General features: G+C 43.4%; 4 protein-coding genes and 1 long non-coding RNA gene across 6 annotated transcripts in view; 3 read left to right on the top strand and 2 right to left on the bottom strand.

Moving 5' to 3' along the window:
- psma6b (proteasome 20S subunit alpha 6b) overlaps positions 1-7,076 on the top strand; it is a 7,954-nt gene extending 878 nt beyond the window's left edge. Inside the window, exons 2-7 of the mRNA XM_042094346.1 lie at positions 1-61; positions 164-245; positions 388-543; positions 4,539-4,717; positions 6,436-6,530; positions 6,892-7,076. The exon at positions 1-61 is cut by the window's left edge and continues 34 nt beyond it. Of these exons, the coding sequence (XP_041950280.1) occupies positions 1-61; positions 164-245; positions 388-543; positions 4,539-4,717; positions 6,436-6,530; positions 6,892-6,949 (631 nt within the window). The 3' untranslated portion in view covers positions 6,950-7,076. The remainder of the gene's footprint in view (positions 62-163; positions 246-387; positions 544-4,538; positions 4,718-6,435; positions 6,531-6,891) is intronic.
- A 1,537-nt stretch (positions 7,077-8,613) lies between these two features.
- Positions 8,614-11,167, bottom strand: nfkbiaa (nuclear factor of kappa light polypeptide gene enhancer in B-cells inhibitor, alpha a). Its single transcript, XM_042094342.1, has 6 exons — positions 10,880-11,167; positions 10,292-10,397; positions 9,935-10,145; positions 9,685-9,773; positions 9,338-9,577; positions 8,614-8,983 (listed from the first exon to the last, which is right to left on the bottom strand). Exons 1-6 carry the CDS (start codon positions 11,116-11,118, stop codon positions 8,936-8,938), a joined length of 933 nt encoding a protein of 310 aa, XP_041950276.1. The 5' UTR covers positions 11,119-11,167; the 3' UTR covers positions 8,614-8,935.
- A 3,308-nt stretch (positions 11,168-14,475) lies between these two features.
- brms1lb (BRMS1 like transcriptional repressor b) lies at positions 14,476-18,573 on the top strand. 2 transcript variants are annotated; one of them, XM_042094340.1, is made up of 10 exons: positions 14,476-14,810; positions 15,070-15,160; positions 15,328-15,455; positions 15,653-15,732; positions 15,875-15,971; positions 16,063-16,152; positions 16,332-16,396; positions 16,519-16,558; positions 17,144-17,148; positions 18,159-18,573. In XM_042094340.1, the coding sequence occupies exons 1-10, from the start codon at positions 14,675-14,677 to the stop codon at positions 18,315-18,317; spliced, it is 891 nt and encodes a 296-aa protein (XP_041950274.1). In that variant the 5' UTR covers positions 14,476-14,674; the 3' UTR covers positions 18,318-18,573. The 2 variants fall into 2 exon arrangements, with proteins under 2 accessions (XP_041950274.1, XP_041950273.1); XM_042094339.1 differs by lacking the exon at positions 18,159-18,573 and adding an exon at positions 16,855-16,981 and having other exon boundaries at positions 14,508-14,810; positions 17,113-17,890.
- Positions 18,574-41,342: 22,769 nt separating this feature from the next.
- calm1b (calmodulin 1b) lies at positions 41,343-49,331 on the bottom strand. Its single transcript, XM_042094360.1, has 6 exons — positions 49,126-49,331; positions 45,943-45,973; positions 45,159-45,302; positions 43,014-43,120; positions 42,532-42,667; positions 41,343-41,974 (listed from the first exon to the last, which is right to left on the bottom strand). The coding sequence occupies exons 1-6, from the start codon at positions 49,126-49,128 to the stop codon at positions 41,946-41,948; spliced, it is 450 nt and encodes a 149-aa protein (XP_041950294.1). The 5' UTR covers positions 49,129-49,331; the 3' UTR covers positions 41,343-41,945.
- Positions 49,332-50,728: 1,397 nt separating this feature from the next.
- LOC121711065 lies at positions 50,729-60,998 on the top strand. The gene is made up of 3 exons (XR_006032232.1): positions 50,729-50,971; positions 53,121-53,318; positions 60,517-60,998. It is a non-coding gene; the product is annotated as an uncharacterized LOC121711065 (long non-coding RNA).
- The last annotated feature ends 10,412 nt before the right edge of the window (positions 60,999-71,410 follow it).

Here is a 71,410-nt window from a genome sequence, read left to right as displayed (position 1 = left end):
CACATCAGTGGCAGTCAGAGGGAAAGACTGTGCAGTGGTGGTCACACAGAAAAAAGTACCGGTAAGTCGGCATGTCAGAAACCTGCAACCTGTGTCATCAGCTGTTTAGCTGAACCCAAAAACAGTCTGACATGTTGAGTCTTCTCTGTTGTGGCTTTAACAGGACAAGCTGCTGGATGCGGCCACTGTTACTCACCTCTTCAGAATCACAGAGAACATTGGCTGTGTTATGTCAGGGATGACCGGTAAATCAGATTGTGCACGTGCTGTATAGCACCTCATACCAGTCTTGCATGAAACAAAACTCCTGACAAACCACCTCACTTGTACATCTGAAGGATCAAAATATTCACAGTAAATGCTAATATTTCTGTGTTGCTCTTCTAGCTGACAGCAGATCTCAAGTCCAGAGGGCCAGATACGAGGCGGCCAACTGGATGTACAAGTACGGTTATGAGATTCCAGTGGACATGCTCTGCAAAAGGATTGCAGACATCTCTCAGGTTTACACTCAGAATGCTGAAATGAGGCCACTGGGCTGCTGTAAGTATTCAGAGCTATCTCTGCTCTAATATTTGTGGTGGTAAGGCCATCCTTAAAAATATGTTTGCTTGCCAACTGACTCAAAAATTGCGATTAAAATTGCGATTTTTATATTTACATCCATCTTTGATCACCCTTGAGCAAAATTGATGAATTGAGAAGATAACACGTTCTGATAAAAAAAAGAATGCCTTTGCAAAATGTACTATCCAAATAGAACCACCAGAGAAAGCATCCCCAATCAGAATTTTTGATTGCTGTTCAGAAATTGTGTGTCATACCAATCGGGTGGAGAAGTAACACATTCTATTTATAGCCAAGTTGCCAGTAAAGCTAAAATTTCATTGAGTAGGCCTAGCCTTCGGTCATCGTACGATGAAGAGAAATTTAGGGTGAAAACAGCTGGGAGACTTCTGGTAGGGTATGTGAATTCAACACGCATCAGTCATGTCTGAACATGAGCTTAGTTTAGAAGTTTAATGTTAGCAATTTAAATATACAAGTGGAAAGAGCATTAAAGCACCATGTGTAGGCCTTTGTGCATATTGTGTTTTTTGGTAAGATGTTAAATGTAGCTAATTCTAAAACTTAACTTCTTTAGGTCATGGTAACAGGCATAGGCCTGTCTGCATGTCTTTGTAGACAAGAGACACAATCAATCTTGAATCAGAAATGGTTGATGTAGAAGAATCTTTGCTTGAATGTCATGAAATTGCATGCCTTTACATGTGTCTGTATAGGACCATGTAGTGAGTCATCACAATATTCAAAATTATCTCTCTTTGGCGACTGGCAGTAAAAAAAAAAAAAAACAATTACCTACCTATCAACAATTCTCTTTTTATTTGGATGATACAACTAAGAAATATATGTCTAAGGAAGGCCTAACAATACACCTTACCGGCTGTATGTCTTTTCTGCAGCTAGGGATATACATTCCAGATTAAGGGTCTTGTATGTAAACATAAGCTGCATCTCTTAGGCTGCGTTTACACTGGCAGTGCTTGATGTACAGTTCTGATTTTCTGCCTATATCCAGTTTTTTTTGGACTGACTGTTTACATTTACATTTGATATCAGACATCTGTGTTTACATGGTTCACTAATTTGTATAACAATTGAAACAATTGCTGCACATTGGAATTCTGCCACTTAAAGGAGCATTTCACCACTGGCAAGATGAATGTGTATTCATATTGGGTCATTTATGTAGTAGAAATGGCTTGTATTTTTGGCTCATGTGGATGAAAACCAACAACTCCCAGAATTCACTGCCCTTCATTGCCATGCATGGCCACTCCCTCAGGAACTAAAGTTAGGCTAAAAACACACTGAGGGACTCATTAATATAACTTTTTGGCATTAATAAGGATTCTAAAATTAAAACAATCAGGCAAACTTTTTGGCTCAAGGGCCACATTGGGTTTTGAAAATAGCCCGGCGGGCCGCACAACAACCCCCCCCCCCCCCCCCCCCCCACGACACATACATAAAAAAATACATTTTTTATAGCCTATAATTTAGTATGAAAAGTATAAAAAATACTGCTAATTTTATCCTGTTTAACAAATGTATAAATTGTGCACTGTTGCTTTAAGACAGTCGCTTTAATTCACGTTAATTTCTCAATGATCTTCTGCCTGCTCCGCTATGGCTAGTGCTATACCTACGGCTGGGCCCTCTCACAGTTTTTAAATGGTCAGTAGTGGGAACTACTGTTGCCTTCATGATTTCCTTTGAAAAGTTTTTTATAAGGACATATCACTTATCAACAATGACAAGCCAGAACCTGCGGCTCTCTCTCCCTCTCGTGAGTGCAGACGCGTTCCAAATTAAATGGATCGCATAATGTTCACGTTAGATCTGCTGCAAAGGAGATAACTAAGAGTTAACTTAGTTTAACATGATGTTATCTCTATTTAACATGATGTTTTGACATTGACATTGTAAATGTTCTCTAAGGAGAGTGAAAAGCAGTTTGCAGTAAAGCTAACCAACTATCGCAGGGAAAAAAATAGCGAGCAGCCTGATAACCAAATGAAATGCTCGGCGGGCCGGATGAAAGTGCTTGGCGGGCCGGATCCGGGCCGCAGTTTGCCCACCCCTGAGCTATGTTGTCAACCTTTTCCTCCTATTGAAATAACCATTTCTCAAATAGGCTATACTCTAACCAACACTAAGACATAAACCACTCCCAACATGAATTTGAACTTTTAATTAAAAAGAAATATATGAACAATGTCACCCTGACCTGAGCATTAACAATTTCTTGAAAGCCGCAGTTACTTGATGACCAACGTTATTGTTCATCGAGAGCCATTAATCCTGCCTGCCTGTTCCGAACTCAGGCTGGCAAAAACAAGACGATTGCCTCTCTTCACAAGTCTCTCGCCTTCAGGATCTTCCAGGAATTGGGTCACATTTCACTGATGGTGTAAACGTAGCCTTAGACTCTAGGGGCCCTATCGTGCACTCAAGCGCAATTGAGTTTGTATACTGGCGCTTTTGGCTTTACTATTTTGCATTCAGCTCATATTGGAATTTTCCCTCCACAGGCACAAGTCGGTAAATTAGGGAATGCAATTGCGCCCACGGGGGCAGTTCAGAGAAAAGAGGAGGCGTTTTCTGTTTTTTTCCAAAAGAGAGTGCGGTTGCTGCTTCACATATACCCAATCGAACCGATCTTTTGAGGGGAAACGCTCCACGTTCCGATTCAAAGAGCCAGGTGTGAAAACGCCCTTAGATTACATTGCAAAAATATCACCATGCATTCATAACCTCGTGATTCAGTGAGAGTGATCCCAAAACATTGGACTGAATCCCAACTGAACAGTCTATAGCACTGTGAACCGCTCCTGGCTGCGCCTGGCAAATCTGCCATCAAAATAGCAATCCGCTATGCAACAAGCGCGCCTGTTGCACGTTACGCCCAAACCACGCCCATGAGTAATGTAGCTACTTCAGACCACCCCATTTTAGATTTGTGCCTAGCGCAACCATGGAGGTATTATATATAACTGGAGAGTGTGGTTAAGTCCGGAGGCTAGGCTAGTAAATCCGGCCAATTCATAGTCAACGCCATATTGAACACTGGGGCAGAGAATGGCTCGGATCCAGCGCCAATCGGCTCCAAGTTCCAAAGCTGGAAGTGACGCATGGACCAACGTCGATTTTTATTGGACATTCTGTAAAAAGAGAGTCGTCCTCCAGTTCAGAGGGTGGCGATAATGCACATACCTTGCTTGCCATGTAACAAGAAGAAGAAAAAGTTGCTCGGGAACGTAAGTCGAGTCCGAGTGGACCCCCTGGGCGCAACAGTCATTTATCCCGCCGGTAAAATAGCAACAGTTCCCAAGATCCGCCCCCAAAGCTACTTGCGCTTTGTGTTTGATACTTGTGTTTCAGATTGTTAAGATAGCGCCCTAAGGGTGCGAGTTTGACAGTGTATTTTGCTGACAGTGCATGCGCACTGTGGACAGAGTGAAGTCAGATGCACAAAGTGGGCTGAGTCAGGCCGAGTTAATTTAAAAAAAAGATAGATAGATAGATCAGAATTTAACACTGGTTGCATGGGATTGCTTTACTCCATTTCACTTCACCAGAGAGGTCTCGCTCATTTCGGAGTCTCCGCCTTGAAGTAGCTTCCCGCTACCTATATCACCGCCGAACTCGCGCCCTATGTCTCACACACTTGAGATTTCAAACACACAGTTGAAAGCACATCCATACCCATTTAAAGTGCTTATGTACATTTGAATGGTTGGAAATGGAATCTAGAGATGGTTAAATGAAAGTGAGGGGAATACTCATTAATTGTCTTTACTTCTACTCTAGCGAGTGTGTGGATGCGTATAAGGCCTGAATCTGCCACTTGCCACTCTGCAACTGAGTTGTATGTGACTTATAAAAAAAGTCCCCATTCAAAGAGTTGTTGAATGTTGTGTAGAAGAATCCAGCATTTTCTATAATGTTCATCATGCAATCCTTTTCTTCAGGCATGATTGTGATTGGTGTAGACGAAGAGTTGGGTCCACAAGTGTACAAATGTGACCCAGCCGGCTATTACTGTGGGTTCAAGGCCACAGCAGCAGGGGTCAAGCAAACAGAAGCCACCAGCTTCCTGGAGAAGAAAGTGAAGAAGAAACTAGACTGGACCTTTGAGCAAACTGTGGAGGTGTGTGCTGAAGCATTAATATTTATTATGACCACCGCGCCGCGCAGATTTTTTTTTTTTTTTTTTTCTCTTTTTCGCATGCCAAAATTTCCGTCAATGATTCCCGGGACACTGAAAGACCGGGGTACACGAAACTTGGTGGGCATGTAACCCCACATGGATAGCATGGAACCATCGTTTTTCGTTTTGATCTGTAGCCCCCCCGCTGGACTGGACCCCCCGAAAGGAGGGTAGGGCAGACACAGTTTTCTGTGAATATCTCGAAAACCGTAGGGTTTAGGAGGACCATTTTTCTTTTGTATGTTGATCTCAAGGGGCCATGTCAACCCATTCCATAACCACTCATTTCATGTATAGCGCCACCTAGTTAAACACAAAAAAGTAAAAATGAGGTGTTGTAATTGAAGGTATCTGTGACCTAACATAGTCAAAACTGCACGAAATTGGAAGTGTAGGATCATTATGACACCCTCTGTATGCATGCCAAGTTTTGTGGAATTCTGTTCATGGGGGGCCACACAATAAATTAATTTATGTTACTATACACCAACTGGCCTGTAGGTGGCCGGAGACAGTTTTCTGTGAATATCTCGAGAACCGTAGGGCCTAGGAGGTCCACCTTTTTTATGTATGTTGGTCTTAAGGGGGCATGTCAACCCATCCCATTACCACTTATTTCATGTATAGCGCCACCTAGTTAGAAAATTAAAAAGCAAAAAATGAGGTGTTTTCATCACAATATCTCTGGCTGACAAGGTCAAAACTGCACAAAATTAAAAGTGTAGGATCATTATGACATCCTCCGAATGCATGCCAAGTTTCGTGTACTTTCGTTCATGGGGGGCCTTACAATAAAATAATTTATGTGTACATTTAGTGACGTACACCAACAAGGATTCCCGGGACACTGAAAGACCGGGGTACACAAAACTTGGTGGGCATGTACCATGTCATTTTTCGTTTTGATCTGTAGCCCCCCCGCTGGACTGGACCCCCCCGAAAGGAGGGTAGGACAGACACAGTTCTCTGTGAATATCTTGAGAACTGTAGGGCCTAGGATGACCATTTTTTTCCGTATGTTTGCCTCCAGGGGTCATGTTAACCCATTTCATGTGCACACATGTGCACAAACAGATACACACACACACATACATTCACAGTAATCATACGTATGACACATACTCACACAGTAGACATATGTACGCTTGCATGCACAGGCACATACGCAGGCACACACACACACACACCCACACACATAACATAAACATAACACAAACAATCAAGAATTTCTCAGAATTATGAACAGGCAAGATGGAGGTGGGGTTGTATAAAATGAATTTTACATGTGAAATCTATGAACTATTCATGTTTTGGTACTTGTTGTCTAGCAGGCAGATAGATACCAGTGAGAATTGAGTGTGGATAATGCAATTTAGTGAGACAGTTAGAATCATATAGGCCTTTCAGCGTGATTTCTTTTTGTGGAAAAAATGTGCTGGACTGGGCGGCGGTCATATTTTGTACCGCTCTGCGGTACATCTAGTTTAACATGCTATGATTTGAATTGCAAATACTGCATTACCTATCCTGGAGGATTAAGTGAAAGAAGTACAGTTTAGAAGTCTGGAAAATGTGGATCTTCTACCCCTTATTCTCTTATACAAGGTTTTCTAATGATGGTCTTTCTCCCCCTCTACCTGTCTCTCCCTTGATAACAGACGGCAATCACCTGTTTGTCAACGGTGCTTTCAATTGATTTTAAACCCTCTGAGTTGGAAATAGGAGTTATCACCACTGCGGACCCAAAGTTCAGGTAAATGGACACAGACATATGCTTACCAGTCCATATCTCATGTTCACTCATACCACATTATATTGGCTCTTTTGGACAGGCTTGGGGTTCTGGACCTGTGGGGTTGACTCGTAATTTAGATCATGAAGTGGACTGAAGGCATTTTTACACTGTTTTAGTCTATAAGATATTGGCGCTTAGGATCTTTGACACTTATTAAATTAGCAAACAGATTTTGCTTGTTATTAAATTAGATTTAGACTACACTTTGGCCATAATTTAAATTAGGCCCTAATAACCATTTTACATATAAGGATTGGTGGCATCTGATTGTTGACGTTCAAGGTACATCAGGTCATATTCTCTCTTTTTTTTTGGCTAGGATCCTGTCCGAGTCAGAAGTCGATACCCACTTGGTTTCCCTGTCCGAAAGGGACTGAAGAGAGGCAGGAGGCATTTAGAGAGAGACCAGTCGGACCCAGTTACAGAGTGGTGCAAGCCTTGTTTCATGTATATTTACCCCGTTCCATTAAAGACATTTTTGAGAAAAAAAAAGTTTTTTTTTTTTTTTTTCATTTTAATTTTATAGTTGTTTTGCCGTGTCCCACAATTAAATTGCATTTCTTATGAAAAGTTAAGCAACATTTTACTCAACGGCTATATTCACATGCTTTATCTGTATCACAGAGATTTACACGCATAAGCCCAATTTCCCCAAAGTTAATGAGACAGCACAAAATGTTGACTAAACCCTATAGCGTGCCTTACAGTGACACAACACTGCTGTCTGCTTGTCCTCTTCTGTAGAAATGGTGGGCTCGTTGGCAGACGACCTCTTAAGTTCCCATTTAGGGTTAGGCTCATACAAATATAACAAGCTGGGAAATTCTCAGTTATGAATATGCTGAGAGTATTACAATAGACGCATGACACTTGTGGTGGTATCTGTGTTCATTTGCGTCACAGTGCGACCGGAGGTTTTACATCTGAAGACACTCTTGAGTCTCTGAATGACTTGAATTTGTTATCAAAACAATATTATGCAAAATAAGAGGTACATTATGCATTGTGCACTCGTGAGGCCTCTGAAGTTCTACGCCATCATTTACAAAATGCACTGAATGACTGAAGAGGGCTGACTGATGACGTACGTCCAGATCACATAGTTCTGTTTTTCTGTGTGCTTCGGTGCCATTCTAGTTTACGAAACTGTCAACCGCCATGCACAGAGGAGAACTAAGCAGCACTTTGGAGTTTCCCCTCTTAAGGAAATTTAAAATTCCAGTCTAATATAAACACGAGATGACCCATATCTGTACCCTCAGGAGTTTCCCTTGGAATTTGCGCAAGATAACTCTCTACTGAGACTGTGGGACTGAGGAAAGACGTAGGCTAAATATTTGTATCGACACAGGGGTCTGGTACAATCCACTCCACCCCCCCCCCCCCCCCCCCTCCCCCTCAGTAAAAATGTCCCTGTTGTCTGTGAATCAACCTACACTACAACTAACAGTACTCCTGGTTTTTGTTGAGAAAGGTATGTTTCTGTCATGTTACAGTGTCACGTGTTGTATTCTCCTCTGCAAACACAAGCATGTGTGTCCAAGATGTCCTTGCGTATTTCGGGAAATTCTTAAAATAATTATTTAGCCATAGGGGAATTTTAGATGAGTCAGCTGATGAGCCTATCTCCACACACTGAGGGAGTGCTGCGTTCAAAGGAATAAAATAGTGATTAGTCATGTCTGCCAGCAAGGACATGAGTTTCTGCTTACACGTCATTGCTCAGACACAGGATGAAGGGTCTTGCATCCTGAGTGAGAGATTAGGGGTACAGCAAGACAATTTACTACAAAAGAAACACCTTTGTGCGTTATGCAAATATGATTTATATTTATGAATATATTTACGTTTTGTTTGTTGTAAATGGTCTTTGTCTCCCCTTTTGTATTTCACATAACCAAGATGAATTTAAATAAGTTGAAACCTGGCAGTAAACACATTTGTGATTTGGGGGTTGCATGTTGTTAACTTTTGTTTTCACATACAGTTGAACGTTTTTTTGTAGTCTTTCTCTTTAACAAAAATCCACAAATGATCATAATTTAAATTGTATGCACTTGTCTTGTTTAATTTATCACCATATACATATAGTACAAAATTATAGTTTACAATAGTGTTACATAAATTGATATGTACAGGTAAAAAAATAGTGCTCTCTGTATTTACAATATTTAACAGCTATTCCCAGATATTTACACAGTTAACATAGTTCTGCGGAGTGTAGATTTGAGGTTCTTGAGGCCTTGTGCACTTTTTCTCCCAGACACTTGGGTCAGTTAGGAAGCTTCATTTTGGTCTTGGTCTGTGCGGTCTTGGTCCTATGGAAGTTTGTGGAAAGCCAAGCTGAGTTACCGATGAAATCCTCAGTGAGTTGGAGACAACTTTCCTCCAAAAAGAATGTCATCGTACATCTGTGGAAACAGGTAAGTCGCTAGATTAGAACTGGGCATTTGGTGAATAGAAATGATCCTCTTCACAGGATCACATGGATCACTAGATCTGTATAAACTACTGACACCCAACAAAGTTGTGTTTTTATATTACATACTTTTAATTACTTTTTCTGCTGTTAGTGAATGTGTGTTTGTTGTCTGTATGCTACTGAGACCTTGAATTTCCCCTGGGGATCAATAAAGTATCTATCTATCTATCTATCTAAAGTTGGTTCTATAGTGTAAGAAGCAAGTGTGAGGAACCAAATCATCATATAGGTGATTGATCTTCTGTTAGCACAGGAACAGAACTAAAAGGGCACAAGAACTTACTTCATCCTCAGACTCTTCATTCTCAGATTCGTTTGGCAGTTCTCTGAGGTCCTGTGCCGTCCTGTCGTACAGCTGCTGTCGGATCTCGCCATTTTGTCGGCCATACGTCAGGTGGTATGGTGTGAATCCCCCGTATGTCAGGCTGTTGACATCGGCTCCCAGAACAATCAGCTGATGCACAAGCGAGAGGTTCTGGAGGTCCACAGCGAGATGAAGCGCCGTTCGGCCACTGCACTGTTCCTGTAAGGAAACAAAAGTTGGTTAGTCCTTTAATCTAAACCAGTGTTTTAGGATGTCAGATCTGTTTGGAGGACACTAAAGAAAAAAGATATTATCACTTCACTTACTTTGGAGTTAATATCTGCTCCTAACTGAATGAGGACTTCAACCATTGAGAGGAACCCGTGGATTGAGGCCAGGTGGAGGCAGTTGTGTCCTGTTAAAAATATTAAGGATATCATAATCAGATCATTTCCTCTGAACAGTTTCACGTTCAAGGACAAGAAACTGAAGACCAGAAAGTGAACACACTTCTGATGCCATGTTAAAGGTGGATGAAGACAATGAAATGGTGTACAGGTGCAGAAAGCTGCTTACCATTATAGTTTGGGAAGTTGAGGATGGAGCGCAAGTGGATAGCAGGTGGCACTTGTGTGAGAAGGCTGAAAGAAGTCATGGATCCCTTCTTGCAGGCTATGTGTAGAGCTGTATTTCCACTGTGGTCTACTAACCGCGAATCACAGCCAGCTTTCAAGAGACACTCAACCAGCTTATGTTGTTCTGTTATCACAGCCAGATGAAGGGGTGTCTGAGGGGGAAAAAATAAGTTAGATTTTTTGGCATTGGATCCCATTGTTATTTCTAACTGTTTCTAAAATCTTACACGATTTTATTTTATTTTTTATTTTTTTTGCAATTTGTTTATTATGGCTTCATCAAGTGTTCATTAAGTACCTGTCTTTGGCTGTTCTGTGTGTTCAGGAATGGGTCCTTGTGACATTGTTTGATAATTTGAATGGCTTGGTCTTCTGCTTCGTGAATAATGGCGAGGTGGAGGAACCTGTTGAGAAGCAGAGGCGTTCGTTAAAGTCCCGCGTTTCAAAAATACTTTTACAAAGGAAGTGGTGTAACAAAGAGTACGCATGAGCATTGAAGCGTTTCGCAAGAATGGACTTTTTCTGGTTATTTCCACCAGTTGTGGCTTGACACGACTGATGCTTTATCAGTTCCTGGCTGAGCGCCAGGGACTTTCCTGTATGAGTGGATTGTCTCTCTAGCGCCACCAGAGATTGACACCGTGCCAAATTCTGTGTGGTCTTACTATCATTTGTTTACCACCATTCTTGCAGGTTATACTTTGGCATATTACAATTTAAACAAAGAAAATGAAAGCTTATGCATTACTTTGCAGAGCTCTATTGAAATGGTTATGTTGATTATTGCAATACCTTACGCATGCATTCGTCCACTTGCAAGTGTTTGTATGCAGAGCAGTAACTATTTATTAATTAGTCTACTTTTAAAAGAGTTTTAATAACTTACGTGTCACCGTCTTCTGTTATTTGCTGTTTCCAGGGTTCACAAGAAAATTCTGTTCTTGTTTCAGCCATATTTAAATTCTGAAATTCCTCCTGAAGAAGTGCGTATTCGCCCGATTTAAATGAGTCCAATCCACTGTCGACGCGCTCATCTTGGCACGGGAACATTTTCCTATGTTTTGAGTCCATTTCATCCAGATCATAATCCATTGGGTTGCTGTTGTCTATTCTGTAGATATCCATTGCGACTACTGTCTGCTGTCAACTCAAGAGCTCTGCAGTCTGTGAGCCGACGGGGAGGTGCACCATATTAATGTAGGCCTACCCAGCATGGGAGGAGACTGATGGGGATTTCCGCATAGGGAAACTCATAGAACGGGCTTTTGTGGGAAAATTCCCCATAAATGACTCTTCATAGTAAGACTGAAAAACCCGTAGTTTCCTATTAGGCCTACTTCTATAATATGCCTGCTTCTGTGCGGCAAAGTCACAGACTTGGTATGAATGAAAACTATAGACTATGAATGAAAGTACGGGTAACATAGAATCACAGACCCATCGTATTTCCAGGTGAAATGAGTGGTGTTCAGCCCATTGACGTGAATGGCATTACTCAATGATGCATCTGTTTGAGTTAAATCTCCACTACATGTAAGCCTAGATTTTACTGGAAAATTGGAAAACTGGAATGTCCCAAATTACTGGAAATTTGCCATGTAGCCTACAGAATGCAGGGATATGTTATTTTACTATTAGTGACAGGCTACAACTCAGAACATGGTCCCCATGACATCTTATCTTAAAATTGTATTGCATTGAAAAACCACTGGCTGCAACATTATCTAACTTTTGTGGTGCCAGAATTAACTTTATCCACTAGTCATCTGACCAGACAAACATGCTAGACGTAATCCCTGTGGAGTGTCCCACACCAGGGGGCTTTCTTGGATAAAAAAAATCACCAGCAGCATCTTGTAAAAATGTGTAGGCCCTATGTAGGCAATAGGTCCCACATGCATCAGTTTCATGTTCCTGAATGTGGTCATAAAGGTTTAGGGAAATTCAATAGAAAGTATAGGCTACTGTAACTGAAAGGTATCTTAGCAACTGTTTGCTGAAGGGAAATGGATTTGGAAGCTTTACTTTTACATCACAAGCTGCCTACCATACCCTGACATTTGCACTTCCAAAACCCCTGAAGGGTGTTTACTTGCGCTGCTAGGGGCGGGGGAAGAACAAAATAGCAACTGTATCACGGCACAGACGGCAGTCGTGACACTATGACAGATACTGTTAAGCAGCATGCTGGCACTTGATACTATGACTTACTAACTCTCGTCAACTTCAGCTAAACATTGAGTGTCATGATAGCATCATGCTTGAAATACTGAAGTACTGTTTTTACTCTGGGGTTTCTTTGCCTGATGTCCCATAACCCTCCCAATTTAAAGAAGCAACATGAAAATACAAAGGGTCTCATTGTGATACCTGCTTTCACTGTCCGTTCTTGTTGATTTACTAATGTTGCAGGTGCTGCTTTTGTTAGGAAATTGTGTTGACTCTATAAACACACAGTGAAGGCTATACTGGTCCATACATGCCCAACCCCAGTACAGCACAGTGTTTGTCTGTGTGTGCCCAGTCCTCCATCACATGTTTCACCACCAGTGTTCACCTGAAGTTCTTTATCTGACACACAAGGTCTTCATGCAGAATTATTGAGAGTGAAAGTGTGCATGATTTTCCGAGTTAACATTTAAAGGCCTGCCTGCTGTCTTCTGACATTTTATTTCCTGCATTGCCTTCATGACCTGATTTGGGATGACCTTCTCTAGTCTATTAGTCTCTTTCTTCCACTATGTCTTTCTTTCTACTGTCCATTTTTTCTTTTGAAAAAGACCTGAATGGGCTTCTGTTGTAAAAACAGTACAAGAATGAGTTTATGTGGGAGAGGCGTGTGTGCATGCGTCTTTTAAACATTAGTGTCTTTGATGGCATTCACAGCCCACCTTGTAGTCTAGACATCTGTGTTTTACCACTGGCTCCTACTCACTCTCTCTTACCTCACAGTGCTATAATAAGAAGAGCAGATTTGTACCAGATTTGTCTCAATGCCAGGGATTTGATATAGAGTGATTCTGGGACTTTAGATCTGTGTGCGTGTGAGTGAGTGTGTGTGAGAGAGAGAGAGAGAGAGAGAGAGAGACCGAGATACAATCCGGACCCAGTACAGGCTCAGTGACCACAACCTAGCAGTAGAAACAGGCAGACACAGAAAAACCTGGCCGCCAAAAGAACAAAGAATAGTGGTCACTGCCAGGCAGAGGAGCACTTTCTTCTTCACTGCCAAAAATATGACACTTTAAGACAGCCCATTTTCACTATATCCAAAAAGTCATACCAAATGTTATAGACATTGAAGTCAATAATAACATGGTGATACTTCTTGGAGAAGGGCCCTCTGCTGCCCTGGCAGCACAACATGTCTTAAAATGTTACAACATGGGGGACATGGTATAGAACAAAAAAAAAAAAAGACCTGTCTCTGTGTTAACAGACACATGCTCCAGTGCACAAATATATGTACTCACGTGCCTAAGCACACACACACACACGCACACACACACACACACACACACACACACACACACACACACATGTTTACCTGCATTGCTGTATATCTATTTTCTTTCCTTTGTGATTCTACTGTGTTATCTGTAAAACTGGCTTTGGCAACACTACCCAAACAGTGTGTGTGTGTGTGTGTGTGTGTGTGTGTGTGTGTGTGCGTGCGTGCGTGCGTGCGTGCGTGTGTGTGCGTGAGTCAGAGGGTACAAGAAGTGTGACTGAAGTCACACCTCAGTATTGTTCTGTGCCATAGGGCACTGTGACATTGCAGTAGCATAATGAGGTTTTCCAGTGGTTGATGAATGTGGAACTCGGATGCTGTGAGTCACTTTATGTTGATTCCAGATTTTCAAATCAAAGGACCAGCAATGGTTATAATGGCATGATAATTGTGTAATATTAAAAATTAGGCTATAGGCCTACGTTCAGTGTGGAAATCAGATTGAGCTTTATTCCTGGTCTATGTAAGAAGCTTTTTGTTTACAATTTTATTTTCTACTCAGTGTTCCATTTTCTCTTTACCTGCACACCCATCAAGGGGAAAAAGCAATCAGGGAAATAAGTAGGCCTATGTTTCTGATTCCACTCATCTTAAGCCTATACATTTTCTGCTGATCTTTATCTTGTGTTTCTCCGAAGTGTAGGCGTGATGCTGGGTAAGGAAACCCCAAGTTGTTTGAAAGTCTTAGTGACAAAGCTGAAACCTATAATGGAGCACATTCATATCACAGAGGTGTTGGTCCTGTCTGCAAACTGACCTCCTTTGTTGTGCACTTTTGTGTTATGCAATAACATTTGCATAATTTTCTTTTTGTCTCCACGCACACACACACACACACACACACACAAACGCGCGCGCACGCACATACACACATTAAGCACACAGGTCCCCCTGGTGGATTTTTTTAACTAGCCTGTCTTCCGTCTTCACTTCAACTTTAAAATTACAACTTCAACTCCCAGGTATCCCAGCGTCGAACCAAACCGGTTTAATGATTGGACACCAGGACGTCTTTCTTCCAAAGACGCAAATGATTGGTCAAGACATATCCGTGTTTTGAACGTGTTTCCTGGAGCTTCGCTCTCGTTGTTTATCTTTTTATAACAACCACCACCGGGTACCCGTCAGCCTTAATTTAGTTCTGTTAGATGGTAGGAGAAACTCTTCAACATGCCAGTCCACTCCCGTGAAAAGAAAGAAAACAACCACGAGGACATGGAGGTGGATTATCCGGAGCAAGACGCTAGCAGTTCTGACGAGGAAGATACTGTAAGCTCATCTGTTTCTGAAGATGGAGACACTTCAGGTAATCAGATAAACTGTAGTTAGCTTGTAGCTAACACAGAGAGTAAATGTTTTGTTTTTTTAAGGGTAAAGTCATATTGAGTAACGTTAAACCCCATCCGGTTGTCGTACATACAATGGAAAATGGCCAATTCGTAAGACTATTCCACTGGTATGGGTTTTAGCGTAGTTATCTTTTAACCATCCTATGTAAATTAGCCAGCTAACTGGCTACAAGTGTTATTTCCATGCACAACATTGAAATATGGTTTTATGTGCAGAAATGGACGATGAAGATTGTGAGAGGAGAAGGCTGGAATGTCTTGACGAAATGACAAATCTTGAGAAGCAGTTCACGGACCTCAAAGATCAGTAAGCAGGCCTACCTCTGCCTTCCACCTCAGGGGAACACCATCGACATTTCTCAGTATCTCTAGTGATACTTGCCGACCTATGCTTACCTTGGTTTTTGACCATGCATTGTGTATATGACACATCATCAGTCCAAGTTCTTCATCTGTGAAATTATATATCGTCAGATTATACAAAGAGAGACTGAGTCAAGTTGACATCAAGCTGCAGGAAGTCATTGCTGGCAATGCTCCGGAGTACTTAGAACCCCTTGCCACCCTTCAAGAGAATATGCAGATCAGAACCAAAGTAGCAGGTAGGTTTCACATGGCGGTCCCTACTACTCCAGTGGTATGGCTGTTTACACAGTGGTAATACAATGAGCAAAGTTCTATATGTTGTTACAACAGTGATTATCATTGAAGAATGCAAGTTTGTGGTCGTAACGAATCTGAGTTTAATAATAAGTTTCACACTTGATTGTAATACGTTTTTTGTTGTTGTTTATTTCAGGCATTTATCGTGAGCTGTGCTTAGAGTCTGTGAGGAACAAGTATGACTGTGAGATGCAGGCTGCCAGTCAACACTGGGAGGTGAGATGCACAAGCCAGGGGTCAGAGGTCAAATATTCATGAGGTCGCCTCTTCCTCAGACCTCAACAACAAAGTGCATAGAGATGGATGTGTATCTCTAGCTTATAACATTCAAAATGTATGTGTTGTGCATATTTCACAGAGCGAGAAGCTACTGCTGTTTGATACAGTTCAGAGTGAGCTGGAGGAGAAGATCAGACGCCTAGAGGAAGATCGGCACAGTATAGATATTACCTCAGGTACAAAATATGTGTGTATGCTCTTTATACTGGAAATCAAATCCAAGGAAGATTAAGTATATTTTGTTGTTGCTGTTGTTGTCGTTGTCAGAATTATGGAATGATGGTTTGCAGTCCAAAAAGAATAAGAAGAAAGATTCTTTCACCCCTGGCAAGAAGAAGAAGCCTGTTGTTGTATCAGATATCCTTCTCTGTTGCTTATCTTTTGTGAAGTTGGTCTCAGTCTTGTATGGAGGCTAAATTAAATCCCCAGAAATGCATAATCTTTGTGTGTGAACAGGTGACCTTCATTTATCTCAGTGTGTTGTATTGTTTTTACATTTAGTCTGTTCCACAAATCTTTTTCCTTAACATTCTTACGGCCATATATTGTTTACATGTTGCAAGACTTGGATATACTCGAAGACTGGACGGCAATAAGAAAGGTATTGTTATGTCATCATTTGGACTCTAGCTATGAAATTAGTTTGACCTATTCTGTGTAAGGATATACTGTAGTTTGTTTGTTATTTGCTAGTTCAAGTTGTGTCATGCCTTTGTGGTGCAGGCAATGGCTTCAATGGGACCACACAGAATGAAAGTGGATGGTAAGAACTTAATATGTCTGTGTCATCAGTAGATGTGCTGTCCTCGTACATTCATTACATTACATTACATTACATTACATTTGGCTGACGCATTTTTAACCAAAGGGACTAACAACATGGTAACAGTTAAGTTTTAAAGCAATTCTCTCAACAATTTTAGGACAATTTAAAAACGGTGCAGTACAAGTAGAGTAAAGTAAGAATGAGTGCATCAGTGAGTGCTGTTTTTACATTCACCTTACAGTAGTGATATATGAAGACTCTTACATATTCTATCCAACGACTATATGGTCTAGTTCCCTCAAAGCCTGAGAAGCATCACCGTGTTGCTCGCTCAGAGGATGGACGTCTGTTCTATGACAACAAGTGGTATTCCAGAGGGCAGGGCATCTGCATCAATAGGAAGGATGAGTATCCTACCAGGTAGGATGACCGACGACATTCACTTGTGTATGCATGCTTAACGCATTCATTGATCATATTGATATCTTTAGACATGAGCAGCTTCAGATCTTTCTTCCTTTTTTTTCCTCTTTTCTTCCTTTCTTTGCCAGTGCCATCATCACCACTATCAACCATGATGAGGTCTGGTTCAAACGACTGGATGGCAGCAAGTCGAAGCTCTACATCTCGCAGCTGCAGAAAGGCAAATACACCATCAAGCACTCTTAGTGGTGGCCGAGTTCCATCTACTTGCTCCTTGTGTTCTCTGTTGCCATTGCAACCTGGCCTTTGGCCTTGTCCTCCATGCCCCCCCCACCCCCTTTCACTCTTAAGTTTGCCATTCAAATGCAAGGAAGTGTGGAAGTACGCTACGGCTTAGTAGCCTCTTTGTACATATGGATGTATGTATATGAATTGTCATGATAAGGCCATATTTTTACACTCTAATGTTGAGAAGAATGATGTGCTGCTATAAGAAAAACGGGGTTTGAAGGGGAGGGGAAAGCAAGAAACTGTGGAAGAGAGAATGTATTGGGTTTTGGGTGTCTGTGAGTGTGCCTTGGATAAGGTAAGGCTCTCGCCCTGAAGGATCCCTCAGTTGAAGCCTTGCTGAGAAGAGTATTAGTGCATAATGAGTGGCCACTTCTATAAAGTCGTTTATGAAATGGACATGTCGGCAGTAATTGATTCTGCAGATACTTGTTGTTGCTTGCCACTAGCACTAATTTTATGCTGAGACAGATAGTTGTACAATGCAGACTTGACTTATTTCAAGTCTTTGAAAATGTATGTTTCCCTGCTTATGTGTTGAAATTGTTGTTGGTGCCATTATTACACACTATGAAAATATGATATCAGTATTTAGATGGCACAACCTCAATATACAAATAGGCAGAGTAAAGATTTTTTTATTTTTTATTTAATGATTTTGATTTAATACATATAAACTTGACTTACATCACTCACTGTTGCACAGTCTCTCCCCTGGATACTCTGTGAGCAGTAATGCTGGATTAGTCATACTGAATGTCACACAAATTAGAGTCCTGGAAGGCAGCTGTGCATCTAAACAGTGCACGCGACAAGTGTTAATAGTCCTTAGGATGAACTTGTCTTTTTTCCTTTTTATATTTGCACTCTCCAATCAGATCATGAGATTGTGTCTGATATGAAATCCAGATGTGTTGTTTTGCATGCTCACAGAGGTGCTCGGATTGAAAATATGCCTGCAGCACGCGTCACAGAGTTGCCGAGTCTTGCAGTAAACTGCTTTAATTGCTGCCATATAGAATTTGTTTGGTTTGTTTTTAATTGATGCTGCACTGGCTTGTCCGAACTCTTACCTCCTGTACAAATATGTAGCAGTAAACTTCTTCTTGAACTGCTTCTTGCCATGACCTTGCACCTTTTTTGATTGAAGTGTATATTGATGTCCAACCCATTTGAAAGAGGAAGAAGTTGAACCAGATAGATGTTATATGGATATATACTTACTACCATGCATTTTTTTCTGTCACTTTAATTTTCCACTGGAGTCTTTATTGACTTAATAAAGAATGGAATGAAAGATTTCTGGCAGTAGTCTAAATGAATGAAGATTCTCTCTCTCTCTCTCTCTCTCTCTCTCTCTCTCTCTCTCTCTCTCTCTCTCTCTCAAAATATATGTTTGCGGTAAGCTGGATTGATTATTGTCTCTTTTATAATAATGCTGAGGTTTTTACACTATGACCGGAATGACACCAAAAAATGTGCTGCGCTGTTTAGCGTCTTTCTCCCCTGGGGCCCTCTCTGCCAGTGAGCCACTCAGTGGATTAACTCTGACCACGATCGATTACATTTCAGTCTCCCGGGAACCCGCAACTGCCGCCGTCAGAAGAACCTCACGATGACGAAGGGAAAGTGGGAGACGGAGACGTAGACTGTAGTGTTGTAATCCAGCCACTAGGTGGCAGTAAAGGTGTATGGGGAGATTCCATCGACGCACATTCTGTATGGGCACCCCCAGTGATGCTGCAGATATTCCCATGTAGGTTTTGACTGTGGCAAAGTAGTTCTATGTAAATAAGCCATATGTTCTTCATTTAGGCAAATCTCATATACCAGCGGTTAAACAGTCATTTAGTAGTTTTGTCTAAGAAATGACAATGTAGCCTACCTAAACCTTCAGAACTAGAGGAGGCCCAGCTGTATATTGAGAGCCCATTTTGTGTCAAACTATCTGTTGATACTGTGGTGGTGACTGAGGAATACTAATAGATTTAGAGGCAGGGTGTCAGTAAAGTGATAGGTAGGCTACAAAGCTGATGAGAGGTGAAGACTGAATAGTTCACTGGAACAGAAGAGTTGGAAGCTCAACTGATAGTTCAGGGTTATGGCTCATTAACAGATGGTTATTAACAGCTGCTTGTGAAACATTAAAAAGAAAGAGGAGGAGTGTAGACTATCTGTATCCTAATATGAATAGATATTCTTCTGGTTGCTGGGGGTATTCTGTGTGCTGCTGAGGACAGAATGTAATATAACACCAGCCCGCAGCATCATTTCATAGACTTCACCTTCAGAGCTCTGCTCAGATTAAGAGTTCAGCGTGGCAAAAGGTCCTGTCCCTGTAAATGTTACATTGTTGTTTGAGATTGTGATATGGAAATATATTGAAATTTGCAACTGACAGAAACCTGAGAGGACGGTCCAGGCTGGCAGGCAGGTAGACAGGCTGTCAGGCCAGGCCCATGCCGAGTGAGAGTGTCTGATGTTAATGAGGTTTTCCTCTAACGAGGTGATGGTGAGCATGCCTGCAGAGTTGGCGCTTTGCTCAGGACTGTGTGGAGGAGGAGGGGGGAAAGCAGAGAGAGGGTTTTTTGGATGCAGTCCCAACATGCCCTGAACCAGTGTGCTGACTGCAGAGTTCTCAGAGAGAGGTGGAGGTTTTTCTACCTTTCATATTTTCCTGTTTTTTCCCTTCTTTTTTCTTCCAGACTGGAATTACGCTATAGGGATTCCCCCTGCAAAAAAATCATTTTTTTGCCACCTAGATTTAACATGGATAGCAACCTAGTGGATGATAATGAGCATTAATTTTATTAGTGAAGTTGCTCTCAAACGCTAGGCTATATTAGCCTGGAAAAATCCAAACTCATTCACAAAGTCAATGGAGTCTGGTGACTCTCGATTGGGAAACGTTTCCGACACTTGCATTGAGGTGGGCACTAATTTTGAAATCATTGGTCCAGAGATTCCTAACGTTACTTCCTACTTCGCCTAAGCTTTACAAACTGACAATAAACAGCATTAACAGTCAGGAAACAATGTATGTGGGTCTACCTTTTCTGTAAATAAATTTCTGCATTTTTCCAACTGCATTTTTTGACGTTTGCAGGTGTTGCTGCTACTGTTTATCACAATAAGTTTCGGTTTCATCTGACATTTTGATCTATGGTGTTCCAGACTAGATCTCCCTGAAGATTTAAGTGGGCAGGGCCACACTAAGGCTATATGCTATTCATTTGTAAATGCATATTCTGGTCTTATCAAAACTGCACTAATTGATGTTGCTTTGGTCCCAAATGGAAATGTACACTCTTAATCATCCACAAATAGACCCTAGGTTGTTGTTATACAGGTGTTTCCCTTAAGTCCTAAGTCAAGCCTTTAAAAAAAAGTATATCAAGTATTCATACTGCCCATTACAGGTCTGCATCATTAGACCAATTATGGGGTGTGCGTGTGTTAAAGTGCTGTTCTCTCGAGCCTGATGGCATTGCTCAGGTGCTTCCCACCTCTAGAGCCGTATCTTGCCGGTGCAGATGGTTAATTATCCACCCACGGCGGGCTCCACTTATCCATACGGTCTCACCCTGCCACCGCCGCACTACTTCTCATAATGGAGGAGAGAGAGAGAGAGAGACAGAGCATGACCATCTGCTTGACTTGGCCTTTGAGAGAGGAAGACTTTTTTTCTTCCCTGCGTCCGACCTGCTCAATGAAGGCAGATTCAGTTCATTGTGGACATCGATTTGCCTGAGGGGTGATGTCATCCTGCCACTTTATCTGCACCCCACCACCCTCGTTCAAGGTGGGGTTACTCACACCCCCCTTCTCCCCCCTGCGGCACAGGGCCCTGGCGAGGAGGTGTTAAATGTTTCACATCGCCGTGCCGATGTAACATCGGCACTTTCTCGAATGACACGCGGCCCGACTGAATCATTCATGAGTGGACGACTTTAAGATGGTCAGTGAAGGAGAGCAGCGGTCTGCATCTCCCTGTGGAGTGAAAGAGAGAGAGAGAGAGAGAGAGAGAAGAAGAGAAGTGAAAGAAAGAGTGACATAGAGAGGGGAAAAGACGGAATGGGGAAAAAGAGACAGAAAGAGAAATGGAGAGACAAGGGAAAAAAACAGATAAAGAGAGGGGGAGAGAATGAAGCATCATCCCCCGCTCCACTCATCCCCATCCTCCTCCTTTAGTTGAGCGGAATCTTCCAGAAAGATCCGGAAGAAAAAACAGTTTGACTCTAACCCCCATCTACGCCCTGAATAAGCCCTTTCTGAAGAGTAATTCTTTATTTCCTCTGCTGCATATGAGACTGTTAAGTTAAGTGTGTGTGTGTGTGTGTGTGTGTGTGTGTGTGTGTGTGTGCGCGTGTGTGTGCGTGTGTGTGTGCGTGCGTGCGTGCGTGCATGTGTGTGTTGGAAAGGCATCTTAGGGTGCTGCCAGAAGGGGACAGTGCTGCCGTCGGAGGCGTGATAAGTGGCTTAAAGTCAGTGATGCCTCAGCATTCTCCACTTGTCTGTCCCACTCTCTCTCTCTCTCTCACACATTATGTCCCTATTTACATTTTCTCTTCTTTTTCTATCTCCTTCCCTCTACATATTTTCCCAGCTGTTTTTCTTGTCTCTGTCTCACTCTCTGTTTTCATACCATCTCTCCATCCCTTTCCCTGTTCTCTGCGTACTCTCCCTTCCCCTTTTCTCTTTACTATCTATCCCCTCTCTCTCTCTCTGTGATTTCTCTCTTACAATAATTCGTAATCACTTTCTCTTGCTGTCTCTTTCTCCTCTCTCTGCCCCACCCCATCCTCTGTTCATGTGGAGCAATTGCTACTTACAGTAATGTCAAGGATCAGCAGCATCAGCAAAGGCATATTTATCCTTCAGTTCATATCTCAGCGGATTTATTTAGACCTGAACATATTTCCCTGTTCTACCCTGTTCCCTGTACTGCTACTGATTTCTGTGTTGATGTTTTGCTAGATTATGCTAAATGCCTTGATAGTGCTGGGAGACTGTTCTTGCTTTGTTTGTTTAGACTGCTCTCTTACTCTTCTGGACATTGTCTCCCAAATCTGTAGTAACCTGATTAGCTCATTTTCACTTAATCAGTATCTTCTGAAACATCTTAGGTACAGTTGTATATCATTTGTCCTGTTTTTGTGTCCTTTGTTGGGAAATGTCGGGCGCCAGCCCCAACTCAGAGGTTGCTGGAAGTGGGGGGTCTGGTGGGATGATAGAGTGGAATCAGTAAAGAGCTGAATCAGTGAAATCTAATTGAATCTGATGACACTCAGGAACTGAGGAACCGGAGGAACTCAGGAATCAGCCCAGGTAAACACACTGTGCGGCCTGGCTGGCTTTTTGACTCATGCAGGCTTCCTTTCCTTCACATGACTTGTTACAATTCCCCTGGACGGGTAATCTCCTTAAGTGATGTTTATGATGCTTTTGCAATCCATCCTTCTGTTCATGTTTTGGATTAAGCACACGGGGTTCGGTATGTATAATTGAAGCTTACCCATCACTGAGTCGGTGGGCCATGTGTGCTTGTGGCGGTGAAACCGAGTCCCACTTCTCTCATTGTTGAGACTTGCCTGAGTGACCTGAAAAAGTGAGCTCGTGGGTTTTATCATGGAGAGATAGAGAGAGAAAGAGAGAGAGAGAGAAAGAGAGAGAGAGAGAAAGAGAGAGAGAGAGTCGTCTATGCTGTGTCTTAAGAGAATCCTCCCTCATTTTGCCACCACGTTGCATGAATATTCAGCAGCTTTTCTTGTCTCTTCTAAAAGCCTTGTGATGTAGCATTGCTGCTGCAGGGGCTCCTGTGAAGCCATGAGGGGAAACTCCTCTCTTTCTGTGTGTGTGTGTGTGTGTGTGTGTGTGTGTGTGTGCGTGTGTGTGTGTGCGTGTGTGCTTGTGTGTGTGTGCGTGTGTGTGTGAGTGTGTTGGTATGTCTGTGAGTGTATGCATATGTGTGTGCATCAGTGTGGTGTGTGTGTGTGAGTGTTTGAGAGCGGATTGTGTCAAAGGCCAGGGACTGGGTGAGGAGTCGTAGGATATGTGTGACTGTGAATGAGGACCATCCCTCAGGTCATGTAAGGTAAGGCACACACTCAATGCAGTCTTTAAAGGGAGACCACTGCCTTTACTCTGTAGAGCGGTAGAAAAGCAGCATGCGTGGGACTCAGTGTTTCTCTGTGGTCTTGATGCTCCCTGGTCCTGATGCTGCTGGTCCGTCGTGTGGGCAAATCCTTAATCCAGATTTGAGAACTTGCCGGACATGCCCTGTCACAGCTATTCAAAACAAAATGCACGCACACACACTTTCTTTCTCTCTCTCTCTCTTTATCTCTCTCTCTCTTTCTCTATCTCTCTCTTTCTCTATCTCTCTCTTTCTCTCTCGCTCTTGCTCCACACAGATTATGATCTACTGTGAGTCATACTCTGTCCCTACCAAATGTTCAGTGCCTCTGACTATCCGCACTCATGCATGTCCTGCACTTGTGCTGGGCAGTAGTCCCAGCTTTGTTGACATCCAGCACAAGTACACACGTACACTCAGCCATTTGTGAATGCACACACACAAACATGAGTACTTACATGAATACATAAGCACATATGCACACACACACACACACGGGCACTTACACCACACACTCGTATGGACTCTCTTAAAACCCCTCTAACTTTCAAAGCCCACTCTGCCCCTCAAGCGCCACTCGTACTTCCCCGTGTGTGCCTCAATCGGGCTCTTATATAACACAGAAAGAGAGAGAGAGAGAGAATGTTTCCTTTTCGTTCAGTTATCCTTTCGCCAGACTGATTGAGCATTATCCATTCCCTGGGGGAGTCAAAGAGCCCACAGCATGCATACTGCAGTGCTCACAGGGAAAGAGAAAGACAGAGAGAGAGAGAGAGAGAGAGAGAGAGAGAAAGGGAGAGAAAGGGAGAGAAAGGGAGAGAGAGAGAGAACACTCTTAAAGACCACCAATGTGGCCGCAGATGTGTGGAACGCCTGAAGCATATGTGAATGGCAGACAGGCCACCATGATCCATGTATGAGCCAAGCGAGGAGATGTTCCTGCTTTGTGATCGTGCCATGGGGCGAGATTCATTGTTAACCGGTGTTGAGCTAATGGGGGCAAGCTACAAATGGAACTGGCCCCATTGAGAACCAAACATCTTTGAGTAGAACATCCTTTAACCATGGATGTTGTTGAGCAAGGCTGGGTGTTCCATATACAGTCTATGGTTCCATAACACAAAAAGCCTTTATGCCATATAAACCTGGTGCATGCAAAAACACATATCGTAAAAGCACCAAATAACCGGCCCTTTCGTTTGAAAATTCTTAAACAACGATGTTTTTTACTACTTCAAAATAACATTTGATAAATGAACCTTACATTTATCAGTAGCCATAGGTGTGTAGATTTGAACAAAATCTGGTTTGGTTCTTACCGGGGCTTTTACTGCCTGAATATCCGATTTTGTTTACCACGCTCGGAGGTTAGTGCTGACCTGATGGGTCGCCTATTTCCGACCTTTCTCACGGCACATCAACGGTTAGACCGAGAATTCTCGTTGCAAATCAAAATTCCACTGGAGCTCCAAGCGGATTTGTACATGCAGCCTTACAACACTGTTTACAGCTCTTCGAGTCACGGTAAAATTTAATTTTTGGTACATAGCTAATTTAGATACACTTATGGTGTGGGTGCTTGCATTTCTTTAGAAATCCGGCATCTTGGTTTGTATAGAAATTAATATTAAGGGACACATACACGTAAGAGGTCGGAAATACGGGACGGTCGGTAATAGGCGACGTTCCGATAGAGCTGCTAATACTGATGTTTGCTATAGAGTGTTTCATACTCGGATTATGAGTTCAGCCTGGTCCATGCACGACAACTTGGGGAGTGGTGACTAATGTCTGCAAGGGCTGCTGTTACTGTTCATTTCCTTCAAATATTCAAATGGAAAGGCAACCGGAGAGGAACATTCAACACTCGCCTCTGTTTTTGTTTCTGTTTCCGATGTGTTCAGTTCCACTCCAGTGACCCGCACGGCCCGGTGTCCAGACTGACCTGCTTCACTGTCTACATTGTGAGTCGACTGGCTCTCCACCGAAATGCCCTCGCTCCATTATTGACAAGACTGAGTCACATTGCAACCCCCTAATATAACACACACACACACACACACACACACACACACACAAAATTGTGGTTAACGTCTGGTGGGGGGAAGAGATCCAGTGTCTCATTAGCAAACAGGCTTCTTCGATTATTACCCCCAGACTAGTCCGGCACGTCGGCCTCACTCAACCATTTGTCATCTGTAAATTCGCGTGGCTGTGAGGATGGCGTGGAGGGGTGGAGGAAGGAAGGGAGGATGGGCGGAATCTGACGAGCACTCTGGAGTAGAAACGGGAGACGGTCCGGTGGTGACAAGTTACAGTCTGGCCTCCTGAGTGCTACAGGCCTGTTTGAAAGAGAGAGAAAGGCTCCCTCTTTTATTCATGTGGCGTGGTGGGCCTTGTTCTAGAGACAGCAGTGCTGCACGGGGAGGTCCTGAGAGAGAAGCACGGAGGTCTGCGGAAAGGACCAGAACATTGCCCCCTGGATGGACTGCCTTGGAAAAGCATCCAGGCTTGAAAAATGTGCCTCCTGGGTATGTCCATACATCCAATATGTGCTTATCATGTCTGATGGAATGACCATAGTGCCTACAGTCAATATTCATTGACTAGAGCTATGCACAATTCTAAAACCACATTATAGAGATTAAAAATTCGGAGGGAAAAATCCATTCTAAAAGTCCCTGTTTAACTTTCCTTTGGATACTTTGGAGAGGTTGTTTTACCAGGTATTTCACAACATCCATCAACAATTAAATGTCTAATGAAGAACCAGGTTTACACAAAAAGTGTACACCAGAATAGAATGTATACAGTATTGTTCTATTTGCGAGCACATCGTAGGTGTGCATGGAGCAGCAGCACTGTCACTACTTTCACATGCATCATCATACTTCTGGGGCTTTCCTTCCACATCCTGCAGGCTGGTTAGATTGCAGATCGTAGAAACTGGCAGGCAGGGGCTCCTTCATTAAAATGCTCCCCTCCCTGGTTTGTAGTAGCCTGATGATGATTAGCCATCGTTAGATGGAGAGGTAATTAGTGAGAGGAACACTAAATCTGTATTCCTTGAGACTACACAACTGCACTGCAGCAAATGATTTCTCTTTTTCCTTGTCTCTCTCTCTCTTCCTCTCTCTTTCTCATGTTGTTTCCACCCTCTGATGCTTGTCTTCACGTTGTGACCTGTGTATATGATATGTGTGCGTGTTTATTAGTTTACCATTTCCCGTTCAACCTCTTTCTTTTTTAAGATGCCGATACGTGAGTCTACGTCTGTCGGACATTTGATGAGCTCATACTCTTTAGTGTGGTGAGGAGGGGGTCAACTTAGAGTCAGCTGAGAGATGTCCTAAATCTGTTCAAGATGAATCAGTGGATACAAAGGGTGGGTAGGAGAGAGAGATAGAGAGTGAAAGTGAGGTGTGTGTGTGTGTGTATGGTTTTCTCAACATTCTCCTTGTTCCTTTGTGCTTCAGTTGTTCAGTTAGCCTTTATATCAGCTATGGTCATGTCATTGTTTTCGAAGGGGAACTTTATACATGCATTCCGGCACATCAGGACATGTCTATGTTTTCCAGGGTATGTTTGCCTTTTATGACAAAATCCAATCTTGTCACACTTCTGAATAACATACAACATAGAGCTTTGTCATTTCAGAGTTCTTTATTTTTTTTTCATTATTCAGCTTTATGAAGCACAAACTTACATCATGTTGAAGTTCACCTCCCTATGATGGCAGTCACTGTGCCCCCCTCATAGAGGAAAGAGGAGGAAGCTAGTGAAGGTGTTGTGATTATTGTTATCATGGAGTCTGTAGCCCGCAGGGAGTTTCATATTAACTTCATCTCCTACCTCCAGCAGCAGAGTCACACCACTGGAGAGATAAGTTGCATGGCCATCTGTACCACGTTCATACAAATACATGACTTGCATTCCATTCTTACACATTCTTATGGCCATTTGGCGTGAATCATCTAGATGATCTCTCACTGTGAATCTAAAGTAATAGACTCCCTTCACTGAAGCTTTGAAGACACCTGAAATGTTGCTGTAGGCCTGTCCAATATTGGTCAATGTGTTATTAAAGACCAAGTTCGTGTCATTACCCACAGCCTCTAAGGTTCCATCAAGCTCCAGTCCTGCTGAGAAGGCCACCTTGGGCGTTGCTTCCATCTGGTTCTTCAGATCCTCCAGCTTGGTCTCCGTGGCTGTGAGATGGTCTTTGACGACTGTCAGTCTGTCCCCTTGAGCTCCAGTCTCTTGTTTCAGGTTTTCCACGTCACTCTCACTGGTGTTGATTCTGGTGCTCAGCACAATCAACTCTGCCCCTTGTGCTGCCCCCTCCCTAATCAGGCTAATCAGTTCAGCCCTCAGCGCTGTGTTCTCTTCATGCAGATTCTCCACCGCAGTCTTCATGGCTGTTAGCTCATCCTTTTGTGCTGCATTTTCTTTGATCAGGTTAATCATTTCAGTCTTGATAGTGGTCATGTCCGCCTCCATTTTGACCACTTGGCCTCTGCTGTGCTGGAGTTCATTGTTTGTGACGCTTAACTCCACCCTCAGCTCCACCACCACACTTTCGAGCCTCTCCAACGAGTCTCTGAGTCGGGTGAGATCAGCCGAGAGGTCCAGCTGGACAGTGAGTCCAGCAGCAGTCGCAGCAGCAGCCCCAGGGCTCTGGCTCTCTGGCTGATCTTTAGCCAGAGAGCCCCACGCATACAGCTCTCATCTTCAACAACAATCTCAGTCTCTCAGTTAGAATGTACAGGTTATGAGCCTCTACCCCCACTTATCATCTTTTTATAGCTGAATACATTGTTACATTTCTTGTTGCTGTGCCTTTATTTTATGAAGTCTTGCCAGATATATGTAGTTACGGTTTTAGAAAAGCAAGTCCGTGGGTTACACTGATTTTAGAACAGCTAAGGGGGGTTTCCGCTTGCACGTCGTGCCTCACAATGCCCCTTAGCTGTTCTAAAATCAGTGTAACCTACGTCCTCTCGGGGCTTGTTGCTTAAGTGTATCCTTGACTTAGATATTTTATCACTTCTGTGGGGTGACCAGGAAGAACGGTAGTGAAATTGGTGATGACTGGTATGATTAGATTAGATTAAACTTTATTGTCATTGCAGAGTACAAGTATAAAGACAACGAAAAGCAGTGTTGAGAGGCAAAAAAAGTCCGCAAAATGTTTGTCCCTGTCAAGGTTGCCATGGTCATGGAGATGGTCATGGCTTAGTTTGTTGGTTGTCACCGGGATGCAGAGCTAGACTTAAGTAGGGTGAAGAAGCTTCCTCTGAACCTGCTGGTTCAGGTGCAGAGAGACCTGCAACGCCTTCCGGAGGAGAGTGGGGTGAACAGTCTGTGGTTGGGCTGAGAACAGTCTTTGATGATGCTGCACGCCTTGCGCAAGCTTGCCCTGTATGGCCTCGATGGAGGGGAGTGAGGAACCGGTGATGCGTTGAGCAGTTTCCACCACCCTCGGAGGCAGAGCAGTTAGAGCCATGAACAGGTTTGCAGTTGTAGGTGAAGAAGGAGTAGAGGAGAGGGGTCAGCACACATTCCTGTTGTACACCAGTGTTCAGGGTGATTGATGGTTGAGGAGGTGTGATTATCTAACCTAAACCTAACAGGCTGAGGTCTGTCGATTAGGAAGTCCAGAATCCAGTTACAGAAGGAGGTATTGATGCCCAGTTCACTGAGTTTGGTGATCAGTTTGGAGAGCATAATGGTGGTGAATGCTGAACTAAAGTCAATGGACAGCATTCTCACATAGATGTTGTAATTGTCAAGGTGGGATAAGGTGGAGTGAAGTGCCGTAGAGATGGCATCCTCCGTGCTCCTGTTCTGATGGTAGGCAAATTGGAAGGGGTCCAGTGAGGGTAAGCAGGTCTTGAGTTGGGCCAGGAGCAGCCTCTCTTAGCACTTCATGATGATGGGGGTGAGTGCAACTGGACGAAAGTCATTAAAGCTGCAGTTGGCAAGATTTTTTTGATCATATTCACTGAAACCGACACTACAATTTTGGCTAAGTCCCCACGATGCTATGGTTGTTTATTCAGTGTTGTGGGAAAACACAGGCCTGTTGATAGATTGTGCAGAAAAGGTAATGCTTGATGGGTGTTTGGGTGACGTTTCTATTTTCTGTCGATAAAATGCTGAACAAAGACATCAATTACACTTTTGTTATCATCTTTCTGACCGGCTTTCTGGTGACCAAATGAGGTCTGCAAAGGCTTCTGACCTTTTGGCTCGGTTGTGTCTTAATTTGTCTCTTAAGCACTTCTGTGGTATGAAAGGATAGAGATATAAACTGCATCTCTCTCTCTTTCTCTCTGTGTGTGTGTGTGTGTGTGTTACCTGGAATCTCTTTGTCTCTCCTCTCCTCTCTACCCCTGCAGAAACCGTGTCAGCACAGCTCACATCAAAGCACTGGAGTCAGCATGTCACGCTTGCACTCCAAGATCTGCAGTTACTGTCACCACCTGCCAAAGCTGTACAAAGATGGGGAAAATACACACACAGTGCTAAAAGTCCATCAAGAGTGACACCCAACACCTCCCCCATACTTACACATGCCCCCCCCCCCCCCCCCCCCCCCCCACCCAACATCATGAAATGCTGTGTGAGATGCAACGGCACGGTAGTAGTAGGCGACAGTTTGATGGTGGCACAAGTTCAGCAGGGACCCCCAAGGACACGGCTCCTGCTATCCCTGTCCTCTTCACCCCCCCTCCCGTAGTGTCAGCACAACTCACGGGAAGATTAATTGGATCTAATATCGGCCGTGTCCATTAATGCCATATCAGAGAATAAATGGCCCTCTCTCCCTCCCGGTTCAGTTCGCTCTTTCTCTTTCTCTTTCTCTTTCTCTTTCTCTTTCTCTCTCTCCCTTGCAGGTTTATTACTCTGACAAAGTCACGCATGCGGCGGTACCGTCACCGCCACCATCATCGTCGTCGTCATCATCATCGGCCAGCTCCTCCGGTGGCGCTGCCCCATCCGTGCCTTCTGGCCCTGCTCTCTCCACTGCGGCTCCTCTGCCCACAGGGACTGCTGCTGCTGCTGCTGCTGCCATTGCTGCATTATGTCCTCATTAGCATTTTATTGCCACTGCATTGCCCCCCTCCGCCCTCCTGACCAAGGTCCAGCTGACTGAAGGTATTGGCTGTGCAAAAAGCCGGAGAGGGATTAGTGAACAGTGGGGAAAAAAGACAGAAAGAAAGATGGAGGGGGAAAAAAGGAAAAGACAAAGAGAGGGGGAGGGGAGGGGGGGGGGGTGGTGGTGGATGAGGGAGAGGAGGCAGAGAAGAGAGGAAGGGTTGGAGGATGGAGGGAGAGGAGAGAGAGAGAGATGAGGATGAGGAGGGGGAGGGGGGACTCCATCAGGAAGAGGAAATCCCTGGCAGGAGGTTCCCTGCTCAGCAGTTTCTCTCGGCTGCACCACCCTGAGGTTTATCCCCGGCCCGGGCTGGATGCTGACGCTGCTGCTGCTGCTGCTGCTGCTGCTGCTGTTATCCACAGCCACTATAAGCCAGGGCCCTCCCCATCCCCTTCTCCCCCTCTCCTCCCATCCCATCTCCTCTCCTCTCTTCTCCTCCCCTCCCATCCCCATGCACTCTCCTCTCTAGTGCTGGTGGAATTTGGTGGTGATAAAATAAGGAGAGAAGTCAAAAGATGGATGGATGGTTAGATAGACAGATAGATGAATAGATTGAGTGGGAGAGATAGATAGCTGAGAGAGCTGGCAGAGAAGCAAGAGTGACAGACCATTTAAAGTCTGCTGCAAGTGTGTGGGAGTGGTAGTAGGATGTGGACCAAACTACAGGGAAAGTTTTTCTTTGTTATTATCTTACTCAAATAGATAATGTCATACTCCTTTTTTATTTTCATCATTAATGCCTTCAAATAGACTACAGGACATTCAGACAGAATGCTTAAGCTTGAACCAGTATATCAGTGTCTATTGTCTATCTTATTAATATCATTCATACAACAAGAGGAAGGTTCCAATGCAAAGGACTAGTTTCCATTGTGGCCATTCATCTCAGCTCATTTGGTGTGCTCAGGAAATGGTCAACCACTGCTACAAGGTCCTGGCCTGCAACACCTATTTTTGGGCGAGGACTTCGGGTTTGTAGGTGAAGGGTGGATCTATGTCATGCTCTTGCACCATGAACTGTGACAACTGCCTTTTTAAAAATGTATGATGGAGTGTTACAGTGACTTTGTTTAACCTGATGGCGTTTAACCTTGTGTTTAACCTTGACGGTGATTATACACTTCAGTTCTGTTATCTACAAGTTTAGTTACAGAACAGACAAGGCATTTCTGTTCTGTAACTAAACTTAATCTATTTGTTGGCATATGTTCCTTCGAAGTGACTTAAAACAATGTTACATTGTTTGTGAAGTTCAGGAGACATTGAGATGCAGTCTTAGCACAAATGGTTAATAAGCCATGAAAGTTTTGTGAAAAAAGGACAGTCAGTGGTCAAGTCTAATTAATGATAGAGGTACTGACCTTCTGTCTAGTCCATCACAGAAAATGACTTGCTCATGTGTCTGTGTCTCTCTTATTGACTCTCAATATACTTCATCTTCATTTTAAGTCTTAAGGAAGTATTGGATTGTTCAAATACTTTAAACCAAACCAATTTAGGTATACATCTCCAAAAGAACCTCAACAGAACTGTTGATACTGCATACCGCAAAAGCTTCAGTACGACATGCTGTATCTCTCGAAAGTACAAACGCAACTTTATTACAAACTCAAAAGCCTCAATAGAACTTGATTATATCTCTGGAAAGTTGTGTCACGACTCGACCCTGACTCTTATTTGTGGCTTCTCTCCTGGCCCTCAGACCAAACATTCTCAGCATTTCATTGCCTACTTTTTCGAACACTCTGACTTGTTTTATGGATGCATTCGGCACCGGCAGACACCATTTTGAGAGTCGGTTATGAGAAGTTGTCTGTGCTTTTTTTTCCTCACTCGCCTTCCACTACACCCCAGCATCTCTTCCGAATATTGTATTAGACGCCTGAGTGTCTGCTGGCACCTTACACAAGGTAATATTTCAAAGGAATGGCAGATAGATGGGTGTACTCCCATAGGTAAATAGCGAGGGAGAAAACTAACGAGGGAATTCCTTAATATGACAGCAGCTGTAAACAGGGTGAGACTTATTAAATAAAAAAATCTTAATGAGTGATGTCGGACAATAAAACGCAGAGTCAGGCTTGTATGACAAAGTATAAAGGGATGTCCCTTGTAATGAAGTGGGTCGTCTCAAGGGGGTTGTTTGTTTGTGTGTGTGTGTGTGTGTGTGTGTGCGTGTGTGTGTGCGTGTGTGTGTGCGCGTGTGTGCGCGCATGCGTGCGTGCGTGCGTGTGAGAGAGAGAGAGAGAAAGATGGTGGTTCCGTGGCAGCTGCACCCCATAACCCCTCAGCTCTCTGCAGTAACTCACAGGCAGATGCACTGAAGCTGCTCTCTGTAATTGGAAAGGGACCGAGCTGATTTGTAGCGGGGTTAGCCAGGAGACCGGGGGTACGCTGCTGCCGCATTGCGTTAGGGCTGTTAGAGATGTGCCAGGGTGCACCAGGGGGGTCTATCCACTCTCACCATGTCCCCTCTGTGGTCAACACTTTGTCACTGTCTGACAGACCTGAAGAGTGCGGCCAAATAATTTTGCATTTAACACCAGGGCCTTATTCTTACTACACATATGAGCATGAGAACTCTACAGAACAGAAGCATATCCAGTTTAATTTACAAATGTTCAGAGGGTTAGTTTGATAGTTCTTATTTTTTGAAAGTGATATCAAGTTTGCACGTTTTTCAAAGTTTCAAAAAATTGGAATAATGTACAATACATTTATCATACATACACACATACATCTGGCTGTAAAACATAGTATATGTCAATCATGCTCAGTGGACACAGAGCTGGTATGAAGTTATTATGAAGTGGAAGTTTAGATTTGTATTCATATTTATCTTTATGTTTACATTCATAGTTACTTATGAATGTTTGAAGGAGTTTGTCATTGAAAAGCTACAAGCTATGCAGTATTTGAAGTGAAATAAGAGTGACTGCTAAGGCAGATAAAGATGTTTGGATTAAGATAGCCACTGTGGGGAGAGACACAAGGAGGAAGAATTTCCTGGAATTGAAAGGAGACACCAGGCTCCGGTCTCACCAGTACGGAAGGCTCCGGAAAGCTCATCTAACGAGTGCCATGGTATCTCGCGGGCTCCTCTTTGCATCCCTGCCTCTTCTCCTCCTGTTCTCGTGTCCCTTCTTCCTCATACCCCCCCTCCTCCTCCATCCCTCCTTCCCGTGCTCGTCCGTGCCCCTCCCCCTCTCCTGTGTAGAGCTCCTATCTTACCGCAGGCTGCCTCTCAGTGTTTCCCCAGCTTTGTGCCAACTGTACCACAGAATGATGTTATCCTCTAGCACACACACACACACACTCGCACCACACACACAAAGACACATGAAGACAAATATGCATGCAACTGTGAACTCACACCCACGCAAGCACATGTGCCTGCTCATTTTCACACGAATGCATCTGCACCCTAACAACACACACACACACACACACACACATACTGTGACACTGCAGGGAGATTGCTCACCACAACATTGGGATACCCCAAGCTAATGCTGAGGAATGCGCTCTCCTCTTTGGTGCAAATCTCTCCATCACCCCCCCCCCCCTCTCTCTCTCTCTCTCTCTCTCTCTCTCTCTCTCTCAAATCTCAGGACCATGGTCAGAACCTCTCCCACCATGATACTCTGGCCTTTGATGGACAGGTTTCCTTCCCACATAAATGAAAACGCTACATTTGCCCCATTGAAAGAGAAAGCGCCACAGTTCTTATCTGCCCATCCAATCACTGACCTTTACATGAAGAAGACTGCCACCCTGAATACGGCTATTGTACTGGTCTGATAAGGACCAAGTGAACAAACCGTTCTGCTGACGCCACCATAATGGAGCTACGGATTCCAGTGTGACCATCAATAATTAACAGCCTATCTGATCCACCAGCGCGGGCGTAATTCTTTCTTCCCACTCCCCCCTCACTCCCTCTATATATCTTTCTCTCTCTCTGTCTCTGGTCTTAATAATCCATAACTTCTTCTCTTGTGTCGGCTCAATAATGAGACATCACTCACCGTATAGAGGTCAGGAAGAAGATGCCTGTAGCCTTCAGAGCACAGAATATACTACAATCTACTCATGGCTACTAATCACAATGTGTGTGCGTGTGTGCGTTTGTGTGTGTGTGATGAAAACATAGAAATACACACAAACACACACTCATTTCTGTCTTCTATAGGTCACTCCACCTATACCTTGGCTTCTTCTTTCTCTAAACTACATACTCACAGACATATACAGTGTATATACTGTACACACTCATTCACATTCTGCTCTGTGTGAGCAGAGTTGTTGCACAACACATGGCTACACATACACACACACACACACACACTGCAGCGGCTCCTGTCAGCAGAGTGTTACATAACAGCCTGTCTCTCGGCTTTTTAAGCCCCACCGCTGAAGTGCATCTTTCTGCATCTGTGCATTTTCTAACACTACAAAACAAGGGCACACATTCATTCACATGTGCTTAAAAACACACACACACACACACACACATTCATTCATATGTTCACAGAAATCACACTCATAGCCTAGCTGACATGGGGCTGGGACCCTTTCTTCACTTCCATGTAAGTTGTTGGATGGTTTTGGACATCGCTTTGATATTAACGGATCTGCAGAGCTCACAGAATCAGGCTTACCCAGGCTAACACACTCATGCTTGCATACATGTAGACATAAACTCTCTCTCTCTCTCTCTCACACACACACACATACAGAAAGTGGCTCATCACTCTCTGCATAGATAAACAGCCTTCAAAGGTTCCCACATGCCTCCTCCTGATGCCACTGCACTGTAGCACAGTAGAGAAACACTGAGTAATTCAGCTCCACTGTTACACAATGACAGTTTTCCACACAGAGTTGTTCGACAGGCGCACCCTGCATTTAACACCGTGCTTGCCAGGGCTAACTGGAGCACATCTAACAAAGCAAATCATTCCTGTCAGGGATGTAATCAAAACGAGACCGAGCATGCTCTCTCTCCAAACACATCAAATTCTCCCTCTGCCCCAAGTCCTTATCACTCAAAGGGATGATAGGGGGAAAAACAGATCCAAAGTCTGGAAAATTGGTTACGGTGTGGGAAGGGTTAGGGGGAGTTACTGGCCATCACACAGGCTAGCCTTGAGTACTGCCTGATGCTTTCTGCTGATTGGGAGAGTTGTGGAAATTTCCCTTAAAGGTAAAGTCAGCCATTTTAATTCAGTTCCAAAGGTCCTGTCAAAAGCACCTTGCACAGTTCCAGCTCTTAGCTAGAAACAAGTAAAGTGACACAAATGTGCAATATACTATTTCAGCCAATCAACAATAGATAGGAGCTCATAAGTTGTTTTTTTCATTGGTTGGTATTTAAAATACCTTTCATTCCAGTACAAAAGCTACTTTATGCATTATGCTTTTCTGTAAAAGTTGCTTTTCTGTAAAATGATTGCTTATTATCTTCATTACGTGTTAAACCTGGGATCACTGTGAAAATCATAATTTTGATTTCACCAAAACACCTCATACAAAATGTCTATTGGAGAGACAGCAGCTAGAGTCTAGTGTTTCATCACAATTGCTGACAGAATACCTTAATACGCCCAGGTTACAGGTCCATATTTGTTTCCAAGGGAAACAACAGTAACTTACAACAGTAACTTCAGGAAGATCCACACAGACTGTGCTATGGGCCCATGACTGTTGAGGGAACAGGGGAGAGGAAAGTGTGATCCCCCCACCCCACCCACACACACACACACACACACACACACACACCCACGTACACCCCAACCACCTCCACCACCACCTCCACGGCCTACCAACTAGGAAGACGGCTGTCTGTCTGAGACGAGCACTCTGCGCCAGCCTTGTGCTGAGCTCAGCAGCGAGGGGCCAAATGGGGAGTCTGATGTCATGTCCTGCCCTCACAGCAGCTGTCCTGCTGTCACCCTGCTGGAATCTCAGAGACGCACACGCTCACAGCTGCAGCGGTCAGGTCTGTGCCATTGCTCTCCACAGTCACAGAGTGAATGAATGAATGACCGACCGAATGAATGAACTAATGGATGAAGTTGTGTGTCACTCTGTGGGTGCAAGTTTGGGGGAGTTTGGAGTTTGGACTATTTGGAACTTGATGCCCAGTGTAGACGAGCAATCTATCATGTCAGTTGGTGATGGTGGCATTTGTAGTGAGCTCAGGACCCAGGACTGCCTGTTTCTCTTGTCAAGTCACAGCTTGTACTCATTTTGAACACACCTTTGTGTTCAACAGTGTTGAAGGGAGAGCAGGGAGAGCTTTTTTTTTTTTTAAAAAGTGACAAAAAGAGCGATTCATTCTCATGGCTCATTCTCTCAAACTGACTTGAGTGATAAAGATCTTGTGCGTGTGAATGCATCTCTGGATATGTGTGTTGTTTAAAGAGATAGCAGAGGCTTGGCACTCTGTAGTTGCACCAGTTCTGCCCAGACTAGTCTCTCAGCCGTATCCAACCCCCTTTAGCGGGCAGGCCCATGCCAGTCACTAGTGGTGGCACCCGAGAGGCCAGCCAGCACCACTGATGGATGGTGCTGCCAGCGGCATGATGGACAGACCTCTGAGCTTGCAGGGGAGACCGGTCCAGCCAGGGGGCTGTTGGCAGAAGAGATTTTGGGGTTAGGGGGCTGTCCAGTGCCCATGATGGGCAGACCACTCTGGGCACAATGTATAATTGATTGATTTGACACAGAATGACTTTTGTTTTCATTGTAGGGAATTGCCTCTGAAGCAGAGGCGAGATCCCAGATTGTAGTGTGAAGGGGTCGGGGAAAACAGGGACAAATTGGGAGAGAGGGAGAGAGAGAAAGAGAGTGAAACAGAGGGAGAGAGCAGGAATAAAACAACAATTTGCATTCCTGAACATGCATCACACATCCTGCGTTCATTATGTTATCAAAAATTCAGAGACTATTATAGGCTGGGACCAAGAGAAGAGACGTTGTGTGTGTTGCTGCTGTTGCTGTTTAGTCCACCAGGCAAAGGCTGCCACTGCCATGTCTCATTTCACACACACCGTCCTGTCCTTCCTGGCTCCTGCAAGTTGGCTTGCCCTCTACTGCCTTGCTGCCTCTCCTCCTCAGCACCAGTACAGAGCTCAGTGCAGTGCACATGAAGAGGATCCAGTCCTGGAGGTGAGGGAGTGGAGATGGAGGTGTTGGTGGCTGGCAACTGTGTCTGGGTCTCTTGCTCCATCACGCTGGCCCCCTCCTCCTCTCATCCCCCTTATCCCTTATCGTAGTCATGCCACTGAACTCCACCCCCACCCCTCCATGCCAGAGATTCCTCAACCCTCGAGACGGACTGTGCGGCGTCGGGTGTGGCCTACAGGGGGTTGTGTGTGTGTGTTTGTGTATGGGGCGGGGTGTGGTGGGGGGGTTCAGGGGGTTGTGTGTGTGTGTGTGTGTGTGTGTGTGTGTGTGAGGGGCGGGGTGTGGTGGGGGGTTCAGGGGGTTGTGTGTGTGTGTGTGTGTGAGGGGCGGGGTGTGGTGGGGGGTTCAGGGGTTCTCGGGTTTCTGCTCCTGGTTCGACTCAGCCAGGAGAGCGGCTGTTTATTAAAGACAGCTGTCAGTTCCTCAACCCGCTGAAATCCATCATCTCCACTGACATGGGGCGCCACATGCGGCCCTGGGCGACGCTAACGCGCGGCACAGATGCTCCGCTCTGCTGTTCACACACTGCTCTAGAAGCCGGGTGTGTAATGTGTGATGATGTGACACACTTTCCCCAGCCACTGCAACCAAACGGCTTGAGATCTACTGATGTGGGCAGCCCCAGTACACGTCCCACCATATTTTGGTTGTGCCTGTGCACTTAACACAGGTTATTTGTTGGATCTAGGTTTTAGGAATCAGTCAAACAAAGTCTCAGCCAGTCGGTAGTCGGGTCAGAAATCCCAGAGAGCTTTATTCATGATACCGGAAACCTACGTTCTGTTGCTAACAGACGCAGTCTGACGATACAAAGGAAAGGCACACTTCTTATAGGACTTGACAGAGCATTACATCTTCCCTTGTGACATGACAAATATTCGGCCACATCACCACTTTTCTAAACACTGAACACAAGCCTTTGACCTTAACTTACGATGAGGCGTCAACCTCCTGGTTGAGATGGCAGTACCAGGTCAGGGCCTCTTCCATCCTAACAAACCAACTCTGAGGCCCAGTCACCCTGACAAAGAATGTTATTAATGCCAAACATTATTCAGCTGTCTATCCCCCTACACTTCTCTGTATGGCTTGAACACACGAAAGGATGAAACATTACATGCTCAGAGTACACAGAACACATGAGAAGGCTCTTACACACACACACACATATATATATGAATGAATATATCAATGAATAAGTCTAGTGAAATATGTAGGAAGACATTTTTATCTTTAAGATATATATATATCTTAAAGATAAAAATGTCTTCCTACATATTTCACTAGACTTATTCATTGGGCTGATACTCTTATTCAAAGCGACTTATTATGTAAATTGTTACAAGGTTCTGTCTCTCCACAGCAACTCAGGGTTAAGTGCCTAGCTCAAGGGCACAATGGGGGCTGCTGGGACTTGAACCTACAACTTGCCTGGCTACTGCATGCTAGCCCAGCATACCACCCATCAGCTCATATACCTGTCAAGAAATGATTTTGCTAGAATCAGCTGGTATTGTCAATGGTGGTAACAAACATGTGGTTTGGCTTTTTACTTTCTGAAGCCAGATATCCCACCTCTGCCAGACAGTTATCTCAACCCTATTGGGACACAGTGGCATGTGTGTCAGCCTGGCATATGGGAGGGCTTGCCAAAATTGTATGCAGGTTGTGTTAGTCGTCCATATTCTGGGTATGCACTTGGTGTGTGTGTGTGTGTGTGTGTGTGTGTGTCACTGCGGTTGGGATATGTGATACACTTTCTGCACTCCCTCAGTGTGACACCTGGTTGGGGAGGTGGTGTGTGTGTGTGTGTGTGTGTGTGTGTGTGTGCACGCGCATGTATGAGGATGGGGGAAGGTATACCCCTCTCCTGTTACTTGACTGAATTGGTCTCTCGACTTCATTTTCGTATGAAATATTGATGTGCTTAATTTAACCCTAGGGCAAGCTCAGATGTCAGTGTGTGAGTGAGCACAGGGGGTGTTGATTGGCTGGTTGAAGCTGGCTTGTTATGGGTCAGCTTTGTGGGTTTTGAGTATCATGCTTATACCTTCAACCCCCTGCTCAATATTTCTCCATTTGGAAAGACACAAACAACACATCCAATAAGAATCTGATATGTATACATGACAGCTTAATAATACAACTTCAAATAATAAGGCCTACATTACTCATATACTCCAGCTACTCACACTCCTGTATTAGTATGCGAACACCACTAAAGCTGAGGATCTCTCATTTTCATGTAGGACAGACAGTAGTGCCACTCTCCTAACATCTATGAACCTCTGTGTGGCAGCTTTTATGAGGGAAGTGCTTCCAGAGCACAGTGTGGTCTGGCTATTAACCTTAGCCCATTTATTTTTAATGCCTCTGATCCTTTAAGACTGCAAAGGGCCTGTGAGATTTGCTTGATTGGTTTGAAAGGACATTAAGTTAACATATCATTGTTAATGGGAGGACACTTGAGCTGGCTCTTTGGCCACTACATTGCATTTTCAGTTGATGGTTTTTAAGGAATCTGTTCTTGAGTCTACCACGGGGGTACTCTCAGCTCTGTAAAGCACATTTAAAACGTTCTGGCACTATATTTATATATAAAACTGAACTGAATGTGGTAGACTTCAAGCCTTCTAAAATATCTCACACTGCCATGTTTGGTTATCTACCATACTCAGGGCAGCACCCTCTTGCCTAAGGCCAAGGGTGAACTGTAAATGGAGAGTATGCTACCGCTAAGATAACTACTAGCTACAGGAAAGAAAACCTGTGCTGAGCAGAGGACATCAGTGTCTCAGTAGCAGATTACTATTTTTTTGTAAATTAGTCATGAATCTTTCAGATGCATCTGGTGTGGCTTATATAATTTGACGACTCAGTCCCTCAAATACCACTCATGTTTAAATACATATGACCTTTAGCATAAGACCCACATAAATATGCTCATGTCATGCTTGCACTAACATGCTGATGCTGTTAAAGGCTCTTTAAGATGAACCACATGACAACAGTTTTTTTTTTCAAGTTCATGGTCTTTTTTATTTGAAAATAAAATAAACAAAACAAAATTAAATAAAACAAAGACTAGCATGTACAACTTGGAATGAATGTAAACTGAAACAAAGAATGAACAGTGGAGGACACCTCTTGTGCTGAACACACCCACAGAACAAACTGCAGATACAGTAAACAAGATCTCTGTCCCTCGTCCGGACACTCGACCACCTGCCCTGCCCCCTCTCTTGCCTGTCCAGCCTTCCATCCCCCAACCCTCTGGCCCTGTGGCATGAAGTCAACACAGAGGACAGGGAGGTAGTGGCAAGTGGCAACCTTAACCCACACCCCATAGATATTCCATCAACCCCCCCAACCAACCACCACCACCAATGCCAACACCACTACTGCCCAAAGCAAGAGGCACAAAAACATGGCCGTCCAAAAAGAACACAAAGAAAGTAAGGAGTCGGGAAGACAGGGAAAATAACAGAATTTAAAATAAAAGGAGCAGGAGCAAAAAAAAAAAAAAAAACTAAATTAAAAATAAAACATGCCAAACATTTAAAATGTTTATTTTTTGTATCATTTTTGTTTGTTTTTTTTGTCACTTTTTATTATTTTTTTTTCAATCCCACCATACAATAAAAGTCCCATTCCACTGTCCACTGCGAAAATTAAGAGCTTTCTTTTCATATTATTTTTCCTCTTCATCTTAGGGTTCCTCTCAATATACAAAAAACTGTACCAAACCAACGATACAACAATTCAGTGGAATCAGCACGCTCTGGCTGGAGACCAGGCTCCATGCTCAAGCTGCATGCATGTAGAACAGAAAACAGAGAGAAGTAAGATGGCCAGCCCAAACTTTACCAAGAGCAAATGGAACTTAAGAAGTTCACCAGATGCTGTTTCTCTTCAGTTTTGAAGGTAGATACATAGTAGTACTTTATTTTCTTGTTTATTATTACTGATGCTAAACTGATTTCTTTGGGGACAGGATCACTAAGCACTTCATGCAGATGTTTTTTTAAACTTATTTTTCTGTGTGGACAGAAGGATATTTTTATTTCAACATTCAATTATTTTCTATACAGAAACATTATGAATAAATGAACATTTTTTTCCAAGAGGTAAGTAAAACATTTGATTTTTTTTCTTCTAAGAGGGCAGGAAGGGATGGGCAGGCTTCACTTTGCAGTCATCATCTGTACAAATTCTGTTGAGACAGAGGACAGAGAGAGAGAGAGAGAGAGAGAGAGAGAGAGAAGAGCAGAGAAATTAATTATGTAATTACACACTGCATCACTAGGCAGTTCTGCCTCCTCCTAAATTGTTAAACACTTTTATTCATTTTTAAACAATATACAACAAAAGTGTAGCATGTGTGCGTAGCCCAGTGTCTGCTTTCCAAGAGGGCGTTCAGTCTGATTTCAGTCAAAGACCCAAGATGACGCAGGGCACAATCCCGTAGTGTTAGAGAATAAATATTTCACAGCACAGAGAAGAGGGGAGGGGGGAAAAAAAACCCAAGGCCATCCCAAGCCCAGACATGGAGGGAGTGTGCCACAGGACATCAGCAAGACGAGCTGAGACGCCATCGCTCTGTCCACCCCAGGAGGAGATTCTCACGCTTCAGCTTCATGCTCTAGAGCCTGCTGTACGGCTTCAGATGGTGCCACCAGCACCACCACTCCCATCATCAGTGTGTGTATCGTGTATTGTAATGTCAGTGGGATGCGAGGCCAGGGATGCCGCTTGGTGCCTGTGCCTTACCTTCATAGTTGACCTGGCCATCACCGTCGATGTCCGCTTCTCTGATCATCTCGTCCACTTCCTCGTCCGTCAGCTTCTCGCCCAGGTTGGTCATGACGTGGCGGAGCTCAGCGGCGCTGATGTAGCCGTTGCCGTCCTGGCATCAAGAAAAAAAGAGTCATTAAGATATAATTTGTGTTAATCCAACACAGACAGAGTCATTAAGATATGATCCGTGTTAATCTAACACAGACAGTTTAATGCTGATGATTGAGTCTGTCTTTGTTCCTGCGATTCATTACTCATTCACAACAGACTGAAACTATTGAGACAAAACTGATTAGATCATGACTTCTATGATTTTGAGATCACTCATAATGAGTCATAACGGCTAATGATTCAATCATTCTTCATTTATAAAGAACTGGGTCAAATGTTTCAAATTGTTCCAAAACTTGTATTGATCATGGACTAAAAAACTTTCAGGAAGGAGGGGGCCGTACCTTGTCAAATACCCGGAAGGCCTCACGGATCTCCTCCTCGCTGTCTGTGTCCTTCATTTTCCTGGCCATCATGGTCAGGAACTCTGGGAAATCGATGGTTCCGTTTCCTGAGAGAAGGAAGGCAGAATGGAAAAGGTCAGCCAAATGAAATGAAAAGAACAACACAGTCCAATCCAGATAGCAGAGGCACACACAAACAAGGGATTTACACTTGTACATAAAAAAACATAACTGATGGCAGCGTTCCAGTGAATGTGTGTGTGTGTGTGTGTGTGCAAGTGCAGAAGCTCTATTTGTCCACTGCACTCATCCCCTCCCCAACCACAGGGAAAGCCCCAGGTGCTTAGGGGAACATCCACGGCCCATTATGCAAACTCACAGTAAATCACAGAATGAGTTAACTGGACAGGGCTTTCCCCTGCATTCAAAGTGACGTCTAAAAGCATGCGGTAACGCGCACACACAGAGGAAAGGGCTTGGAGCAAGGGATTCACAGGAGGGTCGGGGTGAGGGATCAATAGCCATGTGACCGTGGGTCCAGATTACTGAGGGATCACAATCTCCCGGACGAGCCTGCTGAATGACACGTCTGGATAGGCTCAGCGCAGAGAGAGAATGGATATTAAGCAGAGCCACTGTACCCAGCAGGGGAGGGGTGGGCGGACAGGTCGGTGAACGGGTAGATTAGGGCCGCTGCTAGCATGGGAGAGCGGCTGCATTAGCCGAGCCAAGCGAACTACCGAGAGATTGAGAGTGGGTCAAAGGGCAGCTTTAGAGCTTTAAACTCTGGGTGGAGGGCTACTGGACTAGGATTATCCTCCCTACACAAAGATGAGTTCTTACTGTGGCACAGGGGCTAAGGCTATCATGGAGGGGTGGGTGCTAATGGAGACCGGTCGGCTAGAGGTTATGATCTCAAGCCCTGTAGCGGAAAGTAGGGGAGCAAGCCACCTGAAATGAGCGCCATTTAAAAATAAAAGCCACAATAAAAGAGAATCATGTCCTGATGATTTATTGAGAGTTAATCAATGTGTTTCTATACACCTATATATATATATATAAACATACAATGTATCCCATACAGTATATCACACCCATATAACTTTTGATGTATAAGGAGGTGGACTGATGTTGGGCAACGAAATAAACGGCTCATATTCTATATTTCTAAAGCTTGGCAACGGGAATCTTCCCCAGAGCGGCATACTGTTGTCAAGCAAGTGATTAAATAAGCCTGAGTCATTTCCAGGCCATTTCCAATGTCAGCGCTCTAAATCAGCTCTTCTCCACGGCACGACGGCTCGCTTCAAACGAGTGGATGTGGGTACTGGATGTTCAGAGTGCATTATGTAAGCGCTTTTATTTTCCATTACGGTTTATTGCCGTCTGGCCTAGATTGCGTCAGTGGAAGAGATGGTGTGGAACCACGGGGATTTTTTTTTTGTGTGGTCCAGTTGAGGTGGCCTTCATTTTAAAGTGGGGGTGTTCCATATGTAGCAATTTTGTGGGACCCCAAAAAAAGTTCCTTCCACGGACAGGCCAGAGTGTAAAACTAAAGTGTGAGCTCACTGCCCGCACGTCACTCACTTTTGACAGCTATCTATGTCAGAAAAATGGCAAATCCTCTATGTCAAAATGTTTCCCCTCCACGTCACAAATCTGGAAATGTCAAATAGATCTGACAGGTCATTATGTAGCAACTACAGACTTTTAGAAGTTTGACGACTCTTGCTTCCATTTTTGGCCACGATTCTAGTTATGTTTCTCATGACAATCAAATCTAAAGGGATTTGGCCAGCAGTCTCTCAGCACAAAGGCCATTTTCAGTCATCAGTAATAAACCACAGACCCACATCCATGGAGATATGGCCATGTTTTTTCTATCTGTATTAATGATACTTTCATTTGCATTTACTCATTTAGAAACTGATTTTAGCTGAAGCACATTAAAGTATAATGTACATTCCCATCAGCATGTGTGTTAGGTATCAAGCCCAATAATGTGTTGGCAGAGCCAACTCCTTGCCAACAACGGTGTGCATCATTCACTACTTTCAACACTGACCACTAGTTGAATAACTCACGGCTTTGCTGGCACCATGGGCACAATTGGACTCTAATCACCAAATATGAGTCTGAGCTAACCGTCAGCGTCGACCTCGTTGATCATGTCCTGCAGCTCGGCTTCTGTGGGGTTCTGACCGAGTGACCTCATGACTGTGCCCAGCTCTTTGGTTGTGATGGTGCCATCGCCGTCCTTGTCGAATAAGGAGAAAGCCTCCTTGAACTCTGGGATGAGAGGAGAGAGAGAAGATAGGCAACAGTTACTCTGAGCTGACCATGAAAGTGTTATCACAGCCCCATGGTAATCGGTGTAATAATCATAGCAGTAATATTAATATTAATAGTTGCAGTAGTAATCATACTAATGACACTTCTTTTTACGAAACCAAACATTTGATGTAAAGTACGCCAAATTTATTATCTGGGACTTTTCGAAATCCTGCTCAAATTCTCTTTATTTTTCACTACTTTATTATTTTCTCTCCCTTTGAGCCTTACACATACTCCAAGATGGAATTACAAAGACCAAAAAGGCAATGTGTTTGAAGTCAAGCGCTTTTACCCCAGACACCAGTGCCGTCCATAATTAATCACGGAGGGGTTTATGAAACACAGCACAAGTATGAATTTACCACTGGCACAAATCATGTCATTATGTAAGAAATCTGGCTAAAACTCATTACGTTTGGGACACCCAAACAAAAAGAAATATTCCACATTCTAAAGGCCCTTCCACACCAAGTCTGAATTCCATGTGACCTTTAGTCACATTAAAAAATAACACTGATTGCAAAATAAACCTCACTACATTGGGAGACCCCTGGTTAAGGCACATGGCAAAATAATATGCAATGGTTTGTCTTACCTGCAATTTGCTCTTCCGTTAGTTGATCAGCCTAGAGAGGATAAAGGTAAGGCAGTCAGTTAGGGCCTCAGAAATGTTACTTAGTTGACCAGCCTAGAGAGAATGAAGGAAAAGCAGCTAGTACCACAAAAATGTTAAGGCCAAAAGTCTTTGTGGCTTTGTGCTTGTGGCACATTTAAGTATGATTACGTGCACTGCGCACGATTACACTATTCTCCAGTATTTTATTATTTTTTTTACGTAAACAAAGGCACCCAAAGTTATGTAGGACTTTGTGATGCAGCTTCTTAGGAACAAGACCTTGCCAACAGATACCACTGTACATCTGCTATGCCATCACAAAAGGCTGTTATATTAGTCCCAATAATACTGAATTTCAGAACTGCAAAGTGTAAAACTAGAGTGCCTTTGTACTTCCACAAAGGCCTTCCCTTGTCAGTTTAGTGACTGAGATCAACACTGCTGACGCTGTCAGTTTAGCCGTGTCATTGACAGCTCAGCAAAATGTTTCAACCAGGAGTGCAACTAAACGTCGCCAGCAAAGAGCGTTTTACAACCAACCAACCAATGGTGTGCTAGTCTAAATAAGAGGAAATCCAGGATAAAATGTGTCCAATTTCACCACAGAATTCATAGAGTAGGGTAGAGTCTAATGGCAGTTGGATGAGAATGGAGCATATGACCTAATGGACCTAATGGGTGTAGTAACAGCCTTTCTCCATCTCATAATGATTTATTTCCCTTAGCACTCAGGAAGGGAGTGGCTCGGACTCTGTGATGGTACAGGGGCCCACTGACATGACCAGACAACGCACGTTTTGGTTGTTTTTTCCATCCTCTGGCCTTGACTTAGTGACTGGCCAGGCCAACACAACGATGCCCAAGTCATAGGCATCATCCAACCTGGACTGAAGCAACACTACCCAGGCTGCAGTGCCAGGCCCAACCTGTGCTGGCCTGCCTGCCCGCTTGCCCAGTCTCCTGGCCAGCTTCGCTCAGAATGGCGTCACTGAGGCATGGGAAGCTTCGCACGGAGCGTGGGAGTGCCCTTCCTGCTCGACGGCACAGCGCGGCTGACTTCACTCCGTGCGCCCACACACTTTGTCCAGGCAAGCCCTGCAACGGACTCCTCGTGGCCCAGAACAGAGGAGCTGGAAGGGAGGAGAGGAGAAGGGAGGTGGGAGGGTGGGGCAAGGGCAGTCAGAGGGTGAGGGTGTGTGTGGGGTGGAGGTGGCACTGTGCCAGCACAAAAAAGGCCAGCTGCTCAGAAAACCCTTCTGGCAAGAGCCAAACCCCCACCACCTCGGCACACAGCCATGGGTAACCGGGTCAGTTCGCACTGTACCTGGTGTAGTGCTGTACTACAGTGGAGGGGACTGTAAGAAAGGGTATGGGGGGAGGGTGTTTAAAGAGAGCAAGGCGCATGAGCGCTGCAGACCAGAACACACCCGTAGGGAGTTTAGAGTACAGTTCCAAACACAGATATGCAAAACACCAACTTTGGAGGACATCCTAAGAGATAAAAAAGGGAACACACGCAACTTCACTCCAACAGTGCAAGATCTTTAATAAAATGTGTTTTCAATAAAGCTCAAGTTTGGGCATCCAAATCCAAGGTTGGGTTATATGATGTCCTGTCATGAGCATAAACCAGACAGTAGGAATGGATGGCTGTTTGTGTTACCCAGGACAGGACCCAAGCAAGTAAATAAATAATGCAACCAGAGTCAGGTGTCACTACAGTTAATAAACACACATCAGCAAATGCAACATCGTAACAGGTAGGGGAGAGGGCCCGAGAGCTTTGTGGTGTAACATTACCTGTATCACAATGATAAAAGCTGTCTGTTTTGTGTCTACTGTCAGTACAGCCAGTCAAAACACAGAATGTCAGCACCAAAACTAACACTGAATCAGATTTTGGTTGCAACAGGCCAGAAGTAGCCTATCTATTGAAAATGGGGTCAAGCGAATATCTTTTTTTATATCAGGTTATAAATTACCTCGGCATTTATTTTAGGGGTTCTGCTGGCCCAATGAGAAATTCTCTTCACCAGATTTCAAAATATTCCCAGCCATTACAAACTAAATGCTGTCATTTTGAGACTGCACACGTTGGAAAATCTGATTTCATGGAGAATAATGCAATAACACATTTTGTTGTTAATGGAGGCCACATCGCTAGGGCGTTAATTTTAAGTACACATAATGACTTGCCCTACATAAAAGGCAACCTCCAATGAACTGATGTCAGTACTTTTAACTGGTGCAATTGAGACATCACCCCTTAATTTGCATACATTGAAAACATGCAAAAGACAACCAAATGAACATGCACCCAATGTATTACCAGCAGAGTCCCTCATGCGCAATAAGCTCTAGCTCTATTTCCATCGCAAATAATCGATAAGTAGTCTACCTTATTCAATGACCTATCCATTTTATAAAAATAACATAATTCATTTTCGTGTTTTCTGGCAATGTTGTAAAGCGAAACGCACTGTGATAGTTCACCGAAAGCGGTCATGGCATAGTCGTAGCCTACAGTGCAGTAGCCTACAGTTGGCTATCATTTAACCACGTTCTTTGCTTCGCACAAAACAAGTATTTCCGTGGATTTGGGATGGCGAGGGCTTGTTTAAGCATGTGTCAAAGAATGAATGGAGGCGTTAGCCCTGATTTCCAACCCATGTCAAACAACCTACTACTGGGCTGGACACCACTGCCGCGCTTCCCCTCCCCCTCACCCGTGTTTTTAGATCCATCAATTTAATACACTTTCATCGTTTGTTTATCCCTGAAGTTGTCAGACCATCGTAGGAATAAAGCTACCTCAATCTCCTCCGGCTGCATCACGGCAACCCGATATTATCTAACGGAAGCCGAATAGCCCGTGCCATAAGAATTGCGCAGTTGTCGCGGATTCCCGCTCCATTTTGACTGCTGCATCGCTGGAGGAGCGCGAGTCTCCTACATTAGAATGTGTATTGTATGTAGGCTGTATTCACAATCTGTATAGCAGTGCAGGCACATCCGCATTCCCTAAACGCTATTAAAACAAGACCGTCTCTGTAAAAACAAATGTCTTCATACAGTGCAACATTGCATAGACACTTTTAAGCTCTGAATATGAAAACAAGGCTGTAGCCAAAATGAGAGAAAAAATGTAAATAGAATACATACCATGTTTTAAGGAGTCAAGCTGAGATAATGCACGAAAACTAGACTATGCGAGGAGCGTCCCCGGGATACAGGTCCTCAAGTTAAAATGTAGGTGTGTAGGCTCAGGCTGACTATACGCGTTTTCGATGGACAGCAGCTCGAGATGTGTATTCCTCCGCCACACAGGCCCAGCTATCTCACTTCCTCACTGCCCCTCTGCAGAAATGGATCTCGCCTCCTCCTTCTCAACTAATAAAGCAGGGCAGTGATACGTCAGCTGATGAAATTGGCCATCTCTGCCATGAGTCTTTGCAGCAAGTGCTGTCATCCTTTAAAGCGCAGATATCCTGCAATTTTCAAACGTGCGCCACAGATAAATCGATAAGGCATAGGCTACCCCACTTTTCTTTATTATGCATATTTGTTCGGTATTTCATTCATCTTTCCTTAGGCCTAATACATTCTACTAAGATACTAATTACACATTTGGTGGTTGAGGTTCCTGAGGGTTCTCATGTTAGATATGTAAATACCAACTTCATTCAACATTAAGGATCTCTATCCCTAAACTTTTGGGAGTTAATTCAAATATGATAGGCCTTCAGTCTGCTTCTGTAGCCTATTTGAAAACGGTTGTTTTATTCCATAACCTAGTCCTAGTGCCACAACAGCCTAATTTCTCCCCTGTAATAATTCATAGACAATTAATTTATGTAGGCTATCTGTACCAACAAAGTAAAAGGTATGGATATTATCATAACATCCCTTCAAAATGGCAATATGTTTAACTACTCAGGATTAGGCACATAGGCCTATGAGTCAGTCAAGCATGGGTTATATCTCGCCTTAATGACGTTGTCTCCAGTTTTTAGGCTCTTGTATGGGTTCGACTAGACTTCACATGATGCGCTCTCAACTATGTGAAACCCTCAAGTGATTTCACAGCCCAAATATAGAGGACTAGTTTGCTGTGGCGGAAGGATACCTCAGGATTATAAAGCACTTTCCTTGTCGACGCTAGAGAATTTGCGAGACGGATATGTTACGAAGCTTCCGATTGGTTATTGCGGACCTGCAATATTATACAGAATGTGCTGGCAGCCATTATTGGCTATAGTAGACCTGCATTGCGCCAGGCAATGGTGCTTGCTTAAAAGCTCAATCCATAAAAATAAGAATATTGTAGATTGCACCAATTACTTCCTCCAAAAACACAGGCCTCCTACACCAAAAATATTGGCCCAGCGTTTCTGTGATATCGCCCCTTAACTTCTCTTGCATCATTTCACCTGAACACGTTTGCGAATCACTGTCGCGGTTCCAGGCGTGCAAACAGTTGCCAGTGATTGGCGCGCTGTGCAAATTAATGAATGCATTTTACAGCATGTTGCAATGCACGTAAACCTGTACAGGTTTATTTTTATTGTTTAATATATGTGTTATGCCATCTGTGCAGGCTACAAATGATCAGATATTTGTAAGAATTAACTTCATATCCTACCGTGTCCGCAATGTAAAACTTTGCTTCTACACCCACAATGTGAACTGGTGCCTCTACTGTCTATTTTGCAAAACTGCATACGTAACAATCACAGTCATTTCGAGTTAAACCAGTCTACAATGAAACATTGTGTCAACTGTTTATAACTTATATAGGCTATGCGTAATTTGTAGGTGCAGGATATGTCTTATACGATTTTGTAAACCTAATAATTGTATTGTCGAGTTATTATCTGCCGCACCACCTCATGTGAAATGAAAGTGAAAGTCAGGGGGACGGGTTTGTCTCGGAATTGTTGTTTAGTGAACAAAAGGTAGCCCTATCTGTTTGTTTTTGTGTCCCTTTTTGCGAGAGCTCACAACAAAGGTAAGGTAGTTTTGTATTAAATGTTAGCTTAAGGTAGCCTTTAGTGCCCTGTAATCTGCTATCGAGAACACTTTTGGTGACGTGAGCCATTTATATTTGAAAATGCTTTATCGTTTGAGCAGAATAGCCTATTCCAGACCAGTTAGTCAGGGCAGTGATGTCATGTTAAATGAAAGAAAACAATAGGACTTCGTTCGTCTTGATATTTCAATGTGACATATTGAAAAGCATGTGAAAAGCACGTGCCAAAGGCAAATGTTTTACATGTTGGCCTACACGCTATGGTCGAGTGATAGGCCTACCTCTAAAGCACTCTCATGCAACCCACACCTGTAGTCACCGTATAGCTTTGAACTGTTAATGAATTCATACCCTAATGCCAAGTAGGCATATTCTTTCACGCAAACATACGGGTATTTGTGGGCGTTTTTGCGAGGTAACCATGGTACGCCATGTTTTGGAGGTGCAAACAAACGCTGCATTGCCATTGAGATCACATAGTAGGCCTAAGGAGCTGGGTCAAGGGTTATAATTGTATTTTGTCGTGTTTATTGTATAATGAAAGCACAGCTTTTATAGCCATCCATGCGTCTTTCCTTCTGGCTCTTTGGCTATGAATTTGGTAACTATAGCGGACTATTTGACGTCTTCAGAACACTAAGCAGGTGGAGGTGTCAAATATTGAGTTTCTCCAGTCTAGATTTTTTGACGTTAATCACTCCTATGATGTATTGCTATTGTCCATCCAAAGTAAAATAGGCTACCTGTTTCGAAGTTAACTGACGGTCAAATCAACCAAAACTCCGATTGTTTGCCCCTCCAAGTGGTGTGTGGTAGGTCTGTGGTAGGTCTGTGACGCGAGTTTGTGTGAAAGAATTGTTCATTATGATTTGTAACCTAGGCCTATATTACGGAAAGTAAATACAAGTTATGGAATACGCATGGGTTTTCAGCAAATGTATTAAAGACATTCTGAAAAATACAGTATTCAGGAATAACATGTCACAATATGTCACCAAAATGAAAAACAAAAATAATACTTTGGAACCTGACTTTATCCAATGTTAGGATTTCTGTACTTGAATATTATGTAAGGGATAATGGACGACACGGTGGTCTGTTCACAGAAGTTAATGCACGGTCGAGGTTGTAAAACGGCCCCGACGCGAAGCGGGTTAAACCTCGTAAGTGCATAATAAATGTAATTATTCCTCTGCTTGGTTGAATTTCCCATTGTCCTACGTAATTTAGAATGACCATTAACCGTATGTTATTTGCACACCTATGAAGAAGATCCATTTTGTGGGCCGTATCACACTTGTATATTAATTCGCCGAACTCGTTGTGAAGTTTAAATGAACTGTCACGTTGCATCTAAGCTGTAAAATGCAGACGTTCAGAACATGGCAACATTGTAGCATATGACGGAGGTGGCTTTTAGCTAGATGGATGACAGCAGGCTAAGTAAAATAGCGATGTTTCCAATCTAAAGTTCATCAGAATCTTGGGATATGCCCGCTTGACAACGGGAGAGATAGAACTAACGACTGGCCTTTGGCCGTAGCAACCATCCATTTAGAACTAGTAACGGCAGTTTGTCCTGCAAGTTGAGAAATTACTTGATATGTGTTGGAAGAAAGTAGTTCTACAAACAAGACAAGTTTTAGCGATTAAAACGTTTAAATTTTAACAGGAAATGAACACAACGCAAGTGGCAACAGTGGAATAAGCGGGATAATGGACTCCACGGTGGTCTGTTCCACCATACATAATATTACTGTTCCACTATAAATAATATTTCAGAAAACATCCAATACAAAAAATATATTGACATTATGTAAATAATCAGCTGTGGAAGTTTTGTGGGGATATCTATAAGTTAAGATTTGTATCATATTCACCTGTAAATATATCCCTGCATAAGCGTAGTATAGACATAAACAGGGTGATAACACACAAAAAGCTACTATGCAATGCTATCACTTTTTTCTAACTCTAGGGTGGTATACAGTAGGCCTACCTTGCCAAAAATCACCATGAGACTTATTCCCCTCAGATGGTACTGACCAACCCCTCTGGCTCAGTACCTAAGGACTAATGATTAATTGGTTGTTGACATAGGTCCACAAAGTATAACTTGTTTTTGTAGGATCAAGGATGGTGAAAGTACATGAGGTCACCATTGGAAACACACTGAATTGTGAAAAAGACTTCAGGACATGTCTCAGACTGAAGCTCCGATCTTGGACTGGAACAACCAACTCGGACTGTGATGTCATCCTTGCCTACTGTCCGATTGTCTCACGAGTTGGGACTGACATCGAGGCTGCACTTGGGAAAATTCCTGGTAGGTAGCTAATTGAAAAAATAAATGATCCTTTATCAACACAGTTTAGGCAGTAGTACATGCATGATATTATTATTTCAATGTACACTACCGTTCAAAAGTTTGGGGTCACCTAGACAATTTCATGTTTTCCATGAAAACTCACACTTTTATTCATCAAATGAGTAGCAAAGTTAATAGAAAATATATTGAAGAGATTGACAAGGTTGATAGTGAATTGAATTTTATAATAATTAATTTTATTTTTTATTTTTATAATGAATTTTATTTTAAATAATAATTTTGGTCCTTCAAACCTTCGCCAACTTTTCGTCAAAGAATTCTCCATTTGCAGCAATTGCAGCCTGGCAGACCTTTGGCATTCTAGATGTCAGTCTGAACAATTTCACCCTATGCTTCATGAAGCACCTCCCACAAGTTGGATTGGCTTGATGGGCGCTTCTTGCGTACCATACGGTCAAGCTGCTCCCACAACAGCTCAGTAGGGTTGAGATCTGGTGACTGCGCTGGCCACTCCATTACAGACAGAATACCAGCTGACTGCTTCTTCCCTAAATAGTTCTTGCATAGTTTGGAGGTGTGTTTTGGGTCATTGTCCTGTTGTAGGAGGAAATTAGCTCCAATCAAGTGCTGTCCACAGGGTATGGCATGGCGTTGCAAAATGGAGTGATAGCCTTCCTTATTCAGAATCCCTTTTACCTACAAATATCCCACTTTACCAGCACCAAAGCAGCCCCAGACCATCACATTACCTCCACCATGCTCGACAGATGGTGTCAGGCACTCCTCCAGCATCTTTTCATTTGTTCTGCATCGCACAAATGTTTTTCTGTGTGATCCAAACACCTCAAAATTTGTCTGTCTATAACACTTCTTTTGCCTATCTAATTGCACAAGGGTTTTCTAATCATCAATTAGCCTTTTAACAAAATTAGCTAACACAAGTGATGGTTGCTGGAAATGGGCCTCTGTACACCTATGTAGATATTCCATTAGGAACACGCCAACATTTTGGGAAATTAGCTTATTCACCATCTCCCCTAGCCTGGCGGGCCATCCTATATCATTGAAATGTATAGTCTGGAATCGACCCATTCACCTCGCTTAATCCAAGGGGCGGGCATAGAATTGTCTTTCAAACTGCCTAGGCATGCAATAGGCCAGCACTACGACCAATCAGAACAAAGAGCAGGATGAAGTGGCCAGAGCGAAACGGCAAATACATCCTTCTTTGAAAGGAATGACTTAAGTGCATTGTGTTGCTCAACTTTCAAAGAAAAGCACAAGTCCAACTCCTCCAAAGTTGACGCCAACGCCGATTCAAACAACCGCTCTTCGTTCGCCATAGCCACCTTCCTTGTTGTTTACCGTCGCAGGACTGTCGTCATCCTGGTAAGCCCGCCTTAAGACTCTCTAACAAAATAGAGTGCTGTGATTGGATGACGTCCACGGCGTCAGCCAATAGAAATCCTAGACTAGACGTACAGGCTGAGCAAATTAATTTGCCGCCGCTAGGGTGCGTCTAGATTTTTAGGCTACATCTCCCCCAGAGTTAAATAAGATGATACATGTCCTTCACCTTTAGACGGGCAGGTATCCGAAACAGATTGAGAAGCAAGACAAACCGACCACCTTTGCCCAGTATCCTGCTTGCTAATGTCCAGTCGCTAGTGAACAAACTGGATGACTTTAGAGCTAGGATCGCCTTCCAACGGGACATCAGGGATTGTAATGTATTGTGCTTCACTGAAACCTGGCTGTCACCCTCCATACCAGACCACTCAATCACGCCTGCCGAACACTTCTCTATTGTCCGCATGGACAGAACGGAGGAGTCCGGGAAATCCAAGGGCGAGAAAGTTTGCTTCATGACCAATAACAGGTGGTGTGAGCCGAGGAACATCACTGTCCTCTCCAGGGCCTGTACTCCTCACCAGGAACACTTGTCCATCGTATGCCGCCCACATTTCTTGCCCCGTGATTTCACCGCAGTTATTATGACAGCGGTATATATTCCCCCAAATGTCAGCACCCATATAGCCATATCTGAGCTACAGGTGGTGATAAATAAACAACAGCAGCGTCAACCAGGGGCTGCTCTTATCGTTCTTGGTGACTTCAATAGGGCCAAACTTTGTCGCGGACTGCCAGAATTCAAACAGCACATTTACTTCCCGACGAGGGGCGAAAACATTTTAGATCACTGCTATACTCCGTTTAGAGACTGCTATAAAGCTATTCCCATGCCCGCTTTTGACAAGTCAAGCCACGTTGCGGTTTTTCTTGTACCAAAATACAAACAGAAGATCTTGCAGGAAGCGCCGGTGACGAAAGACGTCCAACGTTGGTCTGACCATTCGGAAACGTTGCTCCAAGATGCGCTAGAGAACGCGGATTGGGAGATGTTTCGAGTGTCCTCAGATGACATCAGTGAATTTGCGGAAGTGGTGGGGAGCTACATTCATTTCCTGATTAATGACATCATACAACATGTCAAAATTAGAGTTTACCCAAACCAGAAACCATGGGTGAATAAAACTCTGAGGGCAGCACTTGCAGCACGCACTGCCTCATACAATGCTGGAATCATATCAGGTGACATGAGAGGCTATAGAGAAGCAGTTTATGGACTAAGGAAGACTGTGAAAGCTGCAAAGATCTGCTATAGGGACAGAGTGGAAGCTGACTTTCATGCTGGTGATTCGGCCAGTGTGTGGAAAGGCCTTTGGGTCATGACTGACTATAAAACCAAGTCTAGCCCCATTAGCTCTGATCCCTCACTAGCTGATGAGTTAAACACTTTCTATGCACGCTTTGACCTTGCCAATCAAATGGCAGCCGGAACTGTAAGGACTAGTGTAACTGGGGCACCCCCTTTCACTATCAGTGAGAGTGACGTGAGGGGAGTGTTCAGGGGGGTAAATGGGAAAAAGGCAGCAGGGCCCGATCAGATTCCCGGTAGGGTCCTAAAATCCTGTGCCAACCAGTTAGCCCCATATACAGTAATCAGTAATCTTTAACATGTAATCTTTACAGTCTCTTACAGATTATACAGTAATCTTTAACATGTCTCTGGCCCATGCTATCGTCCCATCTTGCTTTAAACAGTCTATTATAGTCCCCGTGCCCAAAAATAGCAATCCTATAGACCTGAATGACTACCGCCTTGTGGCCCTCACATCAGCAGTGATGAAGTGTTGTGAGAGACTAGTGAAAAAGTATATCTGCCAAACCCTGCCTATTTCGTTTGACCCCTTACAGTTTGCCTATAGAGCTAACAGAAGCAGGGACGATGCTATTACAAGTCTTCTGCACACCACACTGGCTCACCTGGACAAGGAGAGGGGAAACTATGTGAGGATGCTGTTTATAGATTACAGCTCAGCATTCAATACCATAGTACCCCTCCACCTGATTGACAAGATGTGGGCGCTGAGGTTCAATACCCAGTTGTGCAACTGGGTGCTCAGTTTCCTCACTGATCGCCCCCAAGTGGTCAGAGTGGGGGGAGGAGTTACTTCAGGGAAGCTGACCGTCAATATAGGCTCTCCCCAGAGGTATGTCTTAAGCCCGCTGCTGTATAACATCTATACACATGACTGTACAGCCACCAACAGTTCAAACACCATCATCAAGTTTGCAGATGACACCGTGGTGCTGGGTCGCATTTCAAATAACAACGAACAGGCCTACCTGAAGGAGGTGGATGACCTAGCACTATGGTGCCAGTCCAATAACCTGGCCCTGAACATCAGGAAGACTAAGGAAATGGTGGTGGACTTCAGGAAGGTGTCCAACAACAAATACATCCCAGTTAGCATCAGTGGGGAGCCTGTGGAGAAGGTTCCTAGTTTTAAGTACCTGGGGGTACATCTTACTGAGGACCTCTCCTGGTCACTGCACACTCAACACCTGACAGGGAAGTCCAGGCAGCGATTGTACTTTCTCTGCCGACTGAGGAAGTTCAAGGTCTCTCCCTCCATCTTGAAGACCTTCTACTCCTCAGCGGTGGAGAGCATTCTCACAGGCTGCATCACTGCCTGGTACGGTAACTGCACAGCACAAGACAGGGAGGTCCTGCAGAAAGTGGTGCGCTCTGCGGAGCGGACCATAAAAGCCCCCCTCACAAGCCTGAGAGACATATATACCATGAGGGTGGGGGCAGAAAGGCTAGGCAATCAAGGACATGGGTAGATGGAGGAGAAATCAAAAATAATAAATAAAAAGTTCTATGGAGATGTGCAAAAGCTGGAGAAAGTCAGATATGTGTGTGTGTGTGTGTGTGTGTGTGTGTGTGTGTGTATGTGTGTTTTGACGTGTGATGAAATAAGAAAATAAATAAAAGGTCTGTAGCAAAGGGAGAGGGATGTAAAAGTGCTAAAAGTCTTGTAGGTGTGTGTGTGTGGGGGGGGGGGGTCATGAGTGCTGAGGAGTGAATGAGTGCAAAGTCAGTATAGTGTGAGATCAGAGTTGGGAAATGTTTGAGAGTGCTGAGGAGTGAATGTGTGCAAAGTCAGTATAGTGTGAGTTCAGAGTTCGGATGGTCTGGGGATAAAAACTTCTCCTGAGTCTCTCAGTTCTGGCTTTGTGACTACATAGGCGTCTTCTTGATTTCAGCGGTAGGAATAATCCATTGTTAGGATGAGAAGAGTCCTTCAGAATCTTTTGGGCTCTTAGGAGTACTCTTCTGAGTTCTTATAGTACGTTCAGTTGAGCGCACTACTCTCTGCAGAGTACTACAATCTCTAACTGTGGAGTTCCCATACCAGGTGATGATGCTACCAGTTAGAACACTCTCAACCGCTGAAGTGTAGAATGCCTTCATGATGGATGTAGAAACTTTGAATTTCCTTAGCTGACGAAGGAAGTAGTCGTTGTCTGGACTTCTTCAGAACATATTGAGTGTTAACAGTCCATGTTAAGTCTTCAGTAATGTGGACACCAAGGTATTTAAAACTTGTGACTCTCTCTACAGGTTGCCCGCTGATCATTAGTGGGGTGTAACTGTAGTTCTGCTGCTGCCTTCTGTAATCCACTACCATTTCCTTGGTTTTATTGATATTCAGTGTCAAGCTGTTAGATTGACACCACTGTGCCACCTCATCAACCTGATTCAAGTAGAGCTGTTCATTGTTGTTACTAATCAGGCCCAAGATCACTGTGTCATCTGCAAACTTGATTATGGAGGTATGACTACTGTTGGCTTTGCAGTCATGTGTGTAGATGTTGTACAGCAGTGGACTCAAAACACAGCCTTGGGGAGCACCAGTGCTGATGGTTAATGAGTCAGATGTCAGACCCCCCACTCTAACCACTTGTGAACGGTTGGTGAGGAAGTCAAATATCCAGTGACACAGGGTGGTGTTCAGTCCTAAGGCCTTCATCTTTGTGACCAAGGTGAGAGGTACTATTGTGTTGAATGCTGAACTAAAGTCAATGAACAGCATCCTCACATAATTCCCATTCCCCTCCTCCAGGTGAGTTAAGGTGGTGTGCATGAAGTTTGAGATGGCATCCTCTGTAGACCTGTTGGCTCTGTAAGCAAATTGGAGGGGGTCGAAGGAGGCAGGGAGGGATGAGCAGATAATGTTTTTCACAAGCTTCTCAAAACACTTCATCACTGTAGACGTCAGGGCTACTGGGCGGTAGTCATTCAGACATGATGGACTTTTGTTTTTCGGTACTGGAACAATAACAGACTGCTTGAGGCAAGTAGGAACTGTCTCTTGAGCCAATGATGTGTTAAAGATATAAGTGAACACAGGAGCTAACTGAGCAGCGCAGGATTTCAAAACCCTGTTGGAAATTCCATCCGGTCCAGCAGCTTTTCTACAATTAACCCTCCTAAAGGCATTGCTCACATCGACCTCAGAGACACAGAAAGGTGCATCCTCATTTGCTTCACATGCTGCAGCTAGTGCAAGATAGTCTGTGTTTTTCATGTCAAAGCGAGCATAAAAAGCAAGTTCATCAGGGAGGGCTTTACTCACATTCATCATAGGAGGGGACTTTCTTTCAAAGCCAGTGATGGTTCGGAGTCCTTTCTACACTCGTGCTGGATCACCCTCCAAGAAATCAGATCCTTCTCAGTTGTAACTGAGAGTGGGTCTGGGGAAGGTTCGTTCACAGCCCATTTCCAAAGGGCGTTCCCAAACGGATGCTGAAAAACCAATCAGAGCAACGAAAGAGACAGAGTGACGGAAACACACAATTTGCAACACTGTCTGGTTGTAGGGAGAAGCAGGAAGAATTAACCACTTTTTAATTAAATGTAGGCTAATTTACAAAGACATCGTGCCACACTGAAAGCTAATATTTTGTCACTAGCAATTTACATCTGCCCTCTGTCAAACACAATTGCATTTTCAGCTCTGAACAAAACCGTTCACGTTCAAACGAGCATTTTGTTTCATTCGTCTTTTCTGACTGACCGGGACATATAAAGCAGGAATGGGGGATGAGATACTGAAACGTTCAAAGCAGTTATGCCGGAATTGTTTCAAGGCAAACACTGATTTGTAGCATTCGAGTTATGCTCGCATAGTAGCCTATGTGTTTTCTGTCGGCTACGTGTCCAGCTACTGTAGGCCTATAAATGAACAGAATATCAAACCGTTTTCAGTAGCCTACCACTTTTGCAGATATCACATAGGTAGCCTACCCCTTACATGTTTGTACAATGTTGCATATTTAAACATAAGGAAGCAGTTAAGAAACTTCTAACTCCCTGTCTTAAACCACCATGATAGCAGCTTCAAACAAGCGGCAGCAGCCATCGTTGATGTGTTTTTTTTTTTTTTTTTAAAACCCGGCTTCTTCAACAGGGTGCGCTATCGTCATCGTGTAAAGCCCACCTCAAGGGTTCTGATTGGTGCTTAGATCTAGGAAAATTGGAAATGGGCTAGAATGGGTTCTTGGCTAGACGGACTTTCAGAGCGAATCTCAAATTTGCCGGAAGTACGTCTGGGTTTTTCCCAGGCTATGTCTAGACTGTATTTCTGATTAATTTAATGTTATCTTCATTGAAAAAAACAGTGCTTTTCTTTCAAAAATAAGGACATTTCTAAGTGACCCCACGCTTTTGAATGGTAGTGTACATATTTTTTTTGCCTACAGTAAATGTGCTGAGATGATCAATACAGTGGATCATCACCTCAGCATCTCTGAAGTTGTTGTCTTCATCTCATTTCTTTCACAGGAGGTAAGCCTACTGTCCTAGTGGTGCTCCATCACACGTTTGATCAAGATTTCATCGTGCCAGACACAAGAAGATTTGTAAACAGGCATGACATGATCACAGTGAATTGCCTTTTTCACGAGTCCCAAGGACTGATGAGAGGCCAACTTCTTGACACAGCTTTAGAAGATACTTTACGTTTCCTCAGAAAGTATGACTATCCTCCTCATCAAGATGAAGATAGTGTTGCAAAGGTGCCTGGTTCTCAGTCCAAGCCATGGGTTACGCCATGGGTTAAGCTCATTGGTGTTTTTAGTGTCATTGCCTTATTTTATTACAAAGACAATATAAAAAAGGTGATTGTACCGCGATTTCAAAAAATGTTCTCCTTCTCTACGAGATAAGGATTGCTTGAATGGAATTATTTGCTTGAATTACTTGTAAGACTTGTTTTACCTTCATTGATGCCAAGTTGTATGAGATTAAAACAGTTGACAATGCCAGTGGTGGTAGCCTATTAATATTTAAATCAGAAGCTGACAAGGTTTCCTCAGCATTTTTGTTCAAGATGCATGCAATGTTATTTTATTTCAGTGTTTAGTACTGTGGCTGACAGGGAAAAATGGGCTGCATATTAAGAAAACACATGCAAATCGACAAAACAAATGCAAATAGACAAGCAACTTAAGGAAACATCTTCATCGATTTGACAACACATGTGCAGCATTTAGAAAATACAAAGAAAATTCAGACAACACCAACAGAAGTGTTTCCAGAGGATACTTAAAAGTTATGAACATGTCTGGACACGTTAAGGGTTCGCTATTTGCATGTCCTCTCTCCTCTGTCCTCGGTCCTTTAGCTTGTGCCATGGAAATCGTTCAAAGCTCAACGCCTTGAGGATGTCTCATTTGTCTAATTATACCAGAGGAGGCGAGGAGAAATGGCCAATATGTGATGAGGCAGAGGTGCATCCTACGTGGAAGTGTTTTCAGTTGGAATGATGCTGCGTTCCAGTGCCCATCCAAAGCAATGGGACGTGGGACTTATCCTACCTGAAGTATACTAGCTCCTACTTCAAAGCGTTCCAAGCAATTGAAGTGTAATGTTAACAGAAAACATGGACGACCGCCGCGCTAAGGCTGATACTCGCTTTATTTTTGTCTGCTGTGGAGCCGTACAGTATATGTAAAGGGCTGCATTTCGCTATAAGATATCTGGGTATATTTTTACCGTGTATACCGGTTATATATATATATATCGGACTTGTGAACGGAGGGTTGCCGGTTCGAACCCCGACCAGTAGGCACGGCTGAAGTGCCCTTGAGCAAGGCACCTAACCCCTCACTGCTCCCCGAGCGCCGCTGTTGTTGCAGGCAGCTCACTGCGCCAGGATTAGTGTGTGCTTCACTTCACTGTGAGTGTGTTTCACTAATTCACGGATTGGGATAAATGCAGAGACCAAATTTTCCTCACGGGATCAAAACAGTATATATACTTTAATACTATATACTATATATCTTCATGCTAACAGATAATAACAACATAATTTTACGGCAGAATATGAAAAACAAATTGCAGTGTCTAAAACAACCAAAGAAGCAAAGTTTATAGCCTATTCCTTGAAGTTTTACTTCTCATGACGTCCACGGGCGACAGGCATTCCAGTGCACTTTTCTTAGTTGGAGCAATCATTGGCCCAAACTGCCAATGTGAAAAGTTCCATGTCTGTCAACTTTCGGTTTAAAACAAGTTTGTAGTGCTTTATTAGTGACAATAATTGCCTAGATAAGAAAGAAAGAAAATATTTTTATAAAAAAAGAAAATAATAACAAGAAATATTTTATATGCTGTAATTATCATGAACTCCCATGCCAACTTTTTAAAAAAAGTTGATGCCTGTTTTGTTTATGCATCGTACTGTATATAAGATAAATAAGAATTCATTCATGTGTTGAGAACTGTCAAATATGACCTCATTAGCCGGGTCAAAAACGGGGAATACTCCATGTTCAAATTATATTTTAAGTCAATATTCTCTGCGATTTGTGTAACAATTGTCTGTTTAGTCTAGCATAACAGGCCTGGTAGTGCTGTGTCTGTGTCTCCCGCTCATGTGGCGTGTGATGAGAATTGCATCATCAATGTTGGATGTGGGGGGTGTTGTGTCTCTCCCTGATCGCGTGTCAATAATGCACGTCTTCGACCCGTGCAGATGTGCACGGAGGAGTATACCACCTCCTTAACGGTACGTGTCCATTATTGCGGCGCGTAGACGCTTGCAGACACCTAGCCCTCCCCTATCGTCGCTTGTGGGCGTGTATAGGTTAAAGTGTATGGTGTAACATTTTATTTTATCTAATTACACAATGCCAGCTAATGTAGGCTAAAGTGGGCGTAGCCTACTAAAGACGTAATACTGTTAACATCTTTAATTGAAACACTCACAAATATCACTGACATGTTCCTCCAAAGCACCTTCTGTCTTGGATCAAGTTGCCAACAAGGTCTTTTCGATAGGGTGCAGTGGCGAGCTTCTTCTAAACTTAATGGCTTCGCCACTATATAGCTTAATATATTTTCATGAAACCAACACGATTATCAGGCGGAACAAATATTTCTGGCAGGCTATTGTTCCGAACCGGAAGACTAGATCAAAGGAGAGAACTTGTTTACCAAAGATGTACCAAAGATTGTTAAGGCGGAGCAAGATATTTCATCAGGAGCCACTTCCGGGAACCCTGATCGCACGAGGGGGGGTCAAAATCCCCCTTTATGCAGAGCAGAGGCAGCGACTGCTCCATTGAAGTCTATGGGCATAGCTCAGAATTTTACCACATATGCTAAGGTCTTGGTTCTATAGAGTTAGGAATGTGAATTTCGGGCACGTTTTCATGATCCTCAAACCCTTCTGAACATTTCAGGTACATTTTTAGCATTTTTGAGCATTCCAGTCTGGAGAAAATCGACTTTATATCAGGTGTGCGCCGGTTATTTATGCCGCTGCTGTTGGCCGGTTGCAACGTACGCTCATCAATACGTCATCGACACGCCTCTTTATGCAGACAGGATTCGATCCCCATTTCGCGCCCATAGACATGAACTACGACGAAGTATCTTGCTCCGCCTTAACAATCTTTGGATGTACTTTCATTGGCCAACCGCTCTCATTTGCGTAAAGATCATCAGAGCCAGAGAATGTCTAAATAACCGCCACTCTCGGGAAACTTTCGGTTTCTGAACTGGTTGCAGTTCCTGTTCTGGTTCCATGTGAGGGCGCTCACGAATAAGTGTAGAATGAATGGAGGTCTATGGAGCTGTACCCTTCAAAATCCACTTGTTTTCTCGGGATATCATTTTTTGCCCAGAAATTTGAATGTTGCATTCGAAAGAGGGGGCAGAGAAAATACACACCGCTGAGTATTATATTTTTTGAGTCACTTATTTGTTCTAAAAAGCCTTTCAAATGCATCAATGACGTCATTCATCAGCAGAAAGCTAGTGTGTTGTGGGCAACAACGACCCAACCTGTAAGAAATCATAAGGACGTACCGGTAAGTACCCGTTCATTCAACTTTTGACCTATAATCCATATTGAGCTTGCAGACACCAAAATCAAATCTTCGATTTTTCAACGACAACTAGGTGGAAGAGACAAATTTAGCTCCATAGACCCCCATTGTTTTTGCACTTATTCGTGATAGCCCCTAGCGGAACTGCAACATATTGCAGGTACAATGGAGTTAATAGGGAGTGACCCGGCTCTCCATAAACGGGCTCTGGCAGAGCCCAACTTCTTGACGTGCCGCCTCTGTTCGAATGGCCGCACCGCCTTCCCAAGGTGCATTGCGGAAGCATAAACCACGCCTTGCCGCTCTCCATAGGAAATCAATGGGCTATGTGCGGCGCGGTGGGCTTTGACGCGATAATGGACACGAGCCGTAAGAGGAGATGCAGCGCCACGTTATCAGTAATTGATGATCTCTTAAAAGTGATGTGTGAGTGAGCGGGACACGGTCTGCACACTGAGATACTTTATTTATTCTTTTTTTTTTTTTTTTTTTTTTTTTTGCAAACATCATTGACATTACAGAAAATGCAACACTACGACATGCACATGAATACTGCATACGACAAACAGACGTACATTACATAAACACATACTGTAACTTAACAAGACATCACATTGACTTGGCTTCCACAAACATAACACAACATAACATTAATAACAGAAAGGCTAAGGATGATTTGCGTCCAGGATGATTACAGATATGATTATCAGGGATGAAATTGATGACCGGAATGAAAAGAAGGGGGGATGCGGATGGTAGCTCTACGAGTGTGAATGAGGTGGTGTTGGGATGGGGGTGGGGATGGGGGGTGAGTAGTAGTGAGTATGTGAGGATGTATGTGTGTGTGTGTGTGTGCGCATATGTATAAGGCTGGCTTGCTGTTGGGCCAGGAGGAGAGAAGCTGGAACATAGAGAGGGAGGGTTTCAGAGGAGAGGAGTTGTAATTATTCTATTAAAGATAAGTATAATAATAGGAATAACTGATTGCCTGGTTGATTGCCTGACTGATTGCCAACCTGGGCACCCATTAATGGCCACAGTTCCACCCAGCCCCTGCAGTTATACTGCGACGAGCTGACAGAGGGGAGGACCTGTGTGCCACCCATCGCCCCAGGCCCCCAGCATATGCACACATCCCCCACTACCACGACCAACCACACCTCGCCCCCAGACCTTCACCCAACACGCCACTCTTGACCTAAATATGTACAGTATGTGAATGGCTAGGTTGAGGGGTCTATCTAGAGTGTAGCATTAAAAGAAGTGGGCATGCATGGTGAATATCTGTCAGGATTTCCCCATGCACACCACACTTACCCTGTGTAAGATGTATGCCTCCTCAATGTGTGCATTAAAATAAGTGAGGCATGCAGATAGACACCTGATGAGGCATCTACCTGCACTCCACTCTTACCCTAGCCTGTTTTGTAGTTTTTGTTTATGTATGTCACCTAACATGTAGTGCAATTAAAAGAGAGTAAAGCGTGCTGTGTGCTTCCAGGACAAGGCGTGTGCATGAGCGTATGAGGAGGGTGCACACTGGGGGCCCAGGGCCAATAGATAACCCACAGGACCCAACCAATGCCAAAACCACACAGCGACCCGCCAGGACCGAGTCTCCCAAGCCATCCCATGGGGCCCCGGCAGAATAACGATGGGAGAGGCAGAGAGAAAGAGTGAAATTAGTAAAGTTATCAGAGAATGTAAATAAAAGGGGGAGGGAAAGAAGGGGATGCTATTTATATTACTAATAATAATAATAATAATAACAATAATAGTTCCAGCTACCCTCCCCTGCCTAGTGTTCGATGATATGTGTATCTGTTGATGAAGTGTGTTATGATCGTGTGGAGATGGAACTCAGGCAAAGAGGGTCAGGACTGTAAGTAGGTGATAAAGGGGTACCAAGGAGAGGTTGTATCCTGAGTATTGATTAAGTTTGTAGTTGATAGGTTTTCTAATGATATATAGTCTGTTAACAAGTTTTTCCAATGAGTGATGTGAGCTTTTTTCTTAGATTTCCAGTTCATGAGGATTGTTTTCTTGGCGATAGTCAGCGCTACCAGCAGTGTTTTATTGCAGGAGTTGCTTAAATTGACTGTGGATGTATCACCAAGTATGCATAAGGAAGGGGATGCTGGGATGTGACAGCCAAAGATGGAAGAGAGAGATTTTGTGACACTCACCCAGAAGTGGTTGATTGGAGTGCAATGCCAAACCGCATGAATGTATGTATCTGGGTTATTTTGTGTGCAGTGAGTGCAAAGATCCGAGCCAACCCCCATTTTAGCCAATTTATGTGCAGTGAAGTGGAATCTGTGAAGAACCTTGTATTGTATTAGTTGTAGATTACTATTCTTTGTCATGAGGTAGATGTTTTTGCACATTTTGGTCCAGAAGTCGGCACCGGGAGTAATTGATAAGTCTGATTCCCATTTGTGATATGGCAGGCCAATTGTTTTTTCTGAACGAGATATAATTTTGTAAATTTGGGAGAGTATTTTTTTGGGAGAGGGAATATTAAGCAGCTCTGAGATTGGTGGGGGAATGTCAAGGTTAGCTGTCTGGATGTTAATTTTTCCTAGGATAGATGATTTAATTTGCAGGTATTGTAAGAAGTGTTTACTCTCGATGCCGTGCTTCTGGACCAAACAGGAAAATGAGGCCAGATTATTGTCTTGAAGAATATGTTGAAGGTGAGTGATGCCCTTTCCCATCCATGTGTGAAAGTTAAGTGTTTTTTTATTGACGGTGAAATCTGGGTTATTCCAAATCGGGGTGCGAATTGATGGTGCTATAGGTGAATCAGTGATGTGGTAGAATCTCCACCAGGCTGTCAGAGTAGCTGAAATTGTTGGGGCTTTGAAGGATGGATGTTTTTTGACCGACTGACTGCAGAAAGGGAGATCTGAGATTTTAATTTCTTTACAGATTGTTTGTTCTAGGTCTAACCAGGTGTTGTCTGAGGGGGTGGGGTGTAGCCATTTGTGGATGAAGTGGAGCTGGTTGGCCAGGGCATAGTGCTGGAAGTGTGGGGCCTCTAGTCCTCCCATTGCTTTTGGTTTTTGGAGAGTGGCGAGTTTGATCCTTGGGGTCTTATCTTTCCAGTAGAATTTAGTGATTAATGAATCGAGAGACTTAAACCAGAGGGTGGTGGGCTGGGTTGGAATCATAGAGAATAGATAGTTTATTTTGGGCAGTATTGTCATTTTGATTACTGAGATTCTGCCCATGATGGATAATGGGAGGTTCTTCCAGCGTTGAAGGTCATCATCTATTGAAGTGAGTAGAGGGGAATAATTTAGGCTAAATAAGTCTGACAGCCTGGGGGAGACTTTTATCCCTAAGTAAGTGATATAGTTAGTGCAGAGTGGGATAGGTGAAGAGTTGGCTGTCACATCCCAGCTGTTGGGATGTAATGGGAGAACTGCAGATTTATTCCAATTGATTGAGTATTCAGAAATTTTAGAGAATGTGTCAATGAGTTTGATGGTTTCTTCTACTGATGTTGTGGGGTCTTGAAGAAAGAGAAGAATGTCGTCAGCATAAAGGCTGATTTTGTGATGCATATATGGAGTCTGGACACCTTTGATGAGGGGGTTCTGACGGATGGCAGCTGCTAGGGGTTCAATGAAGATTGTAAATAGTGAGGGGGAGAGTGGGCACCCCTGTCTAGTTCCCCGGTGAAGAGTGAAACTTTGTGATGTTAGTCCATTGGTGATTACTGTGGCTGAAGGAGAGGTATATAGAAGTTTAATCCAGTTAATGAACGACTCCCCGAAGCCAAACCTCCCTAATGTGGAAAACAGGAAATTCCAGTTCACCCTATCAAAAGCTTTTTCTGCGTCCAGAGTTGCTATGATGGTATTATCTTGAAATTTTGTAGAGTGATACATTTTATTTAACAGTCTGCGGGTGTTGGTGGATGAAATTCTACCTTTAATGAAGCCTGTTTGGTCTGGGTGGATAATGGATGGGGTGACCTCTGCTAATCTGTGTGCTAGCATTTTTGCGATTATCTTATTGTCCACATTGAGGAGAGAAATTGGTCGGTAGCTGGATGGCAATGTTGGGTCCTTATTGGGCTTGAGGAGCAGTGAAATTGAGGCTGTGGTGGAACTAGTTGGAAGACGTCCTTTCTGTTTTGATTCATTAATCATTCCTAGTACTAATACTTTATTTATTCTTAAAAGGCCTGATGAAGTGTTGAGATCAAAATATTGCCTTTTAAGAATAAATAAAGTATTTCTTGGAACCCATATACAGTGTACAGATCATCTCCTTCTCTCTCTGACACGTTTTGTCTGGCACCTGTTACAACATATTTTGGATGTGCGCACCCGTCTCTACAAAAAACAAAATAGTGAGCGGAACACCTTATTTCTTGCCACTCCTTGATTCCTCCATCCTCCTTACATTCCTTAACAAAATGAATTAGAAGGAGGGCTTAGGACAGAAGGGCCCCAGTCATCCCAGCCACAGTGTCTTCACCCTACCATCTGGTAGAAGGTACAAGAGTATGCAGACTTGTACCAGCAGATACAGAGACAGTTTCTATCCACAAGCCACCAGGATGCTGAACTGTTATTCTCTCCCCCATAGCTAATCAACCTCATAGAACCCCAACCCAGACACACAACATAACCCCCCCCCCTCCCCCACACACACATACACACTATTTCATTATCTTTTCATCACCACCATCTACTTTATCTTTTATTACTTTTTTTACTACTTTTGCCTTTGTTTTTTGCTTACTAATTATCCTTTATTTTAAAATTATTTTACCTTGTGTTTTATGTTTTCTTTTCATTATGATCTTTACCTTTTAACTATTCTTTGACTATATTGCCTTTCTATGCTTTTTATTTGTTATTATTGTTTGGTTTTGTTTATGTAAAGCACATTGAATGACCTCTGTGTATGAAATGCGCTATATAAATAAACTTGACTTGACTTGACTTCTTAATTACTGCTTTTAATTTATTCTTTTTAAGTTTAGTTGGCTCTTGATCTTCAGAATTTCATTACTTATAATTCATTTTATAAGTACATGACTATAAAACTACTTGAACTTGAACTTGAGTATGGACAAATAGAGAAATTACCTAAACCCACGGTATTGGTGCTGTGCAACTCATGAGCTGGCAATGTAAAGTGTCAAAGCTAACCAGGCTAACAAACAGGTGAGTAGGCCTAAAGTCATGAAGTCATGTGACTTCATGTAAGCCTACAGTAAGTTTGTTTCTGAAAGGAAAGGAGCAAATTATTTTTCAAAAGGGCAAAGTCATACAGAGGCCACGAAGGGCCATGCTGGAATTTTTTTTTTTCGAGGTGAAAATGTATTTTTAGAGCCCTTTTGCGTTCCCTCATAGATTTGTGATCCCTCACAATAGTGTTCCCAATACTTTGTGAGAGAAAGCAAAATGTATTGTTATGGAACGCAATAGAAGCTCAAAAAATAAATCCCCCCTTCACCGATTTACATTTATATTTACGTAGTTATTATTTACAGATCCCCAAATGGACATAGGAATATATTCTTATTGAGGTGGGATTTAATTTTTTGAGCACCATGGATAAATGTGTCAGCCAAATGAATCGATGAATGAGATGACCTGAGTTCCCTGTCCAAAGCTGAAGGGTTATCACGTTTTGTTTATCCCTCTCTCTGTCTTTTTGTTAATGATTTTGTTTGTAAAGAGATAAATAAGTTATTCTTTAATTTCATTTGGAAGAACAGAACAGCTAAACTCAAAAAAGGGATAATCACTAACTGTAAAGGAGAGGGTGGACTTGAGGCAGTGAACTTTATTGATCTGAATTATTCCTTTAAAGTGAACTGGATTAAGAGGCTTTTGTGTAGTCCTCTCTCTATTTGGAACTTTATTCCGCATAATGTCTTTAGCATGGTTGGTGGTATACATTTCCTGCTACAATGTAATTGCTCGATACCCAAACTTCCAATTAAGTTGTCCAAATTTCACCAACAAGCACTGCTATCTTGGAAAATCTGCTACCTGCACAATTTCTCCCCACATTATGCCTTTCTTTGGAATAAGTGTAAGATCATCAGCAATAACAAATCTTTCTTCAAAACTGGTATGAAAAGGGTATCAATCGTATTGTGGACTTGTTAGATGGCAAAGGGGATGTACTGTCTTATGAACAATTCATGGCTCAACATTGTTTCCCTCTATCTTTCAAACAATATAAGTTGGTAACAAAGGCTATCCCTTGGGCTTGTTACAGCTATACTTAAAAGTCATCTTTTTTTTTTTTTTTTCGCATGTCCAAATTTCCGTCAAGGATTCCCGGGACACTGTAAGACCGGGGTACACGAAACTTGGTGGGCATGTAACCCCACATGGATAGCATGGAACCTCCTGTTTTCGTTTTGATCTGTAGCCCCCCCGCTAGACTGGACCCCCCGAAAGGAGGGTAGGGCAGACACAGTTTTCTGTGAATGTCTTGAGAACCGTAGGGCCTAGGATGACCAATTTTTTGCGTATGTAAAACCATTCCATATGCACACATGTGCATAAACAGATACACACGCACACACATACATTCACAGTAATCATACGTATCACACATACTCACACAGTAGACATATGTACGCATGCATGCACATGCACAAACACAGGCACATACGCAGGCACACACACAAGCACACACACACACACACAAACATAAACATGTACACGCACACATGCAATTTCTCAGAATTATGAACAGGCAAGATGGGGGTGGGGTTGTATAAAATGAATTTTACATGTGAAATCTATGAACTAATCATGTTTCGGTACTTGTTGTCTAGCAGGGCCATAGTCACCATAGACATTGAGGGGGACGTGTCCCCCCCAATATTCAAATATGACCAAAATGTCCCCTCCTCTTTCCTCTTTCACATGTCTTTCAACATAAATAATGCATTCACATGCTAGTAATGCCAGAAATTGCCGTTTATAGGCCTCTTAGAAATGGTTGTTGCATCTTGCATATTATTTAGATGTGCACTCAGTCGCGCATCCATGCAGGCAAAACATTGGAATTAAATGTGGCGACGGCACACAAGTTGGAAAAAACTTTTACAATGCACTGGTGGTTATAGCCTACAGTTAATGTGAATCACCAAAGAAAGGAATTTGCACCTCCATTCATCAATTAAAGCAACACCAAAGAACTTTCCCTCTGGAGCACGCACGCTATTTGTTTATCCAGCACCGGCTTTGCAAATAACGATGTCCATAGACAAGGTAGAATATGTTGTGCGATTTATGAAAGTACGATGTATTGCGACATCAGATGCAAGTCAAATTTGTAGTTTCGTATGTCTCATT

Source organism: Alosa sapidissima, chromosome 6, assembly GCF_018492685.1.
Source record: "Alosa sapidissima isolate fAloSap1 chromosome 6, fAloSap1.pri, whole genome shotgun sequence".
Taxonomy (NCBI): domain Eukaryota; kingdom Metazoa; phylum Chordata; class Actinopteri; order Clupeiformes; family Clupeidae; genus Alosa; species Alosa sapidissima.
This window is presented reverse-complemented; position numbering and strand designations above follow the sequence as displayed.

Coding starts and splice junctions, on each gene's coding strand:
- calm1b (XM_042094360.1), bottom strand. Junction 42,668..43,013: donor CCTTCCGGGTATTTGACAAG/GTACGGCCCCCT, acceptor TCTTGATGCCAG/GACGGCAACGGCTACATCAG. Junction 41,975..42,531: donor TGGCCAGGTCAACTATGAAG/GTAAGGCACAGG, acceptor CTGTCTCAACAG/AATTTGTACAGATGATGACT.
- brms1lb (XM_042094339.1), top strand. CDS start 14,675: ATGCCAGTCCACTCCCGTGAAAAGAAAGAAAACAACCACGAGGACATG. Junction 15,456..15,652: donor GATCAGAACCAAAGTAGCAG/GTAGGTTTCACA, acceptor TGTTTATTTCAG/GCATTTATCGTGAGCTGTGC. Junction 16,559..16,854: donor ACACAGAATGAAAGTGGATG/GTAAGAACTTAA, acceptor TATATGGTCTAG/TTCCCTCAAAGCCTGAGAAG.
- nfkbiaa (XM_042094342.1), bottom strand. CDS start 11,118: ATGGATATCTACAGAATAGACAACAGCAACCCAATGGATTATGATCTG. Junction 9,774..9,934: donor CAACTTCCCAAACTATAATG/GTAAGCAGCTTT, acceptor TATTTTTAACAG/GACACAACTGCCTCCACCTG. Junction 9,578..9,684: donor GAGCAGATATTAACTCCAAA/GTAAGTGAAGTG, acceptor GTTTCCTTACAG/GAACAGTGCAGTGGCCGAAC.